The sequence below is a fragment of the Pituophis catenifer genome, unplaced genomic scaffold, assembly GCF_029215685.1.
Source record: "Pituophis catenifer annectens isolate HBS135680 unplaced genomic scaffold, rPitCat1.0.hap2 SCAF_15, whole genome shotgun sequence".
NCBI classification, from domain to species: domain Eukaryota; kingdom Metazoa; phylum Chordata; class Lepidosauria; order Squamata; family Colubridae; genus Pituophis; species Pituophis catenifer.
The window spans coordinates 14,211,297-14,277,032 of record NW_027256895.1 but is presented as its reverse complement, the minus strand read 5'-3'; the positions used below and the strand labels follow the sequence as shown (position 1 = coordinate 14,277,032).

The 65,736-nt window shown below is 45.3% G+C and overlaps 1 protein-coding gene across 1 annotated transcript; it reads right to left on the bottom strand.

Annotated features, from left to right (window-relative positions):
- Window positions 1–9,480: 9,480 nt before the first annotated feature.
- On the bottom strand, window positions 9,481–30,404 carry CLDN15 (claudin 15). Its single transcript, XM_070954429.1, has 5 exons — window positions 30,188–30,404; window positions 15,193–15,357; window positions 13,009–13,090; window positions 10,587–10,697; window positions 9,481–9,604 (listed from the first exon to the last, which is right to left on the bottom strand). The coding sequence occupies exons 1-5, from the start codon at window positions 30,402–30,404 to the stop codon at window positions 9,481–9,483; spliced, it is 699 nt and encodes a 232-aa protein (XP_070810530.1).
- Window positions 30,405–65,736: the final 35,332 nt, after the last annotated feature.

Sequence of the window (65,736 nt, the reverse complement as noted above, 5' to 3'; positions counted from 1 at the left end):
CCCTACCAGCCAGCTGGTCTTCAGGTCTCTGCCGCACATACATGGGAGGCGGAGCACGTATGAGGGGCACATGCAGGGCACATGGGCAGGGGGCGTGCGGGCGGCACACACCAGTGGTGAAATTTAAAATTTGTTACTACCGGTTCTGTGGGTGTGGCTTGGTAGTGGGGTAATGTGACTGGGTGGACATGGCCAACTTTTTTTATTATTATTTTATGAAAGCATTGTTTTTCAACCTATTCACCCAGATAGGTTGTTAAAAAAATGCTTTTAAAAGGTTAAAAAAATTGCTCTGACGATCACGTGGCACAGTTGTTTAGGTTTTAGGTTTTATTAAATTTGTATACCGCCCTACTCCCGAAGGACTCAGGGCGGTGAACAGGCACAGGATAAAATACAAAAATACAAAAGTTAAAAACAATTTAAAACCAAATTAAATAATATTGGCCCACGACAATTAAAATCCCAATAAATTTAAAACAAATTAAAATTTCAATTTAAAATTTAAAAGAAAGGGGAGAAAAATTAGGCCAAGCCGGCTTGCTGGAATAAGAGGGTCTTAAGAGCATGGCGGAAGGTGCGCAGATCCGGGATCCTCCGTATCTCCGAGGGGAGCTCGTTCCAGATAGTGGGTGCCCCCACAGAGAAGGCCCTCCCCCTGGGGCCGCCAGTCGACACTGCTTGGCTGACAGCACCCGGAGGAGCCCCTCTCTATGAGAGTGTACCGGCCGGTGGGAGGCTATTTGTGGTAGTAGGCGGTCCCGTAAATAACCAGGTCCTAAGCCATGGAGCGCTTTAAAGGTAGTAACCAAAACCTTGAAGCGCACCTGGAAGACCACCGGGAGCCAGTGCAGCTCGCGCAGGAAAGGTGTTACACGGGAGTGCCATGTTGCTCCCATAACCACCCGCGCGGCCGCACTCTGCGCCAGTTGGAGTCTCCGTGTGCTCCTCAAGGGGAGCCCCATGTAGAGAGCATTACAATAGTCCAGGCGGGAGGTAACGAGGGCATGAGTGACTGTGTGTAGGGAGTCCCGATCCAGAAAGGGACGCAACTGGCGGATCAGGCGAACCTGATGAAAAATCCTTGTGACGATCACAAAAAAGTCAGAACACTCGTCAGAGCATTTTTTTTTTACCTTTTAAAAGCAGGAAGTAACGACACCCGAGCGGGTGGGCGGAGCCTCGCGCCGCCATCGCTACCGGTTCTCCAAACCGCCTGCCACAATCGCTACCGGATCGCCCGATCCGGTCTGAACCGGGAGCATTTCACCACTGGCACACACTCATGTGCAGTGGGGGGGGTGCATGCACAGGGATCGCACGCGCAGTGCATTTTAGAGGTTCAGGCACGCACACGCTTTGGCCACTCGGTCCAGAAAAGGTTAGCCATCACTGGTATAGGGTCTCCTGCTTGAGCGGAGGTCCTGTCCAACTCTGTTATTCTGACCCATTGCTGCCAGAATTTAGTAAGGTAGAGTAGAACAGAACAGAAGGATAGGATAGGATAGTAAATGAATAGAAGTTGTTGATTTGCCTTTTTTTGGGAGGCTGAGGTATGTGTTGTCAGTTTTTACTGAGATGGGAGACAGATCTTTCATGTAAGTTGAGAGTTACAACTTAAGGTTCTTAGGATAGAAAAGCAAGTGGTACGAAGCCCGCAAGATGCTGAAAAATAAGCCATTCCTCCACTTCGTTTTAACATAACAATATGGGCTAGTTGTGTAGCATCTCTTTTGACCCATTTTTGTATTTTAAAAGGTAAAGGTAAAGGTTCCCCTCGCGCATATGTGCTAGGCGTTCCCGACTCTAGGAGGCGGTGCTCATCTCTGTTTCAAAGCTGAAGCACTGTCCAAAGACGTCTCCGTGGTCATGTGTCCAGCATGACTAAACCCAAAGGCGCACGGAACGCTGTTACCTTCCCACCAAAGGTGGTCCCTATTTTTTCTACTTGCATTTTTTACGTGCTTTCGAACTGCTAGGTTGGCAGAAGCTGGGAGAAGTAACGGGAGCTCACCCCGTTACGCGGCACAAGGGATTCGAACTGCTGAACTGCCGACCTTTCGATCGACAAGCTCAGCCTCTTAGCCATTGAGCCACCGTGTCCCCTTATTGTATTTTAAATTTTATTTTATTTTAAATTTATTTTAAAATTTAATTTTTTATTTATTTTAAATTGTATTGTATTTTAAAGACACTACCAATTTTTTTTAATATGGAATGGAATAGAGTGAGTAGAGTAGAAAAGAGAAGAGAAGAGAGAAGAGGAGAAGAGAGTAGAGGAGAAGAGAAGAGAAGAGAGAATGGAGTAGAATAGAATAGAACCGTGATGGCGAACCTATGGCACGCGTGCCACAGATGGCACACAGAGCCATATTGGTGGGCGCGCAAGCTCAGCTCCGGCCATCTGATTTTCGGGCCTTCTGGGTCCACCAGAAGTCAGGAAACATGCTGTTTCCAGCCTCTGGAGGGCCTCTGGGGGTGTGGGGAAGGCCGTTTTCACCCTCCCCAGGCTCCTAGAAAGGCTCTGGAGCCTGGGGAGAGTGAAAAATGGGCCTACCGGGCCCACAGTGCCATTGCGTGCCAAAAGCGGGGGGAGTGCAGGGGGGTCGTGCACGCATGGACGGGGAGGCAGGGCGCATAGAATTAAGGGTGTGGGCACACACGCGTGCGACCCCCCCCACACACACTCCCCCCACTTTTTGCACGAGATGGCAAAAAGGTTAGCCATCACTGGAATAGAATATTAATAGAGAATAGAAAATGGAATGGAATATAGAATTCAGCTTTGTCTCAAGTTTGTTTGCAAGAATTTGGGAACAACTGTAGCCACAACCCTCAATGTTGATCTGTAAAGAAGGCCTCCAGCTTTGATGGCCTTGCTTCTAAAGTACATGTGCCTTGCACCATGTCCCAGGTATGTTCAGGGCACAGTGGTAGGGAAGAAAAACCTACCGTGGTCCAGGTGGAAACCTTTCCCCGGGCTGCCTTCTCTATCACGTTAATACGGGAATGGCACAACACTTAAGTATTTCAAAGAAGAAAATGGAGACTTATTTTCTCTCGAGGTAGTTGTTTTTTCTGCCCCAATTTTCACAACCCTTGGCATGCCTTTGTATCGCCTGAGAAGAAAGTCCCAGGACGGCACTAACACTAACTCAGTTTATTTTCCTCCTTGAGGACTAGTATGGTGTACCAGCTAACAGATCAGCTACAAAGGGTGAGGGACGCTTGGCTTCTAGTCTTCCTCCTTCTTCCTCCTCTTTGGCAATCATGTTGGCGATCCTATTTTTATTAACAGGAAAAAGTGCTGCTGAATTTTGTCCAAACCGGTCTCTTAGATTTGGAAGCCATGATCATTTTCTTCTGCCGGGACCTCGTTTTGCCTTCAATCTTTCCTTGGAGGATTAAGTGAAGGATGCTGTATTTTTCTGGGTGTCGCATTGCATGTCCAAAATATTCTTAATGTTTGCTTTTTTAATGGTTTTGATGATTTCCCTTGGCTTTTCCAGGCGGCTTATCCCCTCCTCGTTTCTGATTTTGTCAACCTAGGTTATACGTAACAGCCGCCTGTAAATCCACATTTCAAATGCTTCTAGTCCCTTCAAGTGGCTTTCTGTCAGGGACAAATTCTCCCCTCCGTAGAGCAGGATAGAAAAGTGGAAGATCTGGGGAACCTTACTTTGCTGAAAGATACACAGAAGTTGCTTCCCTATTTATTGCAGGTACCGTATCTTTGGGAGTATAAGACGCACTTCCCCCCCCCAAAAGAGGCTGAAAATTTGGGTGCGCCTTATACTCCGAATGTAGCCCTGCCCACTCACTGGCCCCCACCCTTCAGTCTCCGTGCATCTTCTTCCTGGCTGGAGACATTGCCGCAGACAATGGTTTGCATTTTTGGACTCCGCGCCTCACGTTTTCAGCCTCCAAACCAGTGGTGAAATTCAATTTTTTTTTTTACTACCGGTTCTGTGGGCGTGGCTTGGTGGGCGTGGCAGGGGAAGGATACTGCAAAATCTCCATTCCCACCCCACTCCAGGGGAAGGATACTGCAAAATCCCCATTCCCTCCCACTCCTGGGGGAAGGATATTGCAAAATCTCCATTCCAAACCCCACTCTGGGGCCAGCCAGAGGTGGTTTTTGCCGGTTCTCAGAACTACTCAAAATTTCCGCTGCCAGTTCTCCGAACTGCTCAAAAGTTCTGCTATCGGTTCTCCAGAACCTGTCAGAACCTGCTGGATTTCACCCCTGCTCCAAATGCTCCGTTTGAGAGACGTTCAAGGCTGCAGGAATCACCAAAGCACATTGCCGCCTCTGCGCATTGCATTTTCGACCTCCACACGCCCCATTTTTGGCCTCTGCGTGTCGCATTTTTGGGCATCGATTGGCGTCGATGTGCTTTGACAATCCCCCCAGTCTTGAATGCCTCTCAAAAGGAGCATTTGGGGGCTGAAAACACGAGGTGCGGAGGCCAAAATGGCAACCCGGAACAGCTGCTGCCTTGTCTTACCGCTTTCGCCTGCTTTACTCACCGGAGCTCCCTCCGATGATCAGCTGTGCTTTTGAAGCTGCTTATCAGCCCCAGTGCATACTCACAACCAGCGAACTAATGTGCCGAAGCTAAGGACGTTAGCCAGATGAATACCTGTAGGCAGAGGCAGATTTTTTTTTTCCTATTTTCCTCCTCAAAAACTAAGGTGCGTCTTATACTCTGGAGCATCTTATACTCCAAAAAATGCGGTAATCCTTGATTTACAATAATTAGTTTAGCAACCGCTCAAAGTAACAGCGGTATGGAAAAAAGTGACTTACTACTAGTCCTCACACAAGTCTTGTAGCATCCCCACAGGCACGTGATCCAAAATTCATGCATTTGGCCACTGACAAGTACAGGTAGTCCTCGATGTACGACCACAATTGAGCCCAAAATTTCAGTGGCCAAGTGAGACATTTGTTAAGTGAGGTTTTTTTTTTCTCCCCCATTTTATGACTTTTCTTGCCACCAGTTTTCAGTTGTTAAGTTAGTAACAGTTTACAACTTTTCTTGCTACCGGTGTTCAGTTTGTTAAGTTAGTAACATGGTTGTTAAGTGAATCTGGCTTCCCCATTGACTTTGCTTGTCAAAAGGTGCACGACATCAGCCCAGAATACTGCAATCGTCATAAATAGGGAGTCAGTTGGCAAGCATCTGAATTTTCGTCACGTGACCATGGGGATGCTGCAGCGGTCGTAAGTGCAAAAAAAACGGTCATAAGCCACATTTTTCAGTGCCGCTGTAACTTCAGACGGTCACTAAAGTGAACTATTGTAGGTCAAGGACTACTTGTATTTATGATAATTGCAGCATCCTGGCGTTGCATGACTCTCATTTCCAACCTTCCCAGCAAGCAAGTCAATATGGGAAGCTGGATTTGCTTAACCATGTGATTCATTTAAGGACTGCAGTGGTTTGCTTAAGAACCATCGCCAAAACAGTTGTAAAATCAGATGCGACTCTTAGCAGCCGCCTTGGTTTAGCAATGAATCCTGGCCCCAAATATGGTCCTAACTCAAGGACAACATGGAAATTTACATGCTGGCTTGTGTTCCAGAATTCAAGGCTGTGTTGTCTCTTCTGATTTTTTTTTTTTTTGCTTTAATTTATATGCCGCCCTTCTCCGGAGACTCAGGGTGGCTTACAATGCGTTAAGCAATAGCCTTCATACTTTTGTATATTTATACAAAGTCAGCTTATTGCCCCCACAATCTGGGTCCTCATATCACCTACCTTTGAAAGGATGGAAGGCTGAGTCAACCTTGAGTCTGGGGAGATTTGAACCTGCAGTAATTGCAAGCAGCAGTTGTTAATCACAGTGCTTTAGTCCACTGTACTACAGGCTCGTTTCTCCCCATAACAAACAAAACCAAGTATAGACTGGGCAGACCGGTTCAATGTGACCGATCTAAAGCCAGCCAGGGGTTCTTCTCTGGCTAATGGTAGATTAGAACTCGGGTCTCACCACTCCTAGTTCAAATCCTCAACCAGGAGAATTTATGTGTAAACGAGAAGCACATAGATTTAGTAAAATCTTTTTACGGATGCTGGATTGCAAGAGCTGTGGTTAGAATGCAGTAAGTATTGCAGACTAACTCTGCACACAGCCAGGAGTTTGATCCTGGCCAGATTAAGGCTGATTCAGCCTTGCATCCTTCCAAAGTCGGTAAAAAACGAGGATCCAGATGGTTGGGAGCAATAGGCTGGCTTTGTAAACCACTTAGTGCTGTCAGGCACTAAGTAGGGGTATATAAATGTGATATGGCCGGGCTCAAACCAGAGATGAGGTTGAAATGCACAGGTGCTCCACTGAGCAACCCCTCCCCAGCTGATTAGATCATTTAATTCAATAAGATTAATTGACTGATCTCCCCTCCAGTAGTGAAATCCTCCGTTTGCCACCAGTTTGCTGCCCGCGCATGTGGGGTGCACGCCAAACGGACGCTGCACGCACATGCACGCACTGTGTGCGCCAAATGCATGCTGCACACACATGCACAATGCACACTGAACACGCTGTGCACACCAAACGCACGCTTTGCACGGCAAAAGGAGGCTTAAGGTAAGTAGAACAGCGGGGGGGGGAACAACTGTGTCACGCAATTTAGATTCCTAGATTTTCTGCTTTCTAGCGAATATAAATCGTGCGGCACAGCTGATCGTCGGAAATACCAGTTCAGACGAACCGGTAGCTTTTTTTTTTTTACTGCCGGTTTGCCCGAACCATGCGAACCGGTAGCATTTCACCCCTGTTCCCCCTCCCCTCCCACCCTTTCTGACTTTCCATGTTGCAATTCCAAAGACGACAACCCAACGTTGGCCACTGCAGTTGCAAACAGTGTGTCTTTATATAAAACAGGTCACAGACATGTTTACTTCTTTCTTTTTTAAAAACATATGACAATAAACTTTTGAGTTGTACTCCACAGCAGCCAGCCGGGCAGGAAGGAGAAGCTTGTAGTTCCAAGACGCGACACCGTTCAAAATGTCCTCGTGTCGTTCCAATTCTTGGGCAGGTAGGAAGGAAGCCAGATCACTCTTTGCTCAGTGCCTTCCGTTTGATCAGTACTTAGCCCAAAAATAAATAGCTAAAATTCCTTTTCGGCTTCCTTCTTAACTTTCTTGTGCAATAATAAATCTAAAGGATGAATCCTATAAACCAGCGTTTCTCAAGCTGTACCGTTGAAGATGGGTGGACTTCAATTCCCAGAATCCCTCTGGGTAGGGAATTCTGGGAGTGGAAGTCCCCATGTCTTAAGTTGTTAAGGGTTAATTAAGAAACCTATGAAGTATTTGAAAGTCTGTCAGGTCTCAGAATGGGAAGGATTCCCTCTTTCTCTTGACTGTACTTTCATTTCCTTCTTGAACAAGGGTGTCAAACTCAATTTCATTGAGGGCCGCATTAGGGCTGTGGTTGACCTCAGGGGTGGCGTGGCCAACTAGGTGGGTGTGGCCAACTGGGTGGGCCTGGCCAGCTTAACGCCACTCCCCAAACGGCTGACCCGATGTTGCCTCTTCGCATTGGGTAGACCAGGCTGAAGCGACACAGGCCGGCCTCTCAAATTTTCCAGGATGGCCCCGCAAGCTGGATCCGACCACCTCGCAGGCCAGATCCGGCCCACGGGCCTTGTGTTTGACATCCCTGTCCCAGTGGTGAAATCCAATTTTTTTTACTACCGGTTCTATGGGTGTGACTTGGTGGGCGTGGCAGGGGAAGGATACTGCAAAATCGCCATTCCCACCCCATTCCAGGGGGAGGATACTGCAAAATCTCCATTTCCACCCCACTCCTGGGGAATGATACTGCAAAATCCCCATTCCCTCCCCACTCCAGTAGAAGGATATTGCAAAATCTCCATTCCCACCCCACTCTGGGGCCAGCCAGAGGTGGTTTTTGCCAGTTCTCCAAACTACTCGAAATTTCTGCTACTGTTTTTTTTTTTTTAATTAGATTTATATGCCGCCCTTCTCCGGAGACTCGGTGGTTTACAATGCGTTAAGCAATAGCCTTCATACTTTTGTATATTTTATACAAAGTCAGCTTATTGCCCCCACAGACTGGGTCCTCAATTTACCTACCTTAGAAAGGATGGAAGGCTGAGTCAACCTTGAGCCTGGGGAGATTCGAACTTGCAATAATTGCAGACAGCTGAATGTTAATAACAGGCTTTTAGTCTGTTGAGCTATCCAGGCTCTCCAAACTGCTCAAAATTTCCGCTACCGCTTCTCCGAACTTGCTCAAAATTTCCACTACTGGTTCTCCGAACTACTCAAAATTTCCACTACTGCTTCTCCGAACTGCTCAAAATTTCTGCTACCGGTTCTCCAGAACCTGTCAGAACCTGCTGGATTTCACCCCTGCCCTGTCCTTGAAGAAAGGGAAACCAATTACCAGGTCCATTTTTCTTCTAAAGATCTCAAACTTGCTCTCCAGATACATGGAGTTAGCAGATGACCAGCTGCTAAACTCCACCCTGAAAGTTGCTTTTTGGGGAAAGGTGGGTTACCAGAACATCCATAGGTTGAAGCTCTCCAACACAGGACAGTCAATTCTCAGAAGACAACGAATCAGAATAAGCCATATCCCCAATGCGTCTCAACCTTGACAACTTGAAGATGTCTGGACTTCAGCTCCCAGAATTCCCCCAGTCAGCTATTCTGGAAACTGAAGTCCACACAACATAAAGTTGCTAGGGTTGTGAACATGGCATGTTTTTCAAAATTTAAGGTCTTCCTGGATGCTTGGCTCCTGTGCTGAGGAGATTTTTTTTTTAGGCAATCGTAATAACAGTCTCATTCGATCCAACGGTTGACTTCCATTTTCCCCTAAAAAGGTTTCACACACACACACACATTCACACACAATTTAGCATGTCCATCGGTTAGGAGTGTTGACTTGAGGGAAACCTATACACTAAATTGGGAGGTTTAATCTCCACACTATTGGGGATATCTTAGCATTGTGAATTAGGAGTAGGCCTCCAGTTGTGATATCCTCCAAGCATGGATCAGTTGTCTCACACACACAGTACATTCATGTCTCCCCGTGAGTGACAAACCACAGAAGGTGATTTAACGTGAGTTTCAATCCCGGTCAGTGGCAACATCAATTCTTCTGAACAACAGGCATCAAAAATCTGAGAAGCAATCTCCATCCTTGCTGAATACCTATATAGATACATATATATATGTATATTAAAAGTCCATTATACACTTCTTGGCAATAAATAAATTTGCCCAATGTGGCATTGGCCAGGATCAGATCCAGAAACATGCCTTCAGTCCATCTTTAGGTTCAGAGCATCCTCACGACGTAAGAAAGTCCGAAACCGAAGGATAAAAAATAGTTCTCCCTTGGTACGGGTCAATTTTGGAAGAGTCTTTGGCCTTCTGCGTTCCCAGGGAAGCATCGAAAACGATGGGATGTCCTGATCCACCATTTCCCAGGTTAGACATAGGCATTCTTACCATACTGGCCGTTACTGCTGGTGTTGGACTCTCTGCGCGGATGAGAGACTGAGGGGTTGTGAGCTGCCATGCCAACTTTGGGGGCTTTGTAGGGATACGTGTAGCTAGGAGCAGAAGAGGGAGATGTCAGTCTTTGGATTCAATAAGATTTCAGAAAAGTACAGGTAGTCCTTGACTTACAACATCTTCGTTTAGTGACCGTTCAAAATTACAACCGCGCTGAAAAAAAGGGACTTAAGCTGCGACCCGTTTTTCACACTGATGGTTGTTGCGGCATCCCCATGTTCGTGTGATCAAAATTCAGTCAGTTTGGCAACTGACTCATATTTATGATCGTCGCAGTGTCCCGGGTGTGTGTGTGTGTGTCACATGATCCCTTTTTTTTGCGACCTTCTAACAAGGAAAAGGATTGTGGTTTGTCGGCCACCGGGCCCTCCAGCAGCCGAATTGGAGGAGGAGGAGGCGTGGGAGTCAGGGTCAGCGTCAAGGAAGCCTGAGAGCTCAGAGTGGGAAGAGGGAATGGAGCTGGCAGAGAGAGAGAGAGATAGAGGTGGAGCCTGGGCCATCTGTCAGCCCTCAGATGGAGAGTCAACAGCCCCCAGGTCTGGAGGTGGCTGATGAGGAAGAGGAGGAACAGCTGGGTCTAGTGCCTGACGCACGGATGTGCAGAAGGCAGAGGAGAGGAGAGCAGTGGAAATCTATGGGCCAATCCTTGGGACGGAAGAGTCACTGCTGCTAGCGAAGCCCCACCCTAGCTCTGGGCAGACAATTATTCATCTCCCGGACGGATGGACTTGTTAGCCTGCGGTGAGAGCGAAACTTTTTGCCTGGGCTGCAGGCACCCCTAATAAAGGAGTGTTTGGGGAGCTGGGTCAGAACAAAAAGTCACTAGGGAAGCCAGATTCACTTAGCAGCCGCGTTACTAACTTAACAACTCCAGTGATTCACTTAACAACTGTGACAAGACAGGTGGTAAGTTGGGGCAAAATCCACTCAACCACAGAAATGTCGGGCTCGACTGTGGGCATAAATCGAGGACTACCTGTATTTGGCACGGCGGCCCTGCTCTCTCTCTCTCTCTCTCACCTGTTGTCCTGGGATGGGTTGTTCCGACAGGAACTGAATAGGAAGCAGCCTCCGATGATCACCAGCAAGGAAGCACTCCAGCCTAGATATAAGGCAGGTCCAATTTCGTATCTGAATAAACAAAAGGGGTGTAATTGATTGGTGGGCTGGTTGGTTGATTGATTGATGCATTGACAGTTCACTTTTCTGGATCTATGGGAGGGGTTTTAACCAGAGGTGGGATTCACTTACCTTCCCTACCGGTTTGCAAATGTGAGCGCGCCATTCCGCGCATGCACAGTGCTCGCGGATTACATCCGAGCGGGTGGATGTAGTCTCTCACAGTTGCTACTACCGGTTCGCTTGAACCGGACAGAACCGGCTCAATCCCACCTCTGGTTTTAACCCCTCTCTATCCGGAAGGGTGAGTCAGAAGGATTGGCTCAGAAGTCCCCGAGCAAGCAACATCTTTAAGTAGGAACTTAACTTGAGATCCAAAGGCAACATTAATTAATTGTTTAATTATTCCATCTCATCAGGAAAAAAAAAAGAATCTGAACAATCTGTTTCAACCTTCTGCAATAGGAGCAAGAAATTGTTAAAAATCTTTCATATTGGGCTCATTAAGATTAAGATGCCGACTATAGGACATTGCATGCCAAAACAACTTAGACATAATTTCTCCCATGTCATCACTGCTGAACACCTACCCTGTTTCCCCCAAAATAAGACATTCCCTGATAATAAGCCCAATCGGGCTTTTGAGTGCATGGCAATAAGGCCAAGCGCCTATTTCAGGGTTCAAAAAAAATATAAGACAGGGTCTTATTTTTGGGGAAACACGGTAAGTCCTACAGCATTGTCTTAGTCCTAAAGATGTTTACCCATGTAGTAGGGCTGTATTGCTATTATCCTTGTCATTCTTCTTATCTTTCTCATCGTCCCATATTTCCTACTACCTTTTCCTGTTGGTATATTATGATTTCTCAATTGCCATTTGTCTCTTATGATTGATGATTGTATCTTATGATTTATGATCTATGACGTATCACTTTGTTGTTTGTATTTACACTGAGAGGTTATGCACCGGAGAGAAATTCCTTGTGTGTCCAATCACACTTGGCCAATAAAGAATTCTATTCTGTTGTTCTGTTGTTCTGTTCTGTTCTGTTCTGTTCTGTTCTGTTCTGTTCTGTTATGTTATGTTATGTTCTACTCTATTCTATTCTACTCTATTCTACCATACTCTACTCTGTTCTCTATTCTAGTCTACTCTCTTCTATTCTCTCTTCTCTTCTCTTCTACTCTACTCTCTTCTGTATTCTGTTCTATTCTATTCTACTCTATTCTACTAGAGTAAAATACTCACTCTACTCTACTCTACTCTACTCTACTCTACTCTACTCTACTTTATTCTATTCTATTCCATTCCATTCCATTCCATTCTACTACACTCTATTCTATTCCATTCCATTCCATATTTTCTATTCTATTCTGTTCTGTTCTGTTCTATTCTGTTCTGTTCTGTTCTGTTCTGTTCTACTCTATTCAATTCCACTCCACTCCATTCTCACCTTAGGCAGGAAAGCCAGTTGGGTGACCTTGGGCCAGTCCCTCTTTCTCCCAGCTCACCTCACCGGGTTGGCATTGTGGAGGAAATAGGAGAAGGAAGGTGTGTTGGATATTTATTTATTGTATTTATTTATTTTATTGGTTCAATTTATATGCCGCCCTTCTCTGGAGACTCAGGGCGGCTTACAATGCGTTAAGCAATAGCCTTCATACTTTTTGTATATACCTGCTTAGTAGGGCTTTCGGGGGCCCCCAAGCGGTATTCTTTTTTATCCAAAATCAGCTTATTGCCCCCACAATCCGGGTCTTCATTTTACCTACCTCAGAAGGATGGAAGGCTGAGTCAACCTTGAGCCTGGTGAGAATTGAACTTGCAGTAATTGCAGGCAGCTGGTGTTACTTAACAGCACTTTAGTCTGCTGCGCCACCAAGGCTCTAAATGTTTTCCACCTTGCGTTATTTGAAAAAATAATAAAGGTGGGGATATAAATAAAACTCCCTTTTTACAACCCTGTAATTCCTTAATTCAGGCTAGAGTTGTGGTGAATGGTTAGAGCTGAGCGTTTACTGGACAGATCCCCTCCCTGATGGCTACATGGAGATCACAGTAGATATTTTTTCTTTGGGCCCTAGGAGAGAAACATCTGCCACTACCTAGTCAACCTTCAACTAACCTTCAGCTAACTTTCAACCTTCTGAATGGAAGGTGAGCATTTTTACCACTAGACCACCAGGCTGCTCAACGGCGGCATACAAATAATATATAAATCAATAAATGGTCCATCCTGCCATTTTCTTTTTTCAGCCTTAGACCCAGGATACGCCGAGAAAAAAAAAAAAAAGAATATGGATCTACCTGTTGGATACTTACTTTGTCCCAACAAACAGCGGGTTAAAAAAATCCCGGGTGATATTGAAGGCGTACCATGAAACGGTCACCATCCCGCAGAGACCTGAATAGGGAGGTTGAAAAAAGATATTTGGGGTGAGAAATAGCTTTGGGGTGAACCATTGAGTGGATTGTCAGGATTTGCTTTTTGGGAAACCCGATAGCTGGAGGGCCAAAGGATCATCTACAGCAGGGGCGTAAACTCAATTTACCATATTTTTTGGCGTATAAGACACACTTTCCCCCCCTAAAAGAGGTTGAAAATTTGGGTGCATCTTATACTCTGAATGTAGTCCCGACCACCCGCTGGCCCCCACCCTTCGGCCTCTGCGTGTCCTCTTCCTGGCTACAGAGATTGCCACAGACAATGGCTTACATTTTTGTGCTCCGCGCCTCGCGTTTTCAGCTTCCAAATGTTCCGTTTGAGAGCCGTTCAAGGCTACGGGGATCGCCAAAGCACATCGCTGCCTCTGCGTTGTTGGCCTCTGCACATCACATTTTAGGTCTCCGCAGGCCCCGTTTTTGGCCTCTGTGTGTTGCGTTTTCGGGCGGCGATTAGCGGCGATGTGCTTTGGCAATCTCTGAAGCCTTGAACGGCTCTCAAACGGAGCGTTTGGAGGCTGAAAACGTGAGGCGCAGAGCCCAAAATGGCAACCTGGAACAGCTGCTGCCTTGTATTACCACTTCTGCGCTTCGCCTGCTTTACTCACTGAAGCTCCCTCCAACGTTCAGCTGTGCTGAAGCTGCTTATCAGCCCCAATGCGCACACGCTCACAACCAGCAAACTAATGTGCTGAAGCTGACCAGGCTATGGATGCTAGCCAGATACCTGGTAGGCAGAGGCCAAAAACTAAGGTGCGTCTTACACCCTGAAAAATGCGGTTATTGAGGCCTGCATCAGGGTTGTGTTTGACCTAGGCCGGGGGGGGGGGGGGTGGCCAGGGGGCGTGGCCAGCTCAACGTCACTTATCAAGGCTCTGTTTTCAGCCGCGACGGCCCATCTGGGCTCCATTTTCACTGGCAGAGGGTTGCAGGAGGCCATCGCGGCCAAAAACGGGAAAAAAAATTTTTTTAAGTGAAAGTATTAGTAGAGTATCCTTATACATGTAGTTCAAAGTTACAATGCCACTTTGGAAAACACTAATTTGAAAATGAATACAACAATAGAGAGAGAATGGAGAGGGATAGAGGAGAGAAGAGAGGAAGGAGAGAGAGGGAAAGAAGAAAGGGAAAAGGAGAGGAAGAAAGAGAGGGGAAACAAGAAGGAGAGGAGGAAAGAAGAAAGTAGAAGAGTAGAAGAGTAGATGGAAGAAGAGAGGGAAAGGAAAGAGAGGAGAGGGAGAAGAAAGATTGTTGTAAAACAAGGGAGATGAAATGGTAGAAGAGTAACCCCGAATATACTTAAATTGTTTAGGATGAACAACGTATAAAAGCTAAAAGAAAATATGTATGTTAGATAAGAAACTGTACATTTAAGATACATTTATGGGGGGGGAGAGAAATAAAAAACATTAAAAAAAAAGTTACAACGGCACTGAAAAAAAGAGATTTAATTACCATTTTTGAGGACTGTTGCATCCTCCCCCATGGTCACGTGATCAAAATTCAGACCCTTGGCAACTGGTTCATATTTATGACGGTTGCAGTGTCCCGGGGGAGGCGGGTGACATCAGGGGTGAAATCTACTTACCTTCCCTACCGGTTTGGAACCGCACGTGCGCCATCTTCATGTCCGATTTTGGACCTCTGAGCATGCGCAAAGGCTTTTGTGTATGCACAGAGGGTAAAAAACAGGTTACTTCCTGGTAAAGACATCCGGGCAGGTAGGCAGAGCCTCATGCTGTCGCCGCTACCAGTTCGCCGAACCACACACCACCGCCGCTACCAGTTTGCCCAAACTGGAGCAAACCGGTAGCATTTCACCCCTGGGTATCACGTGATCCCCTTTAGCGACCTTTGGACAAGCAAAGTCAAGGGAGAATCCAGATTCACCTAATCACCATGTCGCCAACTTAACATATGCAATGATTCACTTTACAACGGGGTCAGGAAAAGTCGTACAATGGGGCCAAAGCGCACTTAACCAATGTTTCCCTTAGCGAGGAGAAATTTGGGGATGGCGTTGTGCTCGTCAGTCGAGGACTATCTGTACAGAAGAAAGCTTACCAGCCAGGATGAACAAACTGCCTCCCATGACCGCCAACTTGGCTTTCGCATTGGGGTTGTTTTCGGCCACTTTGGTGCACTGTAAGCCCAGCATGCTGCTCATAATCGCTAAGAAACCCAGGACCAGCGCAGTGATCATGAGGGCCCGCGAAGCTTGCAGATATGCTACAGGGGAGACAAGAAAAAGGAGAATAGTGAGTGCAGCTGTTTCCACTGGCTTTTAAAAAGTAACGTTTTTATTTTAGAGAGATAGAGATTTTCTAGGCCAGGGGTGTCAAACTCGACTTCATTGAGGGCCGCATCAGGGTTGTGTTTGACCTCGGTGGGCTGGGGGGGGGAGGGGGTGTGGCCAGGATGGGTGTGGCCAGCTTGACGTCACTCATGTCGGGGGCGCCTGTGGTAGCTGAACGTTTTCACTGGCAGAGGGTTGCAGGAGGCCGTGGCACCCGAAAATGGAGCTCGGAAGCCCGTTTTCACTGACAGAAACAGCCCAGACTGGTCCTTCGCTGTTTCCAGGGTGGCCCTGCGGGCCAGATCTAAGTACCCCATCAGCCGGATGCAGCCCCCAGGCCTTGAATTTGACCCCCCTGTACTAGGCAGATTTTTTAATCTGCAGCTACAAATCCTTTTTATATAATGATTAGAGCAGGTATATTGTCCCTAAAACTAGGATGATGGCAGATAGATGATAGATAGATAGATAGATAGATAGATAGATAGATAGATAGATAGAAAACAGATAGATAGGTGATACATAGAAGATAGATAAATAGTTAGATAGATAAATGGATAGATAGATGATAGATAGAAGATAGATAGGTAGGTAGATGATAGATAGAAGATAGATAGATAGAAGATAGATAGATGATAGGTAGAAGATAGATAGATAGATAGATAGATAGATAGATAGATAGATAGATAGATAGATGATAGATAAATAATTGATAGAAGGTAGATAGAAGATAGATAGATAAATAGATAGATGATAGATAGAAGATAAATGATAGATAGATAGAAGATAGATAGATAAATAGATAGATGATAGATAGAAGATAGATAGATAGATAGATAGATAGATAGATAGATAGATAGATAGAAGATAGATAGATGATAGGTAGAAGATAGATAGATAGATAGATAGATAGATAGATAGATAGATAGATGATAGATAGAAGATAGATAAATAATTGATAGAAGGTAGATAGAAGATAGATAGATAAATAGATAGATGATAGATAGAAGATAAATGATAGATAGATAGAAGATAGATAGATAAATAGATAGATGATAGATAGAAGATAGATAGATAGAAGATAGATAGATGATAGGTAGAAGATAGATAGATAGATAGATAGATAGATAGATAGATAGATAGATAGATAGATGATAGATAGAAGATAGATAAATAATTGATAGAAGGTAGATAGAAGATAGATAGATAAATAGATAGATGATAGATAGAAGATAAATGATAGATAGATAGAAGATAGATAGATAGATAAATAGATAGATGATAGATAGAAGATAGATAGATAGATAGATAGATAGATAGATAGATAGATAGATAGAAGATAGATAGATGATAGGTAGAAGATAGATAGATGATAGATAGAAGATAGATAAATAATTGATAGAAGGTAGATAGAAGATAGATAGATAAATAGATAGATGATAGATAGAAGATAAATGATAGATAGATAGAAGATAGATAGATAGATAAATAGATAGATGATAGATAGAAGATAGATAGATAGATAGATAGATAGATAGATAGATAGATGATAGATAGAAGATAGATAAATAATTGATAGAAGGTAGATAGAAGATAGATAGATAAATAGATGATAGATAGAAGATAAATGATAGATAGATAGAAGATAGATAGATAAATAGATAGATGATAGATAGAAGATAGATAGATAGAAGATAGATAGATGATAGGTAGAAGATAGATAGATAGATAGATAGATAGATAGATAGATAGATGATAGATAGAAGATAGATAAATAATTGATAGAAGGTAGATAGAAGATAGATAGATAAATAGATAGATGATAGATAGAAGATAAATGATAGATAGATAGAAGATAGATAGATAGATAAATAGATAGATGATAGATAGAAGATAGATAGATAGATAGATAGATAGATAGATAGATAGATAGATAGAAGATAGATAAATAGATAGATAGATGATAAAAGATAGATAAATGATAGAAGGTAGATAGATAAATAGATAGATGTTAGATGATAGATAGAAGATAAATAGATAGATAGATAGATAGATAGATAGATAGATAATATAAATATATAATATATATTTTATATATTGTAGCCACCATCCTAGTTTTAGGAACAATATACCTGCTCTAATCATTATATAAACAGGATTTGTAGCTGCAGATTAGAAAATCTGCCTAGAATTTAATTGGTATTGTGAGCTGACCTCATAATATTACTATAGAATACGGTATAATTGAACGATAATTGCATTTTCAAGCAAGAGGACGTCTTTGAAATAATTTTGGGTAACGGAGGTAATCCCCAAATTAATGACCACAGTTGGAGCCAGAATCTCCATTGCCGAGCAAGGTGGTTATTAAGTGAGCCGCACCTGATTTTACAACCTTTATATCATGGTTGTTAAGGAATTCATGTGTTTGTTCAGCAAATCCAGCTTTCCCCGTTGACTTGGCTTGTTGGAAGCCAACTGAGAAGATAGCAAAGGGGGAATCACATGATCTCAGGATTTATGCAAATATCATAAATCAATGCCAGTGGCCAAGTGCCCAAACTCTGATCATGTCGCGACAGTCATAAGTGCGAGGATCAGTTATAAGTCACTTTATTCAGTGCCATTGAAACAGAATAACAGATTTGGAAGGATCTAGTCCAATCCTCTGCTCAGGCAGGAAAACCCTGTACCAAATCAGACAAATGGTTCTTAAAAACTTTCACTGTTGAAGCATTTACAACTTCTGGAGGCAAGTTGTTCCACTGGTTAATTGTTCTCACTGTCAGGAAATTTCTCCTTAGTTCTAAATTGTTTGATTAATTTCCGTCCATTGCTTTTTGTCCTGCCTTCAAGTGCTTTGGAGAACAGCTTGACTCTTTACTTTACTTTACTTTTATTTGATTTATATACCGCCCTACTCCCGAAGGACTGAGGGCAGTGAACAGCCAACAATAAAATACATACATACAAAATTTAAAAAGCAGAAATAAAATCAAATTAAATAGTTTGGCCCAGACAGATTAAAACTCCAATCAATTTAAAACAAATTTAAACTTTGAATATTAAAAATACTAAAAAATATTAAAAATTGTTTTAAAAGAGGGAGAAAGTTAGGCCAGGCCTGCCTGGTGAAATAAAAAGGTCTTTAGAGCGCGGCGAAAGGTGCGCAGATCCGGGATCCTCCGTATCTCCGGGGGGAGCTCGTTCCAGATAGTAGGTGCCCCCACAGAGAAGGCTCTCCCCCTGGGGGCCGCCAGTCAACATTGTTTGGCCGACGGCACCCGGAGGAGCCCCTCTCTATGAGAGCGTACCGGCCGGTGGGAGGCTATTGGTGGTAGTAGGCGGTCCCGCAAGTACCCAGGTCCTGAGCCATGGAGCGCTTTAAAGGTGGTAACCAAAACCTTGAAGCGCACCCGGAAGACCACCGGGAGCCAGTGCAGCTCGCGCAGGAGGGGTGTTATATGGGAACGCCATGTCGCTCCCATTACCACCTGCGCGGCCGCACTCTGCACCAGTTGGAGCCTCCGGGTGCTCCTCAAGGGGAGCCCCATGTAGAGAGCGTTACAATAGTCCAGGCGGGAGGTGACAAGGGCATGAGTGACCATGCGGGAGTCCTTCTTTTTGTTAGACTAGATCCGTGATGGCGAACCTATGGCAGGTGTGCCACAGCTCTCTGCGGGCATGCAAACCGTCACTCAGCTCAGCTCCACCATGTATGCGTGCGTGTGCCTCCTGCTGGCCAGCTGATTTTTGGGGTTTGCGGGGGGGGGGAGCATGCGGGAGATGCGGGCCCATGCGCAGGGGGTCACACGCATAAACGGGGGCAGGGAGCGTGGGGGGTGTGGCAAGCCCCCCCCCCATGGCCCATTTTTGGGCCCAGGAGGCTACAGGGAGGCCTTCTAGGCCAAAAACAAGGAGGCAGGGGGGAGTCACGCACACATACGCGGGGGCGGGAGGAGAATGGGTGTGTGTGTGCACGCATGCACAGGTCAGAGGTGCTATTCAGCAGGTTCTGTCCAGTTCTGGAGAACCGGTAGCGAAAATTTTGAGTAGTTCCCCCATCTTTTCTCTGCCTCCTGCGTCCCAGCTGATCGGGAGGAAATGGGGATTTTGCAATAACCTTCCCCTGGAGTGGGGTGGGAATGGAGTTTTTACAGTATCCTTCCCCTGCCACGCTCACCAAACCATGCCACGCCCACCAAGCCCTGCCCACAGAACCGGTAGTAGAAATTTTTGAATCCCACCACTGGTGCGGGGGGGGGGGGCGCATTGCATTATGGGTGCCAACACATGCGCACTCTTTCAGCACACGATAAGAAAAGGGTTAGCCATCACTGGACTAGACAAAACCAATTCCAGCAAACATTTTTCATATGTTTTAACCTCTAATCCCCTAATCATCTTTGTTGCTCTTCTCTGCACTCTTTCTAGAGTCTCCACATCTTTTTTACATCGTGGCGACCAAAACTGGATGCAGTATTCCAAGCGTGGCCTCACCAAGGCCTTACAAAGTGGTATTAATATTATACGCGATCTTGATTCTGTCCCTCTGTTAATGCCTGGATAGCTCTGCAGACTAAGCACTGTAATTTAACACCAGCTGTCTGCAATTAAAGTAAGTTCGAATCTCGCCAGGCTCAAGGTTGACTCAGCCCTTCCATCCTTTCTAAGGTAGGTAAATTGAGGACCCAGTTTGTGGGGGCAATAAGCTGACTTTGTATAAAATATACAAAAGTATGAAGGCTATTGCTTAACGCACTGTAAGCCGCCCTGAGTCTCTGGAGAAGGGCGGCATATAAATCAAATTAAAAAAAAAAAAATGCAGCCCAGGACTGTGTTGGCTTTTTTGGGCAGCTGAAGCAAACGACTGGCTCGTATTTACGGAACTCCGAACCACTTGCAAAACAAACGGTGGTAAATCAAGGCCTGTTTTTCAAGCAGGTTTTCCCAACAGAAAAATTGAGTTAGCCTCAGTTGGCTAAATTCAACCACGGTTGACTCAACTAACTGCTGAGACAAACATTTACATTTCAGGATGACTGGATGGATTTATATCGAGCGACAACAAAGCAGGCCCAGTAAACTTGATGGCAGATTGAAGCTGACCGCAAAATGGCGGAAAAACATTGGTCCTTGCCAAAACAATTCATCGCCCATGTGCTCAACCCAAATGTTTATTTTTATAAAGAGGTACCTTTCGGTCAATGTTGATAACATCCTTGACTTATCTGCCTGAGCAAATAAACTCCGCCCTCCGAAAAAAAGGCCCTGTTTGTTTTCTTCTGTCAATGGTCTCAAACTGCATTGACATTCCTTCTTCTTTCACCCAGAAACAAAATAAGATCCTTCTAAGCAACAGCTTAGATTGACCCCAGAGCAATCCCTGGACAAATGGCTAGCTTATGCAATTGACCCCGAATGTTAAGTTCCTTAAAAAAACAAACAAGCATGCAACCGGCTAGCCACCACCTGAAATGCTCCCAACATGGAGGCCACGCCTATCCAAATTCCCATGGGGACAGAGGTGAGATTCAGCCGGTTCGGATCGGTTTCGGCAAACCAGTAGCGGCGACCCGCCCAGACGTAATGCTGTCGTACTTAACCACGTTTTCGAGGCCGGGCACGTGCATGGAAGGTGCATGCGTGAACAAAGCACATGTGCAGATGGCTGGGCACATGCGTTGAAGGCGCACATGCGCACAGAGAGAGTGCGGAAGGCCGGGCACATGTGTGGAAGGGGTGCGCGAGCGAAGCAAGGGTCCGTGCACACAGTGAACCGGTGGTAAGACTATGTGGAAGCCACCGCTGGCTGGGGATAATGAGGTTTGCAGTCCAGAGCATATTGGCAGGACACTAAGTTGGGGAAAACGGGTATAGAGAAATGCAGGTATAAGCTGCCACAGTCACTCGGAAGGAGAAGAAAAATGTTTATTGTTTGTTTATTTCTTTTATCGCACTTTTATTACTTTACAAATCGCTCAAGCCAGAGTAAAGACCAAAGACTCCTCCTCTTTTCCCCACAACAACCACCTTGTGAGGTGAGTTGGGCTGAGAGGGAAGGACTGGCCCAAATTCATCCAGCTGACTTTCATAGTTAGGGTGGGACTAGAACTCACAGTCTCCTGATGATTGGCTCAAAGTCACCCAGCTGACTAGGAAGAGACTAGAATTTCCAGTCTCCTGGTAATCGGCCCAAAGTCACCCCAGATGACTAAGAGGGGACTAGAACTCCCAGCCTCCTGTGATTGGTCCAAAGTCACCCAGCTGACTGAGAGGGGACTAGAACTTCCAGTTTCCTAGTGATCGGCCCAAAGTCCCCCCAGATGACTAAGAGGGGACTAGAACTCCCAGTCTCCTGGTAATCGGCCCAAAGTCACCCAGCTGACTGAGAGGGAACTAGAACTTCCAGTCTTCTGGTGATTGGTCCAAAGTCACCCAGCTCACTGAGAGGGGACCAGAACTCCCAGTCTCCTAGTGATCGGCCCAAAGTCCCCCCAGATGACTAAGAGGGGACCAGAACTCCCTGTCTCCTGGTGTTTGGCCCAAAGTCACCCAGCTGACTAAGAGGGGACTAGAACTCCCAGTCTCCCAAATTTGGCTTTTATGACCAACGAAGCACTTGAAATCACAGTCTCCTACCTTCTAACCTAGCGCCTTAACCACTAGACCACTAAACTTGACACGGCAGTCCTCTCCTCACTCCCAGCTCTTCAGGTGGGAAGAAGGATTCTTCTTCGTCTTTCCAGGTGATGAAGCCAGCATTCAAGGTTTGTCTGGTTATAAAGACTCCCCCTGACACGTATCCCAAGGAGTGAAGGCATCTCTTTGCCCTTGGAAGGTGACGGACACCGGGGAAGGGAAAACCTCTTGATCTTTTGTCCTCGGAGATCACCTCGTCATTTCAACTTGGATCCTGCCTCTTTGTGGCAGGAGAAAATCCCAACAAAAGGCTTTATTGTTTTGGCAGAGGCGTAGCAACAAATATTAACCAGGAAGCAAGGAGAAACGGGGCTATTTCCTTGCGTTCCATCCCAGCTGCACTTTGAACAGGGGATGGTCTCAGGCCAAGTTGTTCCATCTTCTGTCCTAGGCGGAATCCTCTCCGCCTCGCCCCGTCCAATGTCTTCCCTTCCTTGTCGCAAATTGGTCTCGGACAGAGACTGGCGAACGGGGGGAGGCGGTGGCATTTTCATCCAAGCAACGGAGCAACGCTTTGAAAGAGATTACATGGCGGTTCGAATGGGGTGGGCAGGGGTGGGCTTCAAAAATGTTAGCAAGGGGTTCTCTGTCCGGTTGCTGGGTGGGCGTGGCCATGGTGGGCATGGCCTAGTCGGTCTCCTGTACCACGGCGGGGAAGGGGAATTTTTGCCCTCCCGGGGCTCTGGAGGCTTTTCTCAAGCCTCCGGGAGGGCAAAAACAGCCTCCCCAGGCTCTGGAGGCCGGAAACAGGCCCATTTCTGGCCTATCTGAACTTCTGGTAGGCCTGTTTTTCGCCCTCCCCAAGTCTCTGTGAGTGCCCTGCATTTACCTGCATCCAAAACAGGCCACGTGGGGACTCCTGGGAGGGGTGGGCTGGGCCAGCCGGGAGTGGGGTTTGGGGGTTCTCCAAACTGCATAGAATCTTAGCTAGAGGCTCTCCCGAACCCCTGCGAACCCCCAACAGCCCACCTCTGGGTGTGGGAGTACGACCAGATTTCCAGAGAAAAATTGCAGCCTACAGGAAGATTTGCACTACTCAGGTGACCCTGAGGACACAGACAAACCTCCAAGGGGCCTCAACGACTCTCTAAAAAGAATGCAAATGACCAGCCGTCTGCAAAGAGTATAAATCCTTCCATTTCCTAACCATCTAGTCAGAGCTGAAGAAGCTTCTTGGATGAGAAGCAAAACGTCCTCAAAGAAAAAAACCCAGAAAAGTCCAGTTGCCTCCTGAAAAGAAAAAAAAAACCATTGGGACTTTGAAAGAGATCTTGAAAAGGAGCAAGGAAGAAACCCTAAGATTTGCAACAAAACGTCAGAGGATGGAGTGCTACCTCAGAGGTGGTCCTCGATTTACGACCACAATTGATTCTAACATTTCCATTGCTAAGCGAGACAGTTGCTGAGTGAGTTTAGCCCCATTTTATGACCTTGTTTACCTCAGTGGTTACCGTATTTTTCGGACTATAAGACGCACTGGAGTATAGGACGCGCCTAGATTTCGAAAGGAAAACAAGAAAAAAAATAGTTTTTGGCCTCTGCGCGTCGTTTTTGCCCTCCTCAGCCCCCAGGAGCACTCTGCAGGCCACCCAAACCCTCTGCACGTCCCATTTTAGTGAAAAACGGTCCCATTTTTGGCCTCCGAAACTCCCCACGCGTCCCATTTTTGCCTTCCTCAGCCCCCAGGAGCACTCTGCAAGCCACCCAAACCCTCTGCACATCCCGTTTTTGTGGAAAAACGGGGCCGTTTTTGGCCTCTGAAACTCCCCATTTTTGCCCTCCTCAGCCCCCAGGAGCACTCTGCAGGCCACCCAAACCCTCTGCACGTCCCATTTTACTGAAAAACGGGCCCGTTTTTGGTCTCCCAAACTCCCCACACGTCCTATTTTTTCCCTCCCCGGCCCCCAGGAGCACTCTGCAGGCCACCCAAACCCTCTGCGCGTCCCGTTTTTGTTAAAAATGGGCCCATCTTTGACCAAAACGTGACACGCGGGAGGGGAGTTTCGGGAAGCCAAAAACAGGGCTGTATTCCGTCTATAAGACACACCGACATTTCCACCCAGTTTTTTTTTTGGTGGGGGGAAGTGCGTCTTATAGTCCGAAAATTACGGTAAGTGAATTGCTGCATTTGTTATGTTAGTAAGAAGGCTGTTGAATGAATCTGGCTTCCCCGTTGACTTTGCTTGTCAGAAGGTCGCAGAAGGGGATCGCTGCAACCGTCATAAATACGTGCCAGTTTCCAAATGTCGAAATTTTGATCATGTGACCATGAGGGGATGCTGCAAAGGGACTTAAGTGTGAAAAACGATCGTCAACTTTTTTGAGTCACACTAAATGAATGGTTGTTGAGGATTGCTTATATCAGTTTGAACCAGTGGTGAAATCCCAATTTTTTTTACTACCGGTTCTGTGGGCATGGCTTGGTGGGCGTGGCTTGGTGGGCGTGGCAGGGGAAGGATATTACAAAATCCCCATTCTCTCCCCACTCCTGGGGGAAGGATATTGCAGAAAAAAATGCTTTTAAAAGCTTCTGATGATCAGGCAAATCAGCTGGGATCGCCAGAGGCTTTTCAAAGCATTTTTTTTCCTACAACCTCTTTGACTGAAGAGGTTGCAGAAAAAAATGCTTTGAAAAGCCTCTGCCTTTAAAAGTCTCTGGCGATCCCAGCTGACTTGCCTGATCGTCAGAAGCTTCTAAAAGCATTTTTTTTCTGCAACCTCTTAAGGTTGTAGAAAAAATGCTTTTAAAAGTTTAAAAAAAAAAAGTTGGCCACGCCCACCCAGTCACATTACACCCCCCCTCACTAAGCCACGCCCACAGAACCGGTGGTAACAAATTTTAGATTTCACCCATGATGTTAACCCTGGTTTTCACATCATTCACTTTTCAGGACCTCGGAACATTTTATCTGCTCGTTTTGATCACTAAACGCATAACAAGTTATCGTGCCGATTGCATTTACATTCCACAAACAGCTACCTATTCTCTGGGTGACTTCACCATTCAGGTAGTCCTTGAGTTACAACAATTCATTTAACGAAGAGACAACAGCACTGAAAAAAAGTGACTTAAGCCCGTTTTTCACACTTATGACCATTCGAGCGGCCCTATGGTCATGTGATCAAAATTCAGATTCTTGGCAACGGACTCATCTTTACGACGGGGTTGCAGTGTCCCAAAATCACGTGATTCCCTTCTAACCGGCAAAGTCAGATTCACTTAACAACCGTGTCACTAAAGGTAACCCCCGCAGCGATTCACTGGACAACGGTGCGGCAAGCAAGGTTGTAAAAAATGAGACAAAACGCACTTTTAACCGCTGTCTCGCTCAGCAACAGAAATTTTGGTCGTAAGCCGAGGACGACCCGTATTTCGTCACCAATGGCTTTGACCGTGGTGTGCCGGGCTTCACAAGAGATGCTAAATCATCAAGCTATGGTTTACCAACCAGACTGGCTAAAGTTCAAATAACACACTTAGGCGAAACTGAACTGACTGCATTTTTTTTCCCCCCCGCATTTGTGCGAAAGCCAGAAGGCCAATCGTCCATGCAAAGTTGCAAAGTTGGCAACGGCGGGTGAGAATTTCACAATTTTACCCGCAGCCTTTTTTTTTTTTTTTTAACCTCGGTGATTGGTTCCGCAAACAACTTACCAGGATATCAGCCTAAAATATAGCCTTGGCTGGCATCGAGAACAACTATTATAGCCAAAAATATGTTTACAGCTATTCTGATCTTAACTGGGTTTTTTTTCCTTCCCCTATTTATCTTATGATAATTGCTCGTTGCTGCCCCCTGCTGGCTCCGTGGGAAAACAAAGCAGGAGTGATGTATAGATTGCTGGCAGCCGCGGGAAAATGCTATTTTAAGCCCTTAAGAAATATCTTGCCTGATTTTTTAAAAAGTTGAGCTTGGAGCGGAAAATTAATTCTGGACCAAAGAAATAAAATAAAATAAAGCGTCATGAGACTCTAGAAAGAGTGCAGAGAAGAGCAACGAAGATGATTAGAGGGATTGGAGGCTGCAACATGAAGAACGGTTGCAGGAACTGGGTATGTCTAGTTTAATGAAAAGAAGGACTAGGGGAGACATGAGAGCAGTCTTCCAATATCTCAGGGGCTGCCACAAAGAAGAGGGAGTCAAGCTGTTCTCCAAAGCACCTGAGGGCAGGACAAGAAGCAATGGGTGGAAACTAATCAAGGAGAGAAGCAACTTAGAACTAAGGAGAAATTTCCTGACAGGTAGAACAATTAATAAGTGGAACAACTTGCCTCCAGAAGTTGTGAATGCTCCAACACTGGAAGTTTTTAAGAAGATGTTGGATAACCATTTGTCTGAAGTGGTGTAGGGTTTCCTGCCTAAGCAGGGGGTTGGACTAGAAGACCTCCAAGGTCCCTTCCAACTCTTGTTCTTCTGTTGTTCTGTTCTGTTCTGTGCTGTTCTGTTCTAGTCTACTCTACTCTATTCTATGTCTTTGTCTCTAGATGACCAAAGAAATATGTCTGCACCAATGATCAGCATTATGGATCAGCATATGCACCAAGACAAATTCTTTGTGTGCCCAATCACACTTGGCCAATAAAAAATTCTGTTCTGTTCTGTTCTGTTCTGTTCTGTTCTATTCTATTCTATTCTATTCTATTCTATTCTATTCTATTCTATTCTATTCTATTCTATTCTATTCTATTCTATTCTATTCTATTCTATTCTATTCTATTCTATAGCCTTCTACTCTACTCTACTCTACTCTACTCTACTCTACTCTACTCTACTCTACGTCTTTGTCTCTAGATGACCAAAGATATGTCTGCACCAATGGATCAGCACTATGGATCAGCATATGCACCAAGACAAATTCCTTGTGTGCCCAATCACACTTGGCCAATAAAAAATTCTATTCTATTCTATTCTATTCTATTCTATTCTATTCTATTCTATTCTATTCTGCTCTGCTCTGCTCTGCTCTGCTCTGCTCTGCTCTGCTCTGCTCTGCTCTGCTCTACTCTACTCTACTCTACTCTACTCTACTCTACGTCTTTGTCTCTAAATGACCAAAGATATGTCTGCACCAATGGATCAGCATTATGGATCAGCATATGCACCAAGACAAATTCCTTGTGTGCCCAATCACACTTGGCCAATAAAAAATTCTATTCTATTCTATTCTATTCTATTCTATTCTATTCTATTCTATTCTATTCTATTCTATTCTATTCTATTCTATTCTAGAGCCTTGGTGGCACAGCAGACTAAAGTGCTGTTAAGTAGCACCAGCTGCCTGCAATTACTGCAAGTTCAAATCTCACCAGGCTCAAGGTTGACTCAGCCTTCTATCCTTTCGAGGTAGGTAAAATGAGGACCCGGTTTGTGGGGGAAATAAGCTGACTTTGTATAAAAAAAGAACACTGCTTGGGGGCAGGGGCGAAAGTCCTACTAAGCAGGTATATACAAAAGTATGAAGGCTATTGCTTAACGCATTGTAAGCCGCCCTGAGTCTCCGGAGAAGGGCGGCATATAAATCGAACCAATAAATAAATAATAAATATTCTATTCTATTCTATTCTATTCTATTCTATTCTACTCTACTCTACTCTACTCTACTCTACTCTACTCTACTCTACTCTACTCTATTTGGCATGGAAGGGGAATTTCCCTTTGGGTCCCTTAGCAAAACCTTTGCTGCCTTTCTGCCTGTTGCACAGATAGGCAGGCTAAAGGACAAGGGGCAATAATAAACCTTAACAGAGAGATTCAAGGAGAAGGATCAGGTTTGCACCTTAAAAGAAGGAGGCAGGCTCTGAATCGATCGCGTTAATTGAGCGGTAAACGACTGTTCTACAATTGCTTTGCAAGAGCTTTTGCAGGAGAGGGAATACAGGTTTCTGATAATGGCATAGAAGCCACCTGTTGTTAGCTGCATGTTTAGCCAGTGGTTTTTTTTTTCAAACTTGAAAACTTTTTAAGACGCGTGGGAGACTTCAACTCCCAGAATTCCCCCCACAATTCAGCGCGACTGGGGTACAGCTGGGAAGGAAGAGACGGGGTACAGATTAATAGAGTCGGAAGGGACCTTTAAGGTCATCTAGTCCAACCCCTCCTCCTTGCCTAAGCAGGAGACCCTACCTACCTACCACCATTTTTGACAAAAGGCCAGCCCAATCTCTTCTTGAAAGCCTCCACAAGGGATGGAAGCTCCCACAATTTAGACACTGAGCTTGTTGATCAGAAAGGTTCGGTGGTTGGAATCCCTAGTACGTGTCTCCTGCGTGAGCCGGGGGTTGGATTAGATGACCTCTAAGGTCCCATTCAACTCTTGTTACTGTGAAAACTTCCGAAGGAAAAGAGAAGCCGGCTCACACAACCCATAACAGCCCCGTGGTCCCGAGTCTCTGGAAAGGGTCGGTTCCAGGAACTCAAGATACCAAGGGGGGAGTCTCCCACCGACCCCCCCCAAAAAAGACTCCCCAAAGCCGGCTCGCTCCAGAGCGCCTGGACGACCAACTCGCGCAGCCATACACACACACACAAGGATGATGGGTATTGTGATCCCGAGTCTCTGGAAAGGGCCGCTCCCGGGAACTCCAGCTACCGAGGAGGGGGAATCTCCCCACCCCCAAAAAAAGACTCCCCAAAGCTTGGACGACCAACTCACGCAGCCACACACACACAAATGATGATGGGTATTGTGGTCCCTAGTCTCTGGAAAGGGTCGGTTCCAGGAGCTCAAGATACCAAGGGGGGAGTCTCCCACCGACCCCCCCCAAAAAGACTCCCCAAAGCCGGCTCGCTCCAGAGCGCCTGGACGACCAACTCGCGCAGCCATACACACACACACAAGGATGATGGGTATTGTGATCCCGAGTCTCTGGAAAGGGCCGCTCCCGGGAACTCCAGCTACCGAGGAGGGGGAATATCCCCGCCCCCAAAAAAAGACTCCCCAAAGCTTGGACAACCAACTCACGCAGCCACACACACACAACGATGATGGGTATTGTGGTCCCGAGTCTCTGGAAAGGGCCGGTCCGGGGAGCTCTCCCACTCATCAAAAAAAGACTCCCAAAAGCCGGCTCGCTCCAAAGCGCCTAGACGACCAACTCGCGCAGCCACACACACACAAGGATGATGGGTACTGTGGTCTCGAGTCTCTGGAAAGGGCAGGTTCCGAGAACTCCAGCTACCGAGGGGGGAGTTTCCCACCGATCCCCCCAAAAAAGACTCCCCAAAACCGGGTCGCTCCAGAGCGCCTGGACGACCAACTCGCGCAGCCACACACACACACACACACACAACTGATGATGGGTATTGTGGTCCCTAGTCTCTGGAAAGGGTCGGTTCCAGGAGCTCAAGATACCAAGGGGGGAGTCTCCCACCGACCCCCCCAAAAAAGACTCCCCAAAGCCGGCTCGCTCCAGAGCGCCTGGACGACCAACTCGCGCAGCCATACACACACACACAAGGATGATGGGTATTGTGGTCCCGAGTCTCTGGAAAGGGCCGCTCCCGGGAACTCCAGCTACCGAGAGGGAGGGAGTGCCCCCCCCAAAAAAGACTCCCCAAAGCCTGGCCGACCAACTCACGCAGTCACACACACACAACGATGATGGGTATTGTGGTCCCGAGTCCCTGGAAAGGGCCGGTCCCGGGAACTTCAGATACCAAGGCGGAGGGGGGGAGTCCCAAAGCCAGAAAGTAACAGTAACAAGAGTTGGAAGGGACTTTGGAGGTCATCTAGTCCAACCCCTTGCTCACGCAGGAGACCTGTAGTAAGGATTCGAACCGCCAGCTCGAGATCTGGGGGATCAAGTTGGATCAAACCCCCATCCCACCCTCAATAGACCTCCGAGCGCGGGAATCGCAAGAAAACGGTGCGCCTTTGCTCTCTTTCTCTCTCCAATCGACGGCTGGGGAGGGGGGGAAAACGATCAGGATCCGGTCAAGCGATCCACCCAGATCCCTTTTGCAACCCCGACGGCCTTGGGGAGCGACGGATTTACAACGCTCATCCCTCCACCTCCACCCCTCGATCCCTATCCAGGGAGATCGCTCCCCACCAACTCACCGGGCAGTTCGAGCAGCGATTGGAACTCCCAGCAGTTGTAGACGCCGGTGGAGTCGGTGGCGCAACTCTGCCACAGGTTCTCGAAGATGGTAGAGGTGGTGATGACGTTGCCCGAGACGCTAGAGACCCTCCAGTAGCTGTTGAAGAGGGTGACGGCCAGCAGGGCCCAGCCGACGACGCTCAGGAAGAAACCCACCGTCTCCAACAGGAGCGACATCGTTGGCGGCCGCGAGAGCGGAGGGCGAAAGTTTTGCAAGCGATTAGCGCGAAGCCCAGCGCTGAGCTGCTGCTGCTGCTGCTGCTGCTGCCGCCGCGGGAGGCGCGTCCGAGGCTTCCTCGGGACTCGAACGAGCAGGTAAGGGCGAGAGGGGGGGTGACGTCACCGGCCCGGCCCGAAGTCCACCTTCTAAAGCGGGAATGGGCAGGTTGCTTTTTTTTTTTTTTTTGAAGGCTTTTTTTTTTTGAAAGGCTTTTTTTTTTTTGAAGGCTTTTTTTTTTTTTTTTTTTTGCAAAAAAGCGCCCTTCTCTCCCCGGCTGCCACAGCGATTGCCTGACTTACAGTAACGGATTTGGAAGGGACTTTGGAAGTCATCTAGTCCAACCCCCCGGCTCACGCAGGAGATCTATGCTAGGGATTCGAACCAACCGACCTTTTTCGATCGACAAGCTCAAGCGTCTTAGCTACCGCGAGCCCGGCTAAGGTGGCTCAGGGGCTAAGACGCTGAGCTTGTCGATCCGGAAAGATTTCGGGTGGTTCGAATCCCTGGGACATGTCTCCTGTGTCAGCGGAGGGTGGACTAGATGACCTCCAAAAGTCCCTTCCAACTCTGTTACTGTTAAAGCTTGCAAGTGAAAGAGAAGAGGAGGGTGGGGTGGGGTGGGGTGGGGTGGGGAGGGTGGATGATGGGACGAGGTGGGTCCAGCAGCTTGAGGTGTGGGTGGGCGCTGTCGTCCTGGCTTTGCGGGTGGCCATCCTACTTTGGGACGGGGGTGGGGGCGTGGGAAGGTGAAGTTCACGCTTTGACGCAGAGCGTCAGAGAATAGAATCAGGGTGGATAAAAATTAAAATGATTTTTTTAAAAAAATCAAAAAAATCAGATTTTTTTGATTTAAATCGGATTTTTTTTTATTTTTATCGAATTTATTTTAATAAAAAGTTTTTGGGGTAAAAATCTATCATAAGATAGTTTTCTCTTTAAGATACAGAAATAATTTAGTTTATTCAGCATGAAATGGAGCTTAGTGATGTAGCATGAGGCTGTATATTCTGCAACACTGGGACTATTGGTTGAGTCAACAGTGGGTCAAAGGAGTAGCAGAGATGACAGTTGCTCTTTAAAAATTATGATTTAAATCGAGTTGATTTAAATCAAGCCCTTTTAGTAGTGATTTAAATCATGATTTAAATTGTGATTTAAATCAACCCGATTTAAATCAAATCCACCCTGAATAGAATAGAATAGAATAGAATAGAATAGAATGGAATGGAATAGAATAGAATAGAATAGAAAATATGGAATGGAATGGAATAGAAGGGAAGGGAAGAGGAGAGGAGAGGAGAGGAGAGGACAGAATGAGTTGGAAAGGACCTTGGACGTCTTCTAGTCCAACCCCCTGCTCAGGCAGGAAACCTTATATAGTATACCATTTCAGACAAGTGGTGGTATCTTCTTCTTCTTCATCATCATCATCATCATCATCATTATCACCACCACTGGAAGGGAGCTTGGAGATCTTCTAGTCCAACCCACCGCTCAGCCAGGAAACCCTATATACCATTTCAGACATATGATTGTATCGTCATCTTCATCATCACCAGAAGGGAGCTTAGAGGTCTTCTAGTCCAACCCCCTGCTCGGGCAGGAGACCCTATACCATTCCAGGCAAGTGCCTGTCCAGTCTCTTCTTAAAAACCTCCAGTGACCCACAACTTCCGCAGGCAAAACCGTCCCGCTGGTTAATTATTCTCACGGTTGGGAAATTTCTCCTTCGTTCTAGGTTGCTTCGGTTGGTGTGCTTTGCTTGGGGATTTTCGGAGGGAGCGCGAGGCGTCCACCCGGCCGCTTACTCAACAAACCTGGTTAAAACGAAGCGTGGCTTATCTACGGTGGGCAAGCTGGAGTGAGAAAGCAACGTCGAGCCACAAATTGAGCTGTGGTCCCCAAATCTACCCGGCCTGTCTTTATTTATTTTATTTTATTTTCTTTATTTTATTCAATTTGTATCCCGCCCTTCTCCTAGTGGACTCAGGGCGGTGCACAGCCAGAACTAAAACACATACCAATACAAAATTTTAAATTTTAAAAGAATTATATAATTATTATTATATTATAATAATATTCAAAATAAATACCGGAATAAGAAATTGCAGATAGGTTATGAATGATTATATATATATTTAGTGTGTCTTTAAGTAATAAAGCTAGGCGGGAAATTAGGGAATTGAAGAAACAAGAGATGTGGAATGTCATAATTGTTTAGACTAGGATTGATTATGATTGTTGAAGTTTATACCCTGTAATTTGTTCTGGGAAGGGGAGGGGGGGAGGGGGGAGGTTGAGGTAGGGAAGGGGGGGGGGAAATATGTAAACTTTTTGTAAAACTTCTCAATAAAAAAAAAAAAAGAAACTAAAACCCATTTGACAATTTAAAAGGCTAAAAAAGGCTAACAAAAAAAAAAGGCAGTTTAGCAGGGCAGTTCAAGTGAAGCAAGGCATTTGCGCTTACAGAATACAATTCTGTACAAAAGCCTGGTGGCGCAGCAGACTAAAGCACTGTTACTATCATTCAGCTGCCTGCAATTACTGCTAGTTCGAATCTCCCCAGGCTCAAGGTTGACTCAGCCTTCCATCCTTTTTAAGGTAGGTAAATTGAGGACCCAGTTTGTGTGGGCAATAAGCTGACTTTGTATAAATATACAAAAGTATGAAGGCTATTGCTTAACGCATTGTAAGCCGCCCTGAGTCTCCGGAGAAGGGCGGCATATAAATCAAATTAAAAAACAAAAAAACAAAACAATATCTTAGTTTAGATGCCGGCCAGCCCGAAGTAGGTTAGCGGAGTTGAACCAAGGCAGCCCACCGTCTTCTTTCTCCCTGCATTCTGCATAGCCTCCTTTTTCCCCCGCCATCTCTCTTCCTCTGTTTCTCTTTTGCAAAGGGACCAACCAACCAGAAACCAAGAAGGATGAGCATCAGCCCCGCCCCACAACCTGAAGAAGACCCAAATCTCTGGATCATTTGGGTATAAGGGGTTCATTGACATTCTGTAAAGCCTTAGTAAGACCACACTTAGAATACTGCATCCGGTTTTGGACACCACGCTATAAAAAAATAGATGTTGAGACTCTAGAAAAAGTGCAGAGAAGAGCAACCAGGATGATGAGGGGATTGGAGGCTAAAACATACAAAGAACGGTTGCAGGAACTGGGCATGGCTGGTCTAGTGAAGAGAAGGACCAGGGGAGACATGATAGCAGGGTACCAATATGCACCAAGACAAATTCCTTGTGTGTCCAATCACACTTGGCCAATAAATATTCTATTCTATTCTATTCTATTCTATTCTATTCTATTCTATTCTATTCTATTCTACTCTACTCTACTCTACTCTACTCTACTCTACTCTACTCTACTCTACTCCTATTCTATTCTATTCTATTCTATTCTATTCTACTCTACTCTACTCTACTCTACTCTACTCTACTCTACTCTACTTCTATTCTACTCTACTCTACTTCTATTCTATTCTATTCTATTCTATTCTATTCTATTCTATTCTACTCTACTCTACTCTACTCTACTTCTATTCTATTCTACTCTACTCTACTCTACTCTACTTCTATTCTATTCTATTCTATTCTATTCTATTCTATTCTATTCTACTCTACTTCTACTCTACTCTACTCTACTCTACTCTACTCTACTCTACTCTACTCTACTCTACTCTACTCTACTCTATTCTATTCTATTCTATTCTATTCTATTCCATTCCATTCCATTCCATTCCATTCCATTCCATTCCATTCTCTATTCTATTCTATTCTATTCTATTCTATTCTATTCTATTCTATTCTATTCTATTCTATTCTATTCTATTCTATCCCATTCCATTCCATTCCATTCTATTCTATTCTATTCTATTTTCTATTCTATATCTGAGGGGCTGCCACAGAGAGGAGGGGGTCAAGGCACCTGAAGGCCAGATAAGGAATAATGGATGGGAACTGATCAAAGAGAGATTCAACCTGGAAATGAGGAGAAATTTTCTGACCTTGAGAACAATCCACCCATGGAACAGAAGTTGCCTTCGGAAGTTGTGGGAGCTTCATCACTGGAGGCTTTCAAGAAGAGACTGGACTGCCATCTGTCAGAAATGGTGTAGGGTCTCCTGCTTGGCCGAGGATGGGGGGGTCAGACTAGATGACCTACAAGGTCCCTTACAACTCTGTTCATCTGTTAAATCTGAGATCCAGCATATTTTTCTCTATAGGATCGAGGGCTGGTCATTTCCCTTTCGTTCGCAGGCTTTAAAAATGAGAATAATGAGACAGCCAGCTGTAAGACGCATCTCAGCTCTAAAACAGCTGACTTTGGGCCAGCTGTTGTCTCTTCCGCCAGCTTCCTCGCAGGGTTGTTGTTGGGAAGAAAAATCGGAGAAAAGCATGCTAGACAAGCTACCTTGGAGGTCTTCTAATCCAACCCCCTGCTCAGGAAGGAAAGCCTATATCATTTTAGACAAATGGTTTATTTATTTATTTATTTTATTTATTTATCAAATTTCTATACCGCCCTACTCCCGGGGCGGTGAACAACCAAGATAAAATACAGATAATACAAACATTAAAAGTATTAAATATTTTGGCCAAAATTTTTTTTTAAATGGTTGTACAATCTCTTCTTAGAAAGCTCCAGTGATAAGAGCACCAGGGGTGAAATGCTCCCGGTTCGGACCGGATCGCCCGATCCGGTAGCGATAGAGGCGGGTGGTTAGGAGAACCGGTAGCAAAAATCCCTGACCCCCAGACCCCCAAATACCCAGCCGAGCCACGCGATCATCAGAGGCTTTTTTTTTACTTTTAAAAGCATTTTTTCTACAACCTCTTTGGCCGAAAAAATGCTTTTAAAAGTAAAAAGAAAAAAAGCCTCTGATGATCGCGCAGCTCAGCTGGGATCCTCAAAGGCTTTTAAAAGCATTTTTTCTACAACCTCTGAAGAAAAAATGCTTTTAAAAGCCTCTGATGATCCAAGGTGAGTTGCCTGATTGGCACAGGCTTTTTTTCCTTTTAAAAGCCTCTGACGATCCAAGCTGAGTTGCCTGATCGGCAGAGGCATTTAAAAGAAGCCTCTGCCGATCAGGCAACTCAGCTGGGATCGTCAGAGCCTTTTGAAAGCATTTTTTTACAACCTCTTCGCCGAAGAGGTTGTAGAAAAAATGGTTTTAAAAGTTAAAAAAAAAATTGGCCACGCCCACGCAGTTACATTACTCCCATCCCCACCAAGCCACGCCCACAGAACCGGTAGTAACAAATTTTAGATTTCACCACTGTAGAGCACCCACAACTTCTGGAGGCAAGTCGTTCCACTGATTAATTGTTCTCACTGTCAGGAAATTTCTCCTCAGTTTTAGGTTGGTTCTCTCCTTGATAAGTTTCCATTCATTGCTTCTCATCCTGCCTTCTGATGCTTCGGAGAATAGTTGAAGTTCTTTGCCACGCAAACAAAACATTCACAATAATCAATAAACTAAGTTATCCACAGGCTAAGAAACAAGATGCGCAATCCCAGTAAGTCAATCCCACCATAAATCCAAGTTTTAGAGGAGCGCAGGAAGTCCTCGACTTACAACAGTTGATTTAGTGACCTTTCAAAGTTACAACGGCACAAAGTGACTTTGTGTCAGTTACGACCTTCACAGCGTCCCCATGGTCCTGTGATCCAAATTCAGTTGCACTTGACAACTGACTCATACCTAGGACCGTTGCTGTGTCCCCTTTTACGACCTTCTGACAAACAAAGTCAGTAGTTAAGCCAGATTCGCTTAACAACCGGGTTACTAACTTATCCACTGTGGGGATTCACTGAACAACCGAGGCATGGAAGTTCGTAAAAATGGGGCAAAAACTCACTTCACTGAGGTCTCACTTAATAACGGAAATGTTGGGTTCCGTTGCGGTCGTACTACCTGTATCCGGCGAGTTCCCTCTGAAAATCAACGTGCCGAGCAAGATTTGGCAACTACTTCAGAATCGATAGATCAAGGGCAGGCTATAAATGGAAAGTGGGGAAAAATGTTGTACAGATAGTATTATCTGAATATGTGAAATGTTATAGGTCAGGGGTGTCAAATTCTATTTCATTGAAGGCCGCATCAGGGTTGTGTTTGACTTTGGGCGGGCGTAGACGTGGCCGGGGGTGGACATGGCCAGCCCAACGTCAGTCATGTCGGGAGTGCCTGTGGAAGCCCGAGCGCTCTGCCAGAAAAAACGGGCCCTCCTGAGCTCCGTTTTTGCTGGCAGAGGCCTTGCAGGCCGGTCCTTCGCTGTTTCCAGAGAAGCTCCGTGGGCCAGATCTAAGGACCCCCATCAGCCGGATCCGGCCCACGGGGCCTTGAGTTTGACACCGCTAGTATAGGTTCTCCTGCTTGAGAAGGTGTCTGGACTAGAAGACCTTCAAGGTCCCTTCCAGCCAATGGTGAAATCCTACCAGTTCGTGCGAACTGGTAGCGGCGGTGGAGTGTGGTTTGATGAACTGGTAGCGGCGGCAGCAGGGGTGCACTTACCTTTGCTACCAGTTCGCAACGGGAGCACGAGGCGCTTCTGTGTATGCGCAGAGCGTCCGTGATGATGTCCAGGCGGGTGGGCAGAGTCTCCCACCACCTTTACTACTGGTTCGCAAGAGCCGGACCAAACCGTTAGCAACCCACCACTGGGCAGCAGTGCAAGGTTTTAATCAGGAAGTAACCAGGAAGTAACCTGTTTCTGACCCCTTGCACATGCGCAGAGAGTCAAAAATTGGACCCGACAATGGCAGCCATACCTGCTGGGACCATTGGGACTTCTACAGATACGCCTCACTCAGTTCATTTAGCGACCATTCGAAGTTACAACGGCACTGAAAAAAAAGGGACTTATGACCGTTTTTTTCACCCTTACGACCGTTGCGGCATCCCCGTGATCAAAAATTCAGACTCTTGACAACTGACTCATATTTGTGATGGTTGCAGTGTCCCGGGGGGGGGGGATGTCACGTGATCTCCTTTTGCGACATTCCGGCAAACAAAGTCAAGTCATGACAAAGTCATCCGGCGAGCCAGATTCACTTAACAACCATGTTACTCACTTAACAACCGCAGCGATTCACTTAACGACAGCAAGAAAGTTGGGGGCAACATTCACTTAACAAATGTCTGACAAATTTCGGGCTCAATTGTGGTCGTAATTTAGCAACTTCTGGGGTTGTAGCCCAGAACACACAACTCAGATATAATTTAGATTAATTAAATTCATCTCGGGAGGTGAAACCAGAATAAGTCTCTACCAAGTTTGGCTCAAGTGCTCAGCTTATCTAGTAATTTCTGATAAGTAATTTGCTTATCGCCACCAGCCAACCCAGCTCTTGAACATGCCATAAACCCTTATGGTTCACAATCCATAATTAAACACAATTCACTTTGCCTTCCAATGTTTGTTGTGCAATTCAGTCCTCATTTATCCTCTCCATATCAGTGTTTCTCAACCTTTGGGACCTTTCAAATGAGTGGACTTCAACTCCCAGAATTCTCCAGCCAGCATCCCCGTCCAAAGTTGAGAAACCCTCAGCTCTATATTTATATAAACCGTGTCGACATAAACCTCTTCCAGATTTATCAATCCCTTTGGATTCAGCCCATCCTCGTTTACAGTGGTGGGATTCAGCCAGTTCGCATCTATTCGGGAGAACCGGTTGTTACCTTTCTAAGCAGTTTGGAGAATCGGCTGTTGGAAGAAATCTTATTTTGGGTTTTTTTTTCCACTTTACAGGGCTAATCCTGTAGGGAAGGCAGGAAGGAAACATTCTAGTGTTGTTTCTAGCCTAATCTTTATTGTCCTGCTTAAAGAAACTGCCTCTCTGGTGAACCCTTATTACATTGTAACAGCTAAGGCGAAGCCTCCATCGACGTGAGTGATGTTGAGTTGGCCACACCCACACGGTCACATGACCACCAAGCCACGCCTACCCAGCTGGTCATTAGGGCAGAGAACTAGTTGTTAAATTATTTGAATCCCACCGCTGCTCGTTTACAATCCCTTTGTTTATCCCCACAGATTTCCTATATTATATATAGATATCTCAGTCCCCTTGCAGTCAATGTCCTGTTTTGTTTTCTTTGGCACGCCCAACCTGCACTTCGACACTTAGCTTGTCTTATCGAGCATTCCTTCAATCCAACAGGCTTCCCGCTTTATTGATTTGTTATATTTTTATCCTGCCCTTCTGACTTTATAAGCAATGCGAGAATTCTCCTCCTCTTCTTCCTCCTCCTCCTCCTGCCCCACTGTGTTGCTGCTCTTTCTTCTTCCTCTCCTCCTGTTCTGCCTCTTCTTTTCCTTTCTCTTTTCCTTTCCTTTTCTCCTCCTCCTCCTCGACTTCTTCTTTTCTTCTCCTTTTTTTCTTCTCCCTCTCCTCCTCTACTTTCTTCATCATTCTTCTCCTTTCTTCTTCTTCCTCTCCTCCTCCTCTTTTTCTTTCTTTTCTTCTCCTTTTTTTCTTCTTCCTCTCCTCCTCTTCCTCTACTTTCTTCTTCACCTTTTTTTCTTCTTCCTCTCCTTTCTTCTTCATTCTTCTCCTTTCTCCTTTCTTCTTCCTCTCTTCCTCCTCTTCTTCTTTCTTCTCCTTTTTTCTTCCTCCTCTCCCCTTCTTCCTCTACTTTCTTCTCCTTTCTTCTCCTTTCTCCTTATTCCTCCCCTCCTCCTCCTCCTCTTCTTTCTTCTTTCCTTTCTTCTCCTTTTTCCTTCTTCCTCTCCTCCTCTTCCTCTACTTTCTTCTCCTTTCTCCTTCTTCCTCCCCTCCTCCTCCTCCTCTTTCTTCTTTCCTTTCTTCTCCTTCTTCCTCCCCTCCTCCTCCTCCTCTTTCTTCTTTCCTTTCTTCTCCTTTTTTCTTCCTCCCCTCCTCCTCCTCCTTTTCTTTCTTCTCCTTTTTTCTTCTTCCTCTCCTCCTCCTCTTCTACTTTCTTCTCCTTTCTCTTTCTTCCCCCTCCTCTTCTTTTTTCTTCTTTCCTTTCTTCTCCTTTTTTCTTCTCCCTCTCCTCCTCCTCCTCTTCCTCTTCTTCTCCTTTCTCCTTTCTCCTTTCTTCTCCTTTTCCTTCCTCTCCTCGTCTTCCTCTTCTTTCTTCTCTTTTCTCCTTTTTTCTTCTTCCTCTCCTCCTCCTCCTTTTTTCCCTTTTCTCCTTTCTTCTCCTTTCTTCTTCCTCTCCTCCTCCTCTTCTTTCCTTTTTTTCTTCTTCTCTTCTTCCCCCCCTCCTCCTCCATCCATCTCCCCTTCTTTAGTAAATGATTGACCAAGGCACACAAAATCACGTCCTTGTTTCCCCCAGTTGCAACTGTTCATTTTCCCAGGCCGCTGCCAGAATCCCCTCGCTCTGTTAACTTTCACATCTGTGTTTCCTGTTGTGTCATGCAAGCTTCCTAATGTTCATGTCAGATCGCTTGGCCCATCCACGAATCTGAGGGCTAATGAAATTTTGACGACTTGAAAGGGTAGAAAGTTAGCACCCACCCCTCTCCTAGAAGAATGAAATATTTTGAGAAATATTGAAAAAGGCAGAATATTATATTTTCCTGGATGAGAACTGGAGAAACATGCTCTTGGAAAGGAACCCGCCCCCCGCCCACCTTTCTTAATAGCCCTCAGCAGATGTCAGCATTTAAGAGATTAAGAGATAGCTAGCTCTATTCATAAGCAAATAGCCTCACACAATATCCAACAAAGGTAGGATTAGCCCTCAGCCACAATAGCAATTGCCCAACAAGCCTCTTCATTGCATCAGCCCAAACTTCAACCAAACGTAGCTCAGACAAACTCCTAGGATTTGTACATGGGCCCATGGGAGTCGGACAACAGCCAATAGAATACATGTTCTTGCACAGGAACAGGAAGCTCAAGTGCAAAGCCCAAGAGAAGGTATACAAAAAAAACCCCACTCTCAACTCCATGGGTCCAGCTGCACCAGAACTACAAACATCTGGTTCTGTTCATTAATAAATGGACCCATTTTCCAATCAGCCTCCAGCTTCCATTTTGTCTCCAGTGCTATTCTTCCGGCTTGGAACTGAACCAGATAGATATTCCTTCCAACCAAAGCCATTCAATCAAATTTTCTTAGGTCGTTGTTCCATACCTCAAAATGCATCCTCCATGCAGTTCTGAGGCTCAGGGGTGAAATACAGCAGGTTCTGACAGGTTCTGGAGAACCGGTAGCGGAAATTTTGAGTAGTTTGGAGAACCGGCAAATACAACCTCTGGCTGACCCCAGAGTGGGCTGGGAATGGAGATTTTGCAATATCCTTCCCCCAGGAATGGGGGAGGGAATGGGGATTTTGCAGTATCCTTTCCCTGGAGTGGAGTGGGAATGGAGATTCTGCAATATCCTTCCCCCGGGAGTGGGGTGGGAATGGAGATTTTGCAATATCCTTCCCCCAGGAATGGGGGAGGGAATGGGGATTTTGCAGTATCCTTTCCCTGGAGTGGAGTGGGAATGGAGATTCTGCAATATCCTTCCCCCAGGAGTGGGGTGGGAATGGAGATTTTGCAATATACTTTCCCCAGGAGTGGGGCGGGAATGGGGATTTTGAAGAATCCTTCCCCTGCCACGCCCACCAAGCCAAGCCACACCCACCAAGCCATGCCCACAGAACCGGTAGTAAAAAAAATTTGAATTTCACCACTGCTGAGGTTTGAAACTAACGTGCCAAATATGAAGAACTTTCTTGCCACGTGTTTGTTTAAGTGAATCACTGCAATTGTTAAGTTAGTAGCACATTAACACATAGTGACAATCTCTTCAGAGGTTGTAGAAAAAATGCTTTCAAAAGGCTCTGACGATCCCAGCTGAGTTGCCTGATCGGCAGAGGCTTTATTTCTTTTAAAAGCCTCTGACGATCCCAGCTGAGTTGCCTGATGGATAGAAGCTTTTAAAAGAAAAAAAAAAAGCCTTTGCCGGTCAGGCAACTCAGCTGGGATCGTCAGAGCCTTTTGAAAGCATTTTTTTACAACCTATTCCCTGAAGAGGTTGTAGAAAACATGGTTTTAAAAGTAAAAAAAAAGAATTGGCCACGCCCACCCAGTCACATTACCCACCACCACCACCAAACCATGACCACAAAACCGGTACTAACAAATTTTAGATTTCACCACTACTGTGACCGTCATAAATATGAGCCAGTTGCCCAGCGTTTGAATTTGGATCAGGTGACCACGGGGATGCTGGAATGGATGTAAGCAGGGCCGGATTTAGATGAAAAGAGGCCCTAGGCTATTCCACTTATGAGGCCCTTTCACCTATAGTGAAAGTGTAATTTTAATTTTGCTAACAATTTGAATGTAGGCCCCTCTTGACCTTGAGGCCCTAGGCTGAAGCCTAGTTAGCCTATAGGAAAATCCAGCCCTGGATGTAAGTGAGAAAAACGGTCGTAAGTCATTTTTTTTCCAGCGCCATTATCATTTCCAACGGTCACTAAATGATCTGGACTAACTGTATTTCTCTTTTGTGCTGTACTGTTTTTGATTGTAAAGGCATATATAAAGCATATATAAAGACTGCAAGAAAGATATTTGATTTAAACACTTGGGCTTTCAGCCACTGCCTCTATTTTTTTAAAAAAATACACCTGTATTCATATTCCTAATCAACATACCTGTAGCACCACTACAAACATTTCTCAGACGTGTATACGCAGGTATATTAAGCAACTCAGGGAACTTCACACATCCTTGAGTTACTTCCTGCTCAGGGTTACTAAACATTTGCTGAACTCTCTGTTTATTCCCATGCAGAATAAATACAAATTTATTTAGAATAGAATAGAGTGGAGTGGAGTGGAGTGGAGTGGAATGGAATGGAATGGAATGGAATGGAATGGAATAGAATAGAATAGAATAGAATAGAATAGAATAGAATAGAATAGAATAGAATAGAATAGAATAGAATAGAATAGAATAGAATAGAATAGAATAGAATAGAATAGAATAGAATAGAAAATATGGAATGGAGTGGAGTGGAGTAGAGTAGAGTAGAGTAGAGTAGAGTAGAGTAGAGTAGAATAGAATAGAATAGAATAGAATAGAATAGAATAGAATAGAATAGAATATATGGAATGGAATGGAATGGAATAGAATAGAGTGTAGTAGAATGGAATGGAATGGAATGGAAAGGAATGGAATAGAATAGAATAGAATAGAATAGAATAGAATAGAATAGAATAGAATAGAATAGAATAGAATAGAATAGAAAATATGGAATGGAATGGAATGGAATGGAATGGAATAGAATAGAGTGTAGTAGAATGGAATGGAATGGAATGGAATAGAATAGAATAGAATAGAATAGAATAGAATAGAATAGAATAGAATAGAATAGAATAGAATAGAAAATATGGAATGGAATGGAATGGAATGGAATAGAATAGAATAGAATAGAATAGAATAGAATAGAATAGAATAGAATAGAATAGAATAGAATAGAATAGAATAGAAAATATGGAATGGAATGGAATGGAATGGAATAGAATAGAGTGTAGTAGAATGGAATGGAATGGAATGGAATAGAATAGAATAGAATAGAATAGAATAGAAAATATGGAATGGAATGGAATGGAATGGAATGGAATAGAATAGAGTGTAGTAGAATGGAATGGAATGGAATGGAATAGAATAGAATAGAATAGAATAGAATAGAATAGAATAGAATAGAATAGAATAGAATAGAATAGAATAGAAAATGTGGAGTAGAATGGAATGGAATGGAATGGAATAGAATACAAGAGTTGGAAGGGACCTTGGAGGTCTTCTAGTCCACCCGCTGCTTAGGCAGGAAACCCTACACCACTTCAGACAAATACAGAGAATAAATATAAATTGCTTCCGGATTAACATGGCTATTTCAGGTAGCCAGAAATTGCTTCAATGCATGAATCAAGGAATATATGAAATAGAGAGTCAGTTTGATACAGTGGTGGAGGTGCTGCCAAAGGTGGGTTTCAGCAGGTTCTGACCAGTTCTGGAGAACCGGTAGCGGAAATTTTGAGTAGTTTGGAGAACCGGTAAATACCACCTCTGACTGGCCCCGTCCCCATCTATTCTCTGCCTCCCGAGTCCCAGCTGATTGGGAGGAAATGGGGATTTTGCAGTAACCTTCCCCTGGAGTGGGGAGGGAATGGAGATTTTACAGTATTCTTCCCCTGGAGTGGGGAGGGAATGGGGATTTTGCAATAACCTTCCCCTGGAGTGGGGAGGGAATGGAGATTTTACAGTATCCTTCCCTTGCCAGGCCCACCAAGCCACACTCACCAAGCCATGCCACGCCCACCAAGCCACATCCACAGAACCAGTAGTAAAAAAAATTGGAATACCACCACTGGGTGCTGCCCTAGAAACCGGGAGATGATGATTTCTAGTCTAGATAACTGAGTGACTTTGGGCCAATCACCAGGAGACTGGGAGTTTTAGTCCCGCTTTAGGCATGGAAGCCCGCTGGGTGACTTTGGCCTATCACCAAGGGACTGTGAGTTGTAGTCCCTCCGTAGGCATGAAAACTGACTGGGTGACTTTGAGCCAATCACCAAGGGAGTTCTAGTCCCTCCTTAGGCATGAAATCCAGCTGGGTAACTTTGGGCCAATCAGCAGTCCTGTCTTAGGCTTCAAAGCCAGTTGGGTGGCTTTGGGCCAGTCATTCTCTCTCCGCCTGATCTACCTCATAGGGTTGTTGTAGGGAAAATAGGAGGGGGAATGAGTATGACGTTCATTCACTACTTTGAGTTGCTTATTAAAGTACCGTAATAGAGGCAAAAATCAAGCAAATAAATGCCCTACCCTAGGAAATAGTGATGGCCATGGTGTAATAGTACAACATGATGTAGCACACAATCTTATGATTTAGGGACATCCTGAGGTTAACAGGATGGGTGAGCTTCTGGCTATATCATATGCTAGTTTGGACATGTATTTTTCCCGCCATTTTTTCATTGCAGAGAGAACTATAGTCATGCAGAATTTCTCAAGAATTATTTGCAGCGATGACCCCATAGTTTAAAGGTTTTGCTCAGCTGTTCACAAAATATATATATATATATATAAATATATATATATATATATATATATATATATATATATATATATATATATATATATATTTAAAAAAATCTGCTTCCTAGCATTTTATCCTCTCCAAAATACAGTCTTTTCTTCCCAGGATTGTCCGTTCTGTGATTTCTTCCTTTTTAAAAAAAAATAAAAATAAAATAAAAATGAAATTGACCTCCCAAGCGGAATTTCGACCTGCCCTGAAACATCCCTGAAGTACCAGGGTGATTCACGTCCGGTTGAAGGAAGAACGATTGTGTCATCCACTTGACTGAAGGGAGGGGTGCCTCTGAGCATGGACAAAGCAAAAAAAAAAAAACTTTTGCACGAAGATTGGTTCATAAATTTCAAAATGAGCACAGTGTCCTTGTTTTCACGGTAACCTGGCGTCCTGGGCTTTAAAATATTTGGTTTCTGTCTTGTCAAAGGTTCATAGTCTCCAGAAAATGTCCAAATATTGGACCAGTGATGGAAAACGTAGGGAGGAGTCCACCATCATAGTTTGACGTGCTTAATTTTTCCCTACCTAAATTTCACTTCAACTTTAATGAAGGGAAATAATACGGAGTCGAAAGGTCAGAGCTCAGTGAGCTGTAACTGAAACATCTGGAAAAATCTTGGAATTTCAGTCCTTTAATGCAATGCATCTCAACGCTTTAATAATGGAACACCTCAGTTTCCAGTTTATTAAAGCAAAACCCCAAGCAAAAGATCGTACTTTAAGGCAGAGGGGTCTCCAAACTTGACGACTTTAAGACTTGTGGACTTCAAATCCCAGAATTCTTCATCCAGCCATGTTCTTGAGGGGGAATTCTGGGAGTTGAGGTCCACGAGTCTTAAAGTTGCCAAATTGGAGATTCCCTGCTTTAGGGAAAACTCTGTATGGATTCCAGCGCAGAATTAAAGCTCAGGGAGGAAGAATGCACACCTAGGAAAACTTTGCACAAAACAGCTGGGCCTCACAAAGCACGGGAAAGAGATTTTTGAGTACTTCACCCAACCTTAACAGGTACCCGGCTTTTGAAATCAAATACCAAGTTATTTTTTATTAATGGATGTGCGTGCTCGTGCTGAAAAAAATAAATAAATATGTGTCTGCTGCCCTTGTGGATAAATATGAGGAGAGGGGAGGGGAGGGGGGAAGGGGAGGGGGAAAGGAAAATCAGTGGAAGGGAGGAAGGGAAAGAAAAAAAAAGGAAGTCAAAGGACTCTGGATGGATGGATGGATGGATGGATGGATGGATGGATGGATGGATGGATGGATGCAGTGGTGGGATTCAAATTTTTCTACTGCCGGTTCTGTGGGTATGGCTTGTTGGGTGTGGCTTGGTGGGGTGGCACCTTGCCGTGAGTGACATCAAGTTGGCCATGCCCACTCAGTCACATGACACCCCCCACCAAGCCACGCCCACCAAGCCCGAACCAGTTGAATACCACCTCTGGATGGGTAGGTGGGTGGATAAATGGATGGATTGATGGATAGTTTGATGGATGGATGAATGCATGGATGGATGGATAGGTGGATGGATGGATGGATGGGAAGAAGGAAGGAAGGAAGGAAGGAAGGAAGGAAGGAAGGAAGGAAGGAAGGAAGGAAGGAAGGATACATAAATGGATGGATGGATGAATGCATGGATAGATGGATAAACAGATGGAAGGAAGGATGGATGGGTGGATGATGGATGGATGGATAAATGAATGAAAGAATGGATGGAAGGAGGGAAGGAAGGAAGGAAGAAAGGAAGGAAGGAAGGATCCATAAATGGATGGATGGATGAATGCATGGATAGATGGATACATGGATGGATGGAAGGAAGAAGGAAGGAAGGAAGGAAGGAAGGAAGGAAGGAAGGAAGGAAGGAAGGAAGGGTGCATCCATGCATAAATGGATGCATAAATGGATGGATGGATGGATGAATAAATGGATGGATGGATAGATGGATAAATGGATGGATGGAAGGAAGGAAGGAAGGAAGGAGGAAGGAAGGAAGCATAAATGGATGGATGGATGGATGCATGGATAGATGGATACATGGATGGAAGGAAGGATGGGTGCATGCATGCATAAATGGATGGATAAATGGATGGATGGATAAATGGATACATGGATGGAAGGAAGGAAGGATGGATGCATGCATAAATGGATGGATGGATAAATGGATGGATGGATAAATGGATACATGGATGGAAGGAAGGAAGGATGGATGCATGCATGCATGCATAAATGGATGGAGGGATAAATGGATGGATGGATGGATGGATGGAAGGATAAATGGATGGATGAATGCATGGATACATGGATGGAAGGAAGGAAGGAAGGAAGGAAGGAAGGAAGGAAGGAAGGAAGGATGGATGGATGGATAGATGGATGGATGCATAAATGGATGGAGGGATGGAGGGATGACAAACCAAATGGAAGTACAAACAGTGACTTCAGAAGGCTGGCAAAATATTTATGTTTTCAGACTTCTCTTAAATTGCAGGCAGGGGGGCTCTTGTTCTGATTCCAGAAGCAAATTACTCACTCCATGGTTCTGTTGTCCGTGGACAAAACAAGAATATGTATAGAAACAATTCTATATGGAAATACTTCTAGTATTTCCTATCCAATCCACAAACTGGGTTTGGAGGGGAGGTTCTATTGCTTTTTAATATATTGATCATCGCTGCTTTTCTATCGGCACGAGGGGATTTGCAGCTTGTCATTGGTTTAGTGGAGTTTTAGTGAAGTTTTATCCATTTATTTGTCACATTTACAACCAATCCATTCTTCACTAGTTCAAGGCAAAGTATGTACCCTCCTATTTTTATTTAGTATAATGAACACTTAAATGACTACCCAGAGTCATTCTGAATGAAATAGGCAGTATCTGAAATAGGCAAATTTGGAAGGAGGAGGAGGAGGAGGAGGAGGAGGAGGAGGAGGAGGAGGAGGAGGAGGAGGAGGAGGAGGAGGAGGAGGAGGAGAAGAAGAAGAAGAAGAAGAACCTAGAACTAGGGATAAATTTTCCTGACAGAGGTTGGCATGCCTTTCTGTGGGAAGGCACAGACAAGCAACATCTGTACTTCCAGAGACATGTAATAAGAGGTGCACTATATAAAACGTGGCAAGGTATCAGAAGGCAACACTATAGTAAAATCCCATGATGGTTGTCGCCTATGGAGGCGCTAATTTATCCAAACACTATAGAAATAGGAAAGATGCGGAAATATCAAGAATTGTTGAGTAGTGAGGGAGACCTATTTACGAGACAAGAACTGGAAAGACGAGGCATTATGATTGATTGGTGGCCATACCTTCAAATTGAGTCAAAATATACAGCAGACCGGAGACATTATGATTTTCAAAGCCAACCAAGTGAACTAGATAAAATTTTAAAAGGCACAGATGAGAAAATAATATCTAAAATTTATGGATATTTAATAAGGTATAAATTAGAGGAGGAAACAGTGAAAGAAAACATGGTAAGCTGGGCAAGAAATATAGGTCACAATATAGAGTTGGACAGATGGGACAAGCTATGGGCAGAAAATTATAAGATGACACTGTCGATTCCATACAAAGAAAATTTATACAAGATATTTTATAGATGGCACCTTCCTCCGGCACGTTTGGCTAAAATGTTTCCAAACACATCACCAATGTGTTGGAAGTGCAAGACACAAATGGGGACATATTACCATCTCTGGTGGTCTTGCAGGAAGGCACAACGCTACTGGCAAGAGATTAAGAGAATAATCGAAGAAACAACGAGGCAAAGTGTAGAAATGAAACCAGAATTCTTTCTATTTGGAATGACTACACCACAGTGTACCAAGGAGATAAAATATCTTACCATCCACATATTGACAGCGGCACGTATAGTGTACGCTCAGAATTGGAAATCCGAGATAATACCAACAGAAGAAAAAATAATAACAAAAATAAATGAATGCACAGAGATGGATAGGCTCACAAAAGAGCTCCAAGATAAAGAGAACACTGACTTTTATTTAGTTTGGCAAAAATGGTACACATGGTTAGAAAGAAGGATAGGGCCAACAACATAGGACATTAGGAGAACATAACTCAAGAATTGTAGAAATAGATACATGAGATGAGCCGTAGGATTGTATAAATAAATGGTTAATATGATTGTAGAAAGATACTGCTGAACTTCAATGAATGTATTAAGGTATAAGCAAGTAAATTTGTAAATAGTATGATTAAGGAAAATTGGTTAAATGGACATTAATCACCGATGCGAAGGTTTTCTAGAAGTTAGTCGATTGACTCTTTGTTAATGTATAAGTGTTTACATGTATTTGTGTTTTACGTTTGTTTATGTTAATAAAATTTAATTAAAATAAATAAATAAATAAATTTTCCTGACAGGGAGAACAATTAATCAGTGCAACCACTTGGTTTTGGATTAGAAGACCTCCAAGGTCCCTTCGAACCAGGGGTGAAATCCAGCAGGTTCTGACAGGTTCTGGAGAACCGGTAGTGGAAATTTTGAGTCGTTCAGAGAACCGGTAGCGGAAATTCGGAGAAGCAGCAAATACCACCTCTGTCTGGCCCCAGAGTGGGGTGGGAATGGAGATTTTGCAATATCCTTCCCCTGAGTGGGGTGGGAATGTAGATTTTGCAGTATCCTTCCCCTGGAGCGGGGTGGGAATGGAGATTTTGCAGTATCCTTCCCCTGGAGCGGGGAGAGAATGGGGATTTTGCAGTATCCTTTCCCTGGAGCAGGGAGGGAATAGGGATTTTGCAGTATCCTTCTCCTGGAGCGGGGAGGGAATGGGGATTTTGCAGTATCCTTCCCCTGCCACGCTCACCAAGCCAAGCCACGCCCGCCAAGCCACGCCCACAGAACCTGTAGTTAAAAAAAATGAATTTCGCCACTGCTTCGAAGCTTATTGTTCCTGAAGGAAGATGAAGGAGAGTGGGAGGAGGAGGAGGAGGAGGAAGAAGAAATAATAATGTCAAATCCAGTCTAAACACTCAGCTGATTGTATGAGAACCATAATAAAACTTTCCAGGTCCTTGGAAAGGACTTGAAAGGCAGATAAAAAGACATCTGGCAGACTATACGATGGACCATAATAATAATTATAATAGATAGGGCAGACAGGGGTGGTGGCTCAAGAAACAGATTCAAAGCCACCTCAGCCATAGAAGTTTCCTGGGTGACTTTGAGCCAAATCTCTCTCTCTCTCTCTCCCTCTCTCTCTCTCTCTCTCTCTCTCTCTCTCTCTCCCTCCCTCCCTCCCTCCCTCCCTACCTCTCTCTCTCTCTCTCTCTCTCTCTCTCTCTCTCTCTCTCTCCCTCCCTCCCTCCCTCAAGTCCAGTTCCTTCACCAATATTGACTTACTCAACAAATCAACTGCACGACTGTGACTTAGTACCAATAAATGAAAAAAAAAAAGCCAGTAGCCATGAGATAAATTTTCATTTGAGGATTTTTAAAGTGGCATCCAGTCACTGCCTACTATAAAACAGCAAGATAGGCGCAGTCCTTGATTATTCTCCCCTAAAGTAAGGAGACATTTTCTGACAGAACAATTCACAGTGGAATAAATAGACTGGACCACCATTTTGGCTGGGGTGGCATATGAGGCTCCTTCAGAAGGCCTGTGGTTCCATGGTTCTATAGTCTATCATTAAAGACATTGGAATGGGATAGCACTTAGACTTATATACTGCTTTACAGTGCTTTACAGGCCCCCCTCTAATGGTTTACAGAGTCAGCCTATTGCCCTCCAACAATTTGGGTCCTCATTTTACCCACCTCGGAAGGATGGAAGGCTGAGTCAGCCTTGAGCCTGGTGAGATTTGAACTGCCAAATTGCAGTCAGCCGGCAGTCAGCAGATGTAGCCTGCAGGACTGCACCCTAACCACTGCGCCACCACGGCTCATAGCAATAGCAATAGCATTTAGACTTATATACCGCTCCATGGTGCTTCATAGCATTCTCTGAGCACTTTACAAACATCAGCCTATTGTCCCTCACAATCTGGGTCTTCATTTTTACTAACCTCGGAAGGATGGAAAGCGGAGTCAACCTTGAGCTGGTCAGGATCGAACTCCTGGCTGTGGAGAGAGTTAGCCTGCAATACTGCATTCTAAGCACTGCACCACCATGGCTCTTACAACCGTTCGTTCAGCAACGGTTCAAATTTACTACGTTATTGAAAACCAGTCCAATTAAATATGAGGCAATAGTGTGCGGTGGCAGCCAAAAAAAGCCAATGCAATCCTAAATTGCATTAACAGAGGGATACAATCAGTGGTGGGATTCAGCCAGTTCGCACCTATTCGGGAGAACCGGTTGTTAACTTTCTAAGCAGTTCAGAGAACCAGTTGTTGGAAGAAATCTTATTTTGTTTTTTTCCACTTTACAGGGCTAATCCTGTAAGGAAGGCAGGAAGGAAACATTCTGGTGTTATTTCTAGCCTAATCTTTATTGCCCTGCTTACAGAAACTGCCTCTCCGGTTAGCCCTTATTACATTGTAACAGCTAAGGCGAAGCGCCCATCGACCTGAATGACGTTGATTTGGCCATGCCCACATGGTCACATGACCACTGAGCCATGCCTACCCAGCTGGTCATTAAGGTAGAGAACCGGTTGTTAAATTATTTGAATCCCACCACTGGATACAATCAAGATCAAGGGAGGAACTAATACCACTCTATAAAGCCTTAGTAAGACCATACCTAGAATACTGCATCCAGTTTTGGTCACCACACTATAAAAAAGATGTTGAGACTCTAGAAAGAGTTCAGAGAAGAGCGACAAAGATGATGAGGGGGCTGGAGGCTAAAACATACAATGAACGGCTGCAGGAACTAGACATGGCTAAGTCTAGTGAAGAGAAGGACTAGGGGAGACATGATAGCAATGTTCCAATATTTGAGGGGCTGCCACAGAGAGGAGGGGGGGGGTCAAGCTATTTTCCAAAGCACCTGAAGGCTGGACAAGGAATAATGGATGGAAATTGAACAAGGAGAGATTCAACCTGGAAATAAGGAAAAATTTTGACCCCGAGAGTAATCAACCAATGGAACAGAAGTTGCCCTCAGAAGTTGTGGGAGCTTCATCACTGGAAGATTTCAAGAAGACTGGACTGCCATCTGTCAGAAGTGGTGTAGGGTCTCCTGCTTGGGCCGGGGGTTGGACTAGATGACCTACAAGATCCTTTTCAACTCCGTTCATCTGTTAATCCTCATGATTACAATGACTACAGTGTCCCCACAGTTATGTCATCTAAATTTGGGCACTTGGCAACCAGTATGTATTTCTGAGAGTTGTAGCACCCCAAAGTCATGTGATCACCATTCGCAACGTTCCAGTGATGAGTTTCAAATTGTTTTACTACCGGTTCTGTGGGTGTGGCTTGGTGGGCATGGCGTGGCTTGGTGGGCATGGCAGGGGAAGGATACTGTAAAATCTCCATTCCCACCCCAATCCAGGGGAAGGTTACTGCAAAATCCCCATTTCCTCCCGATCAGCTGGGACTTGGGAGGCAGAGAATAGATGGGGGCGGGGCCAGTCAGAGGTGGTTTTTACCGGTTCTCCGAACTACTCAAAATTTCCGCTATCGGTTCTCCAGAACTGGTCAGAACCTGCTGAAACTCACCTCTGCAACGTTCCCACCTGACTCCAACAAGCAAAACTCAATGGGAAAATCTGGATTCACTCAATGACTTAACAACTGCACTGAATCACGGCAAAAACATGGACCGCGTGATTCACTTAAGAACTGCCTTGCTTTGCGCTGGAAATCCTGGTCCCAAATTTGGTGATCAGTCAAGGCCTACCTGTATTCCAATGTTCAGACTTTCTGGGTTTTTCGTGAGCTAATCTTCAGCCTGTTCCAGTTCAGCATGATTCATAGAAAATATGAGACACTGTCTTACATCACATCAGATTGTTTCTTCGTTTCGCCCAAAAGTTCTCCGTTTAGCATTATAGAGACGGAGAAGGTATTTTTTTTCTCCCCCCAGCTGTCCTAGATTCATTTAAGAAATTTTTTTTCCGCTACTCTAATGCCTTTGACACGTGCCTTTCCCGCATTTACTGGGGCAGGGGTCAGCAACCTGCGGCTCTGGAGCCGCATGTGGCTCTTTCACCACTCTGCTGCGGCTCCGTCATTCAAAATATGCGTCACAACCGCCAATGTGTGACACCTGCCAGCACGTGATTTATTGAGCTTTTTAACCCCCGGTAGGCCAACCATGGATAAATCCAAGAAAAGAAAAGTTTCCGAAAATTCAACTACATATGCTAGTCAGCATAGTCAGGCATGGGAAGGGTTTTGTGGCTCCCGGTGTTTTCTTTTCTGTGGGAAACGGGTCCAAAGGGCTCTTTGAGTGTTTAAGGTTGCAGACCCCTGTACTGGGGCAATGTGAATTCTGTTCTGTTCCCAGGCAGAAAGATAGTTGGTTATGGCCATGTTGCAAGGATGCCAGACCGCCTCATCTCCAAACAGCTCCTCTATACTGAGCTGTCTCAAAAAAAGCGATCGTACAGGGGACAAAGGAAGCGATACAAAGATGTTGTCTCCAAAACTGGGCTTTTGCTTGGCTCAAGCAACAGCTCGAAGCTGTTGAGTCACCAAACACAAGGTGTGATACAAAAGTATACTTGGTATTTTGGTACCAAGATATAAGGACTCTGGTTTTGAAAGCTACCAAGGCCCTGATCCAGGGGTGGGTTCTAAATTTTTTTAGTAATGGTTTTGTGGGTGTGGCTTATTTTGTGGGTGTGGCTTGGAGGTCATGTGACTAGGTGGGCGTGGCTAGCTGACCAGAGTCATTTCTGGAAGGTCCTCACACTTACGACCAGTCCTCGCACTTACGACCTGACTCATTTGTTTGCTTTTAACACTGATCAGCTGTAGGACGGCCCTTTGAAGCCCCGTGGCAAGAGTTTAAACAGTTTTTTTCCCTCTAGTCATCAGCTGGGACTCAGGAGGCAGCAATAGATTGGGGGTGGGACCAAATAAAAGGTAAGAATAACATGCGGGGGTGTGGGTGGGAGAACTGGTTCGGTGACATCATATCGTCACCGCTACTGGCTCGGCCGAACCGGACCGAACCGGGAGGAACCCACCACTGCCCTGATCATAATCTTACAGCAATTCTTATAGTCAAATGGGTGGTCCCATATGCCCCTTTGCCCTTCCGCTAATAACACACGCATAACAGATAATACTGATTGGTTATCTGGATTACAGACCCCTAAAGCCTTTACGCTTGCTATGTTAAATAGCTAAATGTCACGTCACCTGTTATGCGCCCCAGGTCACAGGTATCTTGCAAAATGTGCCAGCTATGTGGTTTTTTGTGGTTTCTTAGGTAAAGGTAAAGGTTCCCCTCGCACATATGTGCTAGTCATTCTAGGGGGCCGTGCTCGTCTCCATTTCAAAGCCGAAGAGCCAGCGCTGTCCGAAGACGTCTCCGTGGTCATGTGGCCGGCATGACTAAATGCCACAGGCGCACGGAACGCTGTTACCTTCCTACCAAAGGTGGTCCTTATTTTTCTACTTGCATTTTGTACGTGCTTTCGAACTGCTAGGTTGGCAGAAGCTGGGATAGCAACGGGAGCTCACCCCGTTACGCAGCACTAGGGATTCGAACCGCTGAACTTGCCGACCTTTCGATCGACAAGCTCAGTGTCTTAGCCACTGAGCCACCATGTCCCTGGGGGTTTTCTTAGAAGTGAGCTATTCTTGTTTCTAATATCCTGGTGTAAGAAGAAATATCCTTCTGGGTTCGGCTCCAAGTGGGGAAAAAGACACTGGAAACATGGAGACTGCTTGGAAAGATGGTTTAATGGTGGACAGGATCACATGGCTTGAGTTCCTGAACAGAAAAGGGGATGAGATACAGCGAATCCCCGGGTTTTATGCTCTCTCTGGCTTTGAACTTCCTGGGGCCCAGAAAGCGTATCCTGATTGGTTGTCAGACTTCCAGGGGGTGGGGGTCTTAGCTAGCCTTGCTGGCTGATGTAATCTTCCCAGGTGCCATGTGGTGAGTTTCTGTTGCTAGATGGGTCCCATTGTGTTGCAGATGATGGTCCTTTGACAAAGGATTGGGTTTCTGCCTCTGGCCCATTAACAAAAGGTGGGGGGGCAGGAAGGTGGGAGCTGCTTTGTCTTTAAAACATGCTTCTCCATTTCTCCTACAGGGAAACATAATATTCTGCCTTTTTAATATTTCCTAAAATATGCGGCCCTCCTCCTTTTGCAGAGAAAGAGAAAGGAACAAAGCCGCTTAATTGTTTGTTGTAAGGCAAAGAAATGAAGACAAGAGAAAATGTTTTTATCAGAAGTCATATTCCTCACTCTCATGTCCATTATATCCACACCAGTGGTGAAATCTGAACTGGTTTACTACCGGTTTGCTGGTTGGGCATGCGCGCTGCCTGCGAAACACACATTGTGTGTGCGCATGCACAGTGCACACCACACACGAAACGCGAGGTGTGCGCGTGCTCACACGTGCACATGTGTGCATACACAGGAAACATGGGGTAAATAGAACAGCGCGCACGTGGGTGTGATCAGCTGTGGCGCGCGATGTTCGGAGCCTTTTTTTTTACTTTTAAAAACATTTTTTTACAACCTATAGGTTGTTTAAAAAATGCTTTTCAAAGGTGAAAATAAGGCTCTGACGATCACAGCTGTGGCGCACAATTGTCAGAGCCTTATTTTTACTTTTAAAGCATTTTTTACAACCTATTCGGCCCGAAAAGGCTCTGACGATCGTGCGGCACAGCTGTGATCGTCGGAGCCTTTTTTTTTTTACTTTTTAAAAGCATTTTTACATGCTAGGTAAAAAAATGCCTAAAAAGTAAAACAAAAAAAAAAAAGTTCCAACCATCAGCGGAGTGACACGCGATAGTCGGAACTTTTTTTTTTACTTTTAAAAGCATTTTTAAGTACCAGTTCCGGAGAACCGGTAGTAAAAAATGCTAAAAAAGTAAAAAAAAAAAAAAAAAAAAACAGTTCCGATGATTGCACGTCACTCACCTGATCGTCGGAACTTTTGTTTTTTATATTTTTTACTACCAGTTCGGCGAACCAGTAACCTTTTTTACTACCGGTTCAGCCGAACCGGACCAAACTGGGAGCATTTTATATCTGATCCACACCTGGGTCCTATCTCCACATATGACCCTTCCTTTGATCCCCAGGGCCTCATCTGTACATACATTCCATCATCTGATCCTTCAAAGATACGCTGAAAGCCTCTCTCGACTCCCTGGATTTCGACACCGCCTCCTGTGGGAAACCCTGGCACCAGATCGATCGACATGGCGCACGTTGATCCACCAAGGCTGCCAGACATTTGAAGACAGAAGGACAACCGTAGCACAAGAGAAGCGAGCACTCCGCAAAGGCAGAGCTGCAAACGCTGCAGTAGTGTTGCCCACACATGTCTGCCTGACATGTGGCAGAACATTCCATGGACTTACCAGCCACCTGTGGACCAGAGGTGGTATTCAGCCGGTTCGGACTGGTTCGGGAGAACCGGTAACAGAAATCGCAGGTGGGCCTGCCCGCCCCCCTCCCCGGGTCTATGCCATCCTATTTAGGCACGTTTTGAGGCCGGTCACATGTGGAGAAGGCACGTGCAAGCAAAGCGCATGCACGGGAGGCCAGGCCCATGCACAGAAGGCACGCACATGCGCATGAAGCATCTGTGCGAGTGCGCGGAGAACCGGAGGTAACAAAATGTGAAACCCATCACTGTTGTGGATACACCATGGACAGCCCACAACCCGTTAGATGTCAAGGTCCTCTTCAAAAACGATGGACGAACATCATCCCGCATTTACCGGGGCAATGTGGATTCTGTTCTCCCAGGCAGAAAGATAGTTGGTTAGCATCATTTCACTTAACTATGCAATTTGGGCTAATGAAATGAGTCAAATGGAGGACGATGTCGAAGAAGTTGGAAATAAGAAACATCAGAAATACTTATTAGTGTTGTGGATTTAATAAGACCAACACAACTTTTGGGTTAATCAGAGACAATTTGTATATTGCGCAATAGGTTCAAAGCTCTGTACATGAAGCGTTGAACAAAGACAGAAATTAGGTACAATGGTTTTTATACCCTTCTAGACAAAGGATTCTGTTAACTCAGCAATTCATATGGTCATATACATTTGTCATTTTTAATTGACATTTCCTAATTACTGTTTCATTTTATTCTTTGCCAACAGTTATAATTCTTTTTGTAGATTACTGAAGCATAGACTCAAATCATCTTCTGATGATAGACAACTTTTAACTCATGTGGATCCCCTTGACCTAACCAACCTTTAAGCTGTATGTCATTAGAATGTTCCTTTCTTCTGACAACTTAGAGGCCTCCTAGAGGTACCAAAAGGATTTTGGCTGAGTTTGTACTTTTTCCAACCGGATGCATTGCTTTTTAGAATAGAGTGAATAGAAAGTTATCCAGTGGTCATCTATCAGAGCCCGCTTCATTTACATTATTAGGGTTCATGGAAGGCGAGAGGCTCATATAATGTAATTCACACTCACGTAGCAATCGTTCCTCTATTGCAGGGATGTCAAACTCAAGGCCCAAGGGTCGCATCTGGCCCACGGGGTACTTAAATCTAGACCACGGGTCCATCCTGGAAATATCAAAGGACCAGCCCACAGTGCCTCTGCTTCCAAAAACGGGCTGCATAGCCCATTCTTGGCCCATTTTCGCCCTGTTTTCAGCCAGCAGAGTGCTGCAGGATGCCATGGAGGGCGAAAACAAGGCATGGGGGAGCCACGCACTGCCCCCCCTGCATCCCGTTTTGGGCAGTAAAGTGTTGCAGGAGGCCGTTCAGGCTGAAAATGGGGCCCTGTTTTGGCCGGCAGGGTGCTGCAGGAGGTGTCTGTCCCATCTCCCCCTCCCCGCCACCACCCCCTCCACCATTACCCCCGCCAGCCCGCAGAGAACTACAATGCTGATCCGGCCCTCGAAGAAATCCAGTTTGACATCCCTGCTCTACTGCAAATTTTTACAGGTAGTCCTCGACATACTACCACAACTGAGCCCCACATTTCTGTTGCTAAATGAGACATTTATGAGTTTTGCCCCATTTTATGACCTTTCTTGACCCAGTTGTTAAGGGAATCGCTGCCGTTGTTAAATTAGTAATACGGTTGTTAAGCGAATTCGGCTTCCCCATTGATTTTGCTGGTCAGACGGTCGCAAAAGGGGATCACATAACCCCAGGGCACTGCAAATGTCATAAAGATGAGTCAGTTCACAAGCGTCTGAATTTGGATCGCGTGACCATGGGTATGCTGCAGCGGTCGTAAGTGCGAAAAATGGTCCTAAGTCACTTTTTTCAGTGCTGTTGTAACTTTCAACAGTCACTAAACGAACTGTTGTAAGTCGAGGACTAGCTGTATATCTTTTTTTTTCTCTTTTGAAGGGCAGTTCTCTACATTTTAAACATAAAACATTATAAGAAGAATAATAGCAGGAGTCTTGATCTTGGATCTTTGGAAACTTCTCTCTGCCGTGTTCTTCAATATTATATTCATTAGAATGCCGATATTATATTTCTATTTCGGCCATTATTTCCTCCCTATAAGCTAGCCCAGTTTTACAAAATTCGGTGTCTTATTCTCCTTTTGTCCCAGTTGCAACTGCGCCAAAGGCATCCTTGAAAGAAATTTGCTTCCATCTCAAATTCTCCATCTTGTCTTGATTTGGGAAGCTGACTTGATCTGCAACGCCCGCTCTCAAGCAGAGAACGAGTCCTTGTTTCTGTTCAACTCCTCGTCCAGCTAGCTTATCCACTACAACCCCATCACTTCCTGTTCCCAGCTGATGTTTGAGTACCATTGGCAAGGGATTATCAACTGTATTTTTTTGGTTCCTTCTTGGAACATACCAGAAACAGAACGATGCCAAGCTCCTTCTCTCTCTCTCTCTCTCTCTCTCTCTCTCTCTCTCTCTCTCTCTCTCTCTCTCTCCCCCCTCCCTCCCTGTCTCTCTGCCTCTCTCTGTCTCTCTCTTTCTTCCTCCCTCCCTCCCTCTCTCCCCCTCCCTCTCTCTCTGTCTCTCTCTCCCTCCCTCCCCTCTCTCCCTCTCTCCCTCCCTCCCTGTCTGTCTGTCTCTCTCTGTCTCCCTCCCTCCCTCTCTCCCCCTCCCTCTCTCTCTGTCTCTCTCTCTCTCTCCCTCCCCTCTCTCCCTCTCCCTCCCTCCCTGTCTGTCTGTCTCTCTCTGTCTCCCTCCCTCCCTCTCTCCCCCTCCCTCTCTCTGTCTCTCTCTCTCTCCCTCCCCTCTCTCCCTCTCTCCCTCTCCCTCCCTCCCTGTCTCCCTGTCTCTTTCTCTGTCTCTCCCCCTCCCTCTCTCTCTGTCTCTCTCTCTCTCTCCCTCCCCTCTCTCCCTCTCTCCCTCTCTCCCTCTCCCTCCCTCCCTGTCTGTCTGTCTGTCTCTGTGTGTGTGTGTGTGTGTGTGTCTGTCTCTGTCTCCCCCTTCCTCCCTCTCTCCCCCTCTCCCTTTCTTTCTCTCCCTCCCCCTCTCCCTTCCTTTTTCCCTCCCTGTCTCTCTCTCTGTCTGTCTCTGTCTCTGTCTCCGTGTCCCTTCCCACTCTCTCCCTCCCTCCCTCCTTCTCTCTTTTTCTCTCTCTCCCCCTCTCCCTCTCTTTCTCTCCCTCCCTCTCTCTCTCCCTCCCTCCCTGTCTCTCTGTCTGTCTCTCTCTCTGTAAGTGTCTCTCTCTCCCTCCCCTCCTTCCCTCTCTCCCCCCTCCCTCCCTCTCTGCCTCCCCCCTCCCTCCTTCCCTCCCTCTCTCTCTTTCTCATGCCTCAGTGGCTAAGACACTGAACTTGTAGATCAGGAAAGGTTGGCTGTTCGGTGGTTCGAATCCCTAGTACAGGTCTCCTGCGTGAGCAGGGGGTTGGACTAGATGACCTCCAAGGTCCCTTCCAACTCTGTTACTGTTACTTGGAGAGAGAGAGAGGGAGGGAGGAAGGAAGGGAAGGAGAGATGCATTGTGCAATCTCCATGGCATTAACACTGTTTATTTAAGGGGGAAGGAAGAAAATCAAGCTTTGGTGGAGAAGGACCAGGCCGGAAGGAGCTTTCTCCAAACAATAAAGGAACTGTTTATGCACCCATTGAGACGACACGCGAAATTGTCACATGGGCCATCCAGATGCCAAAGAGGTGTGCAAAAGAGAATTGTTAAAACAAGAGCAACGCCAAGAAGAGGCCTTTCAAAGATTAGGCCTGGCAAACCGAAACACACGCTGAGAAGTGCCCCCAAAAACGCATTTGTTTCCCAGTACGATGCTAGCAGGCAGCCAGCACCGAAAAAGGGCCTCCAAAATCCTTTGAGCGTGACTCTTGTCTTTCTGGTAAGAAACGTTACATCACCCAAACAAGTCATTTCTTCATTCGAAAGGAACAATTCTTTCTTTTAGCATTGGGCACCGGGTGAAGCTCTCTGTTGTCTTTTAGAGCCGGAGGAAATACCAAGGGGAAAAAAAAAAGAAATCAAAATGATTAGGGGCCTAAAAGACAAATTCTTTGTTTTGACTGATTGGGGATTTTTTTTTTTTTTTTTACCTTGAAGTAAAGGTTGGCAGAGACGCGGTGGCTCAGTGGCTTAAGACGCTGAGCTTGTCGATCGAAAGATCGGCAGTTGAGCGGTTCAAATCCCTAATGCCGCGTAACGGGGTGAGCTCCCGTTACTTGTCCCAGCTTCTGCCAACCTAGCAGTTCGAAAGCACCTAAAAATGCAAGTAGAAAAATAGGGACCACCTTTGGTGGGAATGTAACAGCGTTCCGTGCACCTTTGGCGTTTAGTCATGCCGGCCACATGACCACGGAGACGTCTTCGGACGGCGCTGGCTCTTCGGCTTTGAAATGGAGATGAGCACCGCCCCGTAGAGTCGGGAATGACTAGCAAGGGGAACCTTTACCTTTGAAAGGTTGGCAAGGAGAGACGATGAAAAAGGCAACTAATGAAGGAGAGAAGCAACCTAGAAGGAGAAGTTTTCCTGACAGGGAGAGAAAAATTAATCAGTGGAACAACTTGCTCCCAGAAGTTGTGAAAGCTTCAACACTGGAAGTTTGAAGAAGAGATTGGACAACCATTTGTCTGAAATTTTATACGATTTCCTGCTTCAGCATTATATTGGAGCAAGGTCCCTTCCAACTCTGTCATTCTGTTATTTGTTGAATTTATTTGCTGCCAATCTCATCGTGGGGCTGCTCTAGGTAATAAAAAGGGAGAAAATGAAAGGAATGTAAACAGAACAGAAGTAAAATAATAGAACCCATAAAATAAAAATGAAGAAGGAACACAATGGGGAGGGGAAAAAATGGGGGAAAAATTGATGTTTGTAAGAAGGAACACAGTGAGTATACATCTTAGTATGATATGTTGATGGCCTCCAGTTAAAATGGAACTTGAGACAATTCAGGAAAATTTGACATTTAGAGGCAGAAAACCTGATTGCTCTTTACTGTCACTGGACCCATGGCCAACATCCGCTTAGATATTAACTCCAAAGGACAGTAGAAGTTGGTTAATGTAGAACTCAGGGCTGGGAGGGACCTGTGAGGTCTTCTAGTCCAACCCCCCGCTCAGGACAGGAGACCTTATACAATTACGTACAAATGGCCGTCCAGGCTCTTCTTGAAAACATGCAGTGATGGCGCACCCATAACTTCCAGAGGCAAGCCGTTCCATTGATTAATAGTTCTCACTGTCAGGAAACATCTTGCTGTCTGTAGCTGTGAGTTTTCTAGATATATCCTAGTTCCGTGATGGCGAACCTATGGCACGCGTGCCACAGGTGGCACACGGAGCCATAGCGGTGGGCACGCGAGTGTTGCCCTAGCTCAGCTCTGGCACGCATGCGCGTACCGGCCAGCTGATTTTTGGGCTTTCCGGGCCCACCAGAAGTCGGGAAATGAGCCATTTCCAGCCACCTGAGCGCCTCCAGGGGGATGGGAGGCCATTTTTTGCCCTCCCCAGGCTCCTAGAAAGGCTCTGGAGCCTGGGGAGAGTGAAAAATGGGCCTTGCAGTCCCACCAGAAGTCGGCAAATGGGCTGTTTCGGGTCTTCAGAGGGATGGGGAAGGCCGTTTTTTGCCCTCCCCAGGTTCCTAGAAAGCCTCTGGAGCCTGGGGAGGGCGAAAAATGGGCCTACCAGGCCCACCATGCCATTGCGTGCCAAAAGCGGGGGGAGCGGGGGAGGTCGTACACGCATGAGCGGGGCGCATTGAATTATGGGTGTGGGCACGCATGTGCACGACACCCCCACACTTCCCCTGCTTTTTGCACACAACAGCAAAAAGGTTAGCCATCACTGTCCTAGTTCAAGGGTCAGCAACACACGGCTGGAGCAGTGGTGGGTTCCTCCCGGTTTGGCCCAGTTCAGCTGAGCCGGTAACGGTGACGATATGACGTCACCGAACCGGTTCTCTTTGTTCGGGAGCTGGGCCCTCCCACCCACCCCTTCCGTGTTATTCTTACCTTTTATTTGGCCCCGCCCCCAATTTTTCGCTGCCTCCCGAGTCCCAGCTGATCAGCTAGAAGGAAAAAGACTGTTTAAACTCTTGCCGCCCTACAGCTGATCAAAGGACCGCCCTACAGCTGATCAGTGTTAAAAGGCAGTGTGGTGGTAGACCAGTGCGCTCGAAAAACAAATGGGTAGACCACTGCCTCCAAAAATAAATGGGTAGACCAGTACAGCTCTGCAAGCAGTTAAAAGCCTGGTAGACCAGTACCTCTGCTAAATCCTAAAGAATTGTCACATGATCATCAAACTACGCCCACAAAATAAGCCACGCCCGCAGAACCGGTAGTAAAAAAATTTTAGAACCCACCCCTGCTCTGGAGTCATATGTGGCTCTTTCATCCCTCTGCTGCGGCTCCGTCACTCAAAATATGCGTCAACTGCCAATGTACTACACCCACCGACGTGCAATTTATTAAGCTTTTCGACCCTCGGTAGGCCAAGCATGGATAAACCCAAGAAAAGAAAAGTTTCAGAAGATAACAGAATCTTTAATTCGACTACAGGTATATATGCTAGTTTTGTAGCCGCTCAGGAAATAGACACGGGAAGAGTTTTGTGGCTCCCGGTGTTTTCTTTTCTGTGGGAAATGGTTCCAAATGGCTCTTTGAGTGTTTAAGGTTGCCAACCCCTGTCCTAGTTGGTCACTGGGAAGTTCTTACCATAATGCAATGCATGCCCATGGCTACGATATATTTCACCAAAATGTCTTCTTATTTTTTAGTAACAATCTTCTTTAGTTAGCAGTGTTATCCACTCTAAAGTCATTCCATTCTACCTTTTTTGATTCCTTGAGCAGGGAGGGTTGGGCTAGAACAGTGGTCATCAACTGGCTGTCCGTGGACCACTGGTGGTCTGCAAATAAATGTTGGTGGTCCACAGAATTTTTATTTTTTTTATTTTTTTTTGCATTTTTTATATTGCACTAAATCACGGGTTCTCAAACTACGGCCCCTGGGCCGAATATGTGCAATGAACATTTGTGTTGCAGCAGAGAGTCTCCTCCTTCAGGGTCTTTTTGTCTGGGTCGGAGGGGGTCAGAAATTCCGACTTGGGGTCTGCTTCAGCCTCCTGGTACGGGGCTTTGGGCGAAGGCTGGAGGGAAGTGTCGCTGGTTGCGAAGAGGTGGAGGGCCTCGTTCCAGTGGGACTGCATCATGGCCTGGAACTGGCTGACCATCTCAGCCCGCTGAGCCTCCAGGCACCGGTATCTGGCTTTGCACTCCCACAGGTCTTCCCTCTGCTTGGAAAGATAATAATAATAATAATAATAATAATAATAATAATAATAATAATAATAATAATAATAATAATAATAATAATAATAATTTGACGAATTCGTAAGATATTAATGTCCAAATTGAGTGGAGGAAACATCATAAAAGCCATAAATACCTGGGCTATACCTGTGATTAGATACTCTGCAGGAATAATTGACTGGACCCAGATGGAGTTAGACAATTTGGACAGAAAAACAAGGAAGCTTATGACAATGAATCATGCCTTGCACCCTAAAAGTGATGTTGACCGATTATATTTACCAAGAGCAGAGGGTGGTCGAGGACTCCTACAAGTAAAGCAGACTGTGGAAGAAGAAAAACGCAGCTTGAATGATTACATCCAGAAAAGTGAAGAACCAATGATTAAGGAAGTAAATAAAGGAGGCCTTTTAAAGACAACTAAAACAAAAGCAGAATATAAGAAAGAAGTAACTGAGCAGCGAGCTGAAAATTGGAAACACAAAGCTCTGCATGGCCAATACTTGAAAAGTATTGAAGGCAAAGCTGACCAGAAACTAACTTGGAACTGGTTAAGATCAGGAGTACTGAAAAAAGAAACAGAAAGCTTTATTTTGGCAGCTCAAGAACAAGCCCTAGCCACAAACTGCATGAAGGCAAAAATTCAACATGTTACCACCAACAGCAAATGCCGCCTCTGCAATGAAAAAGAAGAGACAGTTGACCACCTGATCAGTGGGTGCAGCAAAATTTCACAAACTGACTACCTACAACGCCATGACCGTGTTGCTAAAATCATTCACTGGAAATTGTGCCAGAAGTTTGGATTTGAGTACAGCAAAAACCACTGGAAACATCAGGTTGAGAAAGTTTTAGAGAATGAGAAACTCAAGATCTTGTGGAACTTTAGGATTCAGACTGACAGGCGCTTGGTCCACAACACACCTGAGATAACAATAGTTGAAAAGAAAAAAGTATGGTTCATTGACATTGCAATACCTGGTGATGCACGAATTGAAGATAAGCAGCAAGAAAAAATCACAAAGTACCGGGACTTACAAATTGAAGTTGAGCGACTGTGGAAAAAGAAATCGTGTGTTGTCCCGATTGTAATTGGAGCCCTCGGAGCAATACCCAAAGGGCTACCCCGCTATTTAGAAATTCTAAATTTGCCGGACTTGAACATTTTGACTCTACAAAAAACCACCTTACTCGGAACAGCTTACATCCTCCGACGATACCTTAACAGTTCCTAGGTCCTTGGTTAGGACTCGAGCTGCTGAGCTATTAACCAGCCTCAAAGGCTGTGAATCTCACTAAAGATTAAATAATAATAATAATAATAATAATAATAATAATAATAATAATAATAATAATAGTTGTTGTTGTTGTTGTTATTATTATTATTATTATTTTATTTATATACCGCCCATTCTCCCGAAGGACTCAGGGCGGTGTACAGCCAAAATTAAAATACAAATATACAAATATACAATATCTAGTTAAAATTAATTAAAATCATTAGTTTTGGCCAAATTTTTAAAACCCAAAATTAAAACCCAATTTAAATATCCCTGATCTCCGTGCTTTCCGCCGTGCCCTCAAGACCCTGATGTTCTAACAGGCAGGGCTAAACATACAAACATGTGAATGATTTTTTAAATGTTATCTAATTCTGGGTTTTATTTAATTGACCAAACTAAGTAATAATTTTAATTAGCAATTTTATGATGTTTGTGGGTCTATATTTTTCTTGACGGTACACCGCCTTGAGTCCTACGGGAGAAAGGCGGTATAGAAATATAATAAATAAATAAATAAATAAATAAATAAATAAATAAATAAATAAAATCATTCAATTTGACAGCCCTACCTGTCGGAACAGTAGGGTCTTGAGGGCACAGCGAAAAACCCGGAGGTCAGAAATGTTACGAATATCCGGGGGCAATTCATTCCAGAGGGCAGGAGCTCCCACAGAGAAGGCTCTCCTCCTGGGTGTCGCCAGCCAATATAACTTGGCTGACGGTCCCTCTCTGTGGGAGCGAACTGGTCAGTGGGAGGCTGTTGGTGGCAGAAGGCGGTCCTGTAGATATCCTGGTCCTATGCCGTGGAGCGCTTTAAAGGTGGTGACCAACACCTTGAATTGCACTCGGAAGACCACTGGGAGCCAGTGCAGCTCGCGCTGTCCTCAGTGAGGTGCTTCTGCTGAGCCTCCTTCTTGGTCAGATCTTGGTCAATTTGAACTGAGCTGTTTTGCCAACTTTTTCTCATGGTGGCTGCTTAGCTCCAACAACTGCTTCCTGTTGGGGCCCTAAGGAGCCTCGGCGGGCAAGCAAGAACGGGCTGGGAGGGGAAGGGTGAGTAGAGGCTGGCAAGACGCCCCTCAATGTGAGTGACATCGAGTTGACCATGCCCACCCAGTCACATGCCCACCTAGC

Coding starts and splice junctions, on each gene's coding strand:
- CLDN15 (XM_070954429.1), bottom strand. CDS start 30,404: ATGTCGCTCCTGTTGGAGACGGTGGGTTTCTTCCTGAGCGTCGTCGGC. Junction 13,091..15,192: donor CAGTTTGTTCATCCTGGCTG/GTAAGCTTTCTT, acceptor CTCCCTATTCAG/GTCTCTGCGGGATGGTGACC. Junction 10,698..13,008: donor CCGCTGTTTGTTGGGACAAA/GTAAGTATCCAA, acceptor TTGTTTATTCAG/ATACGAAATTGGACCTGCCT.